Here is a 65,376-nt window from a genome sequence, read left to right as displayed (position 1 = left end):
CTGACTACATGGATTAAAAATAAAATAAAATAAAATTTTTCTTGCACTAAAAAAAAAAAAAAGAAAAAGAGAAAAAGGAAAAAAGAAAAAGAGGGCTTTGCTTGTACCTTTTTCTTTTACTTAGATTCGTGTCCCAAGCTAAGAAGCTGATACAACATCAACAGCATCCTAATGCCTGTAAGAAAAATCATACTCTTAGTAATAAAATTGCTTATCCTTTTCTAAGTTGGAAGACAGAGATCTTAGCTTTGAACCCCAGCCAGATGGCAAATAAGTCCTGCAGAATTTCAAGGCACAGGATTTTAGGATGGCCACCTATCTGCCTGTCAGCAGTTACCAGCTCACAGAAGAGTCATCAGGAGAAATGCCTGTTTGTGGAGCATCCACTGCAGTGTAGGCTGACACAGCTTCAGGACACCTTTGTCACCAGCCAAAGGACTCAAGGGAATGGCCTGGAGCTGTGACAGGGGAGGGTCAGAGTGGGTGTTAGGAAAAAGTTCTTCACCAAGAGGGTGGTCAGGCACTGGGACAGGCTCCCCAAGAAAGATGTATCAGTACCAAGCCTGCTGGAGTTCAAGAAGCATTTGGACAATGCCCTCAGACACGTGGTCTGATTTTTGGGTGGTCCTATGTAGAGTGGGGAGTTGGACTTAATGATTCTTGTGTGTCCCTTCCTACTTGGGATATTCTGTGATTCTGAAGCTGGATAGGAGATAGTGCATGGGGGTATTTGAGCATCAGGCATACCTTCCCTGCTGGCAATGCTTCTGCAGTAATAGCTGTTTCCTATAGAGGGTGAGAGGTTTGGAGTTATAGTGTCTCAGGACACTACAGCAAGATTTGTTACAACTTGCCTGCCAAAGTCCTTAGATTTCTCCTAGGTAAAAGATGTGCAAAGCTACTTGTATCTATTTCTGTGAAGAATTTTGAGATTTAAAGGTAGAAAACATCAGGCAAGTACTAAGTATGGCTGTCTTTTTGAAACAAAGCAGTTAAAAATATTGAAAAGTTATGCAAATAAGGCTACTTGACAGCAACCTTTGAATGTGCATTGATTTAAAAACCTTTGCAGGCACAAAACCAAGGATCTTGTATTTAACATTTTGACACGTTTCTTCAGTTCAGAGACATTGATTGGTCTGCATGATTCAGGAAAAAATCTGGATTGATCACTGCACCTGGCAGATAATCCTTGCCTTAAGGACTTGTCTATGTTAGACTCTTTTTCTCTTGAAATTCCCACTATTTATTTCTGTTGGTGAATCCAGATTTTGTGAGCATAAGAGTGGGGTAGAACCACTGGAAGCACATTGTTGGCATTAGCAGTGTTGGCCTGACTCTGCATGGCTTTGTGCCCTGTGCATTGTCAGAGTCTGTCATTTGTTCCAGTGGCTAAAAGAGGTCCAAGTAGTGTAGATCTTTTTCCTGGTCGCACTGATGTGGCATTTGGCTCCCGCTCTGCACACTAGATAGCTGTCATCCTGGCAGATTTTGAATGTTCTTATGAATTTTTTAGGGATGGACTAAGACCACATGGTTATTGCTCAGGTTTGTACTCCTCAGCATCAGTTCTTAATCATCTTTCTCAGATGACAGTATTGTTCCTTCCCTGGCCTCTCTGTTGAAGCAGCTAGTGCCTTCCCAGGTTCAATTGCTGATACTTGAGACTCTTCAGATGGGACTGCTAATTAGAGGATGAGACCACTGTTGACAAATGTGATCTGTAAAGCTCTGTGCTAACAGATACTTCCCATGTGCTGTGTAAGTGTGGACACTAGTCTGTATTAAAACTGGAAACTGGGCAGATTAACGCTGTTGTGAAGAAGCCTCTGCACATTAGTCATTCATCTAAGGTATTTTCTCCCCCCTGCTGCAATACAGTCCCTATTAAATTTGATAGACGGGTCCGTCTGTGTCAGTTCTTGAGATTATGAATCTGTTCAAACAGCAAAGTATCATAAGAACTAAAGGAAGCTGAACATTTTGCAGCAGAAAGCATTTGGCCAAGCGTAATACCAAGCCTTTACAACTTTCTTTATCCAAGATCTCATCCAGACTTAACGACTATGCATTAATGCTCACAGAACTACTGGGAGAAAATTTCATGCAACGTATCTTACAGCAGTGGAGCTTCATTTGCTTTTTTAAAGCTAATTAAAACATTCTTTGAAACATTTTCCCTGAGGTGTTCACAACCCCGACAGTGTAGCAGAGTCAGAACTGGCAAGACAGAAGGAGCAAACCACCAGGGACAAAAGTGAGACATTTAATCTCTCTTGTAAAAACAAAGAAGCAAACAAACCACAGAGCTGGCAAAGGATAAATACAAAGTTTAAAATTCATGGAAGGGGACATTTCTCTCCTTTTAAATGTATTAGCCTGTTGATGTCGCTCAGCATGACTTGGCCATGCTGAGGTTGGGTGGTGAAGCAAAGGCCAACACCAGTATGGGCTCCCAGCCTCCCCCTTTAATGTGGCCACTGCCTCACCCTGGCAGTCACAGTATGGAGAAGGCAGAAAGGGAAAGGCTCAAACCTGTCAAAGTTCATTGGTTAGCTGCAGCTGCCAGCAGCTGCCAGAAAGGGCTCCTTCAAGGCTGATATGTAAAACAGCAAAACTCAAGCATGCTTTTCAGTTGCATGGTTTCTTTCTTCCATCAGAGACACTTACCTTTAGCAGGCAAGTGGTTAGTAGGTCCTATCACTGGAAAACATTACTAGCAGGAGAGTAGTTTCTGTAGACAGTTCCAGCCACTCTGGGGACTTGTGGCCAGTTTAGGCTTCAAAACTGAGTGAAACATCAAGGACTGACTCTGAGAATGCAGTGATGCCAGTATCAACAAACAGACTGTAGAAATATTTCATCAGTTTAAAATTCTCTATTCATTACAAAGTCTTGCTACAGCACAGCCCTTTGGAGTCAGCTGCAGGCACGAACCAAGGTTATGGTAATACAACCTGTAATCTCTGCTTAACCATTTTTATTCTGCTCAAGTTTCTTGCTTTCCTTCCACTTTTCCAGCCTAAACCCCACTTGATCACTGTCTTCTGCATTGCCTGCCTTAACCACTGGGTGCGGGGGGGCCTCCCAGCAGGGAGCCTCTCATGCACGGACTCATCCTCCTGTGATGGGAATGCTGCCTGCCCGTAAGCAAAGGCTTGTGAGTACACCAGTGCAGTGTTCTTCAAAGCAAGATGCAGGGTGTAGAGAGCACAGAACTACTCATTTTTGTAATGTGAATCGCTTGTAAATTTGCAGGGCACTGTACAAAATGCTCCAAGGAAGAGGCCAGTGTTCAACCACTTCATCTAGATGTGGTTGTGCTCAGTTTGTTCTTGTGATAAACGCAGGCCGTTAGGTGCGCAGAGCACAGTGGCACAGGGAGCTGGCCTCACGCACTTACAGGCTTCAAGAAATCGGCTGGTCTTGTGGCTTAGACTGCCTGCAGAGCTCTGAGGTAATGACAGCTGTAAAGTTGTGATCTTGGCTGCAACAAGAACCCCATCAGCTCATTTTGTATCAGAACAGGTGACAGAAGAGTCACTTCTTTAAATTGCATCTTAAAAAGGAAAAGGATTAATATCCCATTATCAAGGAGTCAATCAGCCCCTTTGGTTGCAATTCCTGCCTGTTATTGATTTGAAATTGCAATTCCAAAGGGCTTATTTCTGCCTTATGAGTTGGAATTGTCTTTTTGTTCTGTGTTAATGTACCAACTAGTTCAAAGAAGACCAAGTTTAAGCAATAAATAATAATAATCAAGAAAATCACAAAACCTCAATTTATTTCTATAATACCTTCATCACACATATAATTGCAACAGAAAACAATCAAAAAGAAATTTCTTTCTCTAATTGTTTTGGGTGGCTTAAAACCCAGACAAGATGAGGTACACCCCAGACACTCAGAAAAGTCTCTGTAGAAATGCCTCAAAACAGAAAAGAAGTACTGGAAGTACTGAGAAACCAGAATATAAATGATATCCTTCTTTCCTCTGCTCTATCTCATCACAACCGCATTCTTAAATTGCCAAGGCATCATAAAGGTAAATGTCAACATAAATGCTGTAAAAATGTCCTTCCCTCTGTTATTAACATCACCATGGACTATTAAAATTAAACATAATTGATTTTTCATTATTTATCTGCTATTGCTTAGGTATGGGTAGTGAATCCCCAGAGGGGGTGTTTCATATATGCTGGATATATCAGATATTTCACCTCTGGCCTTTTATAAATAGCACAAATGTAGTTGTGTTTGCGCACCTACAATTTCAGGACATGAGCCAGCCTCTAGCAGACGAGACTACAAAAAGAAGCTTCCTGTAGGCAGTTTGTTACCGTCTTCTGCCAATTTGTATACACTTTTCTAAAATATCTATTAGTGACCATGGTGTCACTAATGCTGTCATGAATGCTGTGGATTACTGTCCACTCTGTCATGGAAACTCCTAGCTCAAGTTACCCTGGGGCAAGAGCTGACCTTGAGCTTCTTGAGCCTGCCATGACTGGCCAGTTCTGTCTACAGCCGGTGTGTGTTTATGCCTGTTTGTATGCTGGGAGTAAGGGCTGAATAAGGACTGTGGCAGTATGAAAAGAGATGGTTTTAGTGTAGTCAAAAGAAGAAATAATTCCATTTCCTTACATGGTACCTACCATAAATTAAGAGCACATTGTTTGCTGTGATAGCTCTATAGTTTTGTGCTTATATTTCTGTTCACCTCAGAACAGCAGAAATTATCTAATTACTTTAAGACTTCAGATTATGTTAATGTGAAACATTATGCCACAGACAAATTGAATTCACCTAGCTCTCTGCTGGCCTCTTACCAATAGGATAAGAAATATGAAATGGTGCAAAATAATTCTCTTTCTTTTAAGGAGATCTCTTCTAGTAGGTCTTGTGAGATACATGGAAAGAGTCTTCACCCCCAGCCCACAACATGTACTACACAGTGAATGAAGCATGTTTAACAGAAATTAGTGCCAACTTTCACCAGAAGAAATACCTGTTACCGTTGTGTATGCGTTTGTTGTACCTCGCAGTACTCATTGCCAAAAATGTGGTTTGGATGGAAACATAATGAGCTACATTTGAAAGCACGGGAGCCTTGAAACTTGCATTTCTTTTGCCAGCATTATGCCTGCATTGGGACTGTTTTAGTCAAAAACAGGCTGGGGTTTTTGGCAAACGTTCTGCAACAGGAAACACCAAGCAGAACAGCCAACAGACAGCTAACATACCAGCACAAGTGCCCCCAGGGCCAGCAGGGCGTGCACTCTGCCCTGGAGAGCACAGTGTGGTGGAGCAGAGCTTCTGTGTGTGAGCTGCCCTTGGCAATGCAACACAGGGCCGCTGTACCACACCTTGGGTAGCTGAGGCAGAAATAACACTGTTGACTTTTCCTGGGTCATGGAGAAAACTGGTAGCAGACAGAAAAATAATATTTGATATTTTTTTTCCTGACCCCATTGGGGCTGCACTTTTACTAAGCAAACACAAAGCTAGATTTACCCCAAATGTAAAGTATTTTATTTCACTTCAGTCTCTGACAGCTTTTGATGTCCATTTTGCTATTCCTTTGCAGGAACCAGTACAAGTTCTCTCCTGTTTAAGAAAAGGAGCAGACTGGGAACAACCAGGTACACTAAGATAAAAACCTAAGTGCATTTTCTGAACTGGGGGACCCTGGCTCCGCAATGGCTACAGGCACCGAGTAATGAGAATGATTAGTGCTGTTGGAGCTGAAAACAAATAAAACAGTTTCCGACAAATGGTTCTTTCATGATGCTTCAGTCAGCGCTGGCCTGGGCTGCAGAGCAGGGCCAGGGCCATGCCCAGCAGCTCTGCCTCTCTAAGGACGGAAGGATGCACCTGGTGGGTGCCAGCTCCCCACGGGGTTGCAGGATGGCAGCTGTGGCACTGCGAGGGTGTGAGTTGCAAACCAAGGCATGGGGTGGCAGGAGGGGGCCATCGGTGGTGTCACTTTCCCACTCTGTGTGATGTTGAGCAGGGCTGCTTCATTGGAGGGCAGGGCTGCAGCAAAGCAGGTGCTGGGCCGAGGGGCATGCCACCGTGCTGGCCAAGGGGGAGGGAGCAAGCTGGTGGAGATGGGAGCTATCATTGACTGATTATTTTTTGAAAGCATAAAATTCTTGCTTTGTTTACTAAGTCCCCATTGGTTCTCATTGATTTAATGTTATTTGTTTATTTATTTATTTATTTTTATTCAGAATGTGTTATGGATATGGCTATTTGTGGTGTTTTCCTCTCAGTAAAAGTACCACGCATAATGGAGCTTCCAAAAAAACCCATTCTGGTAGGGCATGCTATATGTAGTCCTGACACCTCAGCTAGGTAGTTTAATGTGGTAGCCTGGATCTTCTGCCATGCCAAGCAGAGCACCTAAGTCTTAGTGTGCTTGTTGTTTTGTTTCCTGCAAAATGGTACATCCGGCAAACAACCTGACTTCATTCCTTTTCCCCACAATGACAGCATTGTGCACTTGAATGAAGCCACAAATCAGCATCAACAATGGGATTCATGCCTCATGGTACTAGAGATTGCATCAAAGGGGTACTGATGAGTGTCACAGCCTTAAGAATGGTGCAGCTGAACCTAGAATTTTGTTGTTGCTGTTATTGTTTTATATTAATCCTTTTTTTTTTTTTTTTTTTTAATGCCTGTTGCTTAAACCAAACTCCCCAATATTTCTCTGTAAAAACCATCTGCTTCTTACAAGGTTATAAAACTACCTTAGTTGAAGGGTAAACCCAGTGCCTGTGAATCTAGCATCACCTCTAGGAAGTCATTCCCTGGCTTATAGCTACTGGTGTTGCCCTGTCACCAGGTACTTGGTTGTTTTTACCCAGGCCATGTATCCTCACTTTGAAAGATTGCACTGGGAGAGCATCCGCTACCTGGGAGCAAGAGTTCAGGGAAGACAGCTGCAGACATGGCTTCATTGGTAGAGTTTTTCTCTGGCAACTACATGTTTGGTGAGGATTTGTGTCAGCTCAGGAAGAGGATTTATTCATGCAACAGAAAGGCTGGACATTGGTAGCTGACATTTATAGTTTCAGCATGTCTGTGTAGAAACCTGTGATTACACCAGGCAATATAAATATAGTGGAGCAAACCAGGTCTTAACGGACTCTCCGGTTTTGCCTGTAACTCTTCATGCCAGTGCTACATGGGAGCACTATTGCCTGAATCTTCATGTTGTCACGATACTGTGCCAATATAGAGTGATGTAATGTTATGCAACTTCATTATGCAGTAGCACAAACACCGTGGAGCTGTAGCAATGCTTCCAAGAAAAATTCCTTCCACCAGGAAACATAATGCTTAAATCAACACAAGCCCAGATTTATGGTATTAAGTCAAATTAGTGACACCAGCTATTCTGAATCAGCGTGTCTGGAAGTGATGCAGAGTGAATTCTCATAGCCTCAGATACAAGCCATTACAGTTTAGACAAGTACAGTTAGTCCTTCAGGAGATGTGCCCAGAGGCAGGAACTTACAACCAATCTGAAAACAGCAGAACTAAGGATGTGTCAGTCATTTATGCCTTTTCTCTACGTTGTGGTTTTAATCTGTAGAGAATTAAGGTAAATGTGGGACAGAATATCAGAAACCCCATTGCAGCAGTCCTGCCAGAACTACTTATGATGTGTCCTCATTAGTGTGAGAGATCCCATGTCTCCTGGTCATCTCCATTTCCTGTTTTTTTGTTTTGCTTCTTGGGCTGATTTTGGAGTGCACGGAATAGATTATGTTGCAGTGAAACTAAACTGGAAAGTGTTCTCAAGAAGTGCACATAATGTGCTCCGACCTCATTAGGTACTCAGCCCAGCAGACCCAAATGAAGATGGTTTGAATTGAAAAAAACTTCAGTAAGTATAGTGTGGATGTCAGATCCTCAGCATCAACTCTAGCTCTGCATATTCCTGGTCTACTGAGCGTTACAGTGCAGATGTAACCTCGTGATTTTCAACAGGAGGTGTGAGAGCCTGCAGCTGGCCTCTGAAAATCAGGCTTCTAATTTTTTCATTCATCTTGCCCATGTATGAAATGGACTGAGTGAAATTTTTGTTCCTCCATTTAGTCATCAGTGAGGTAGTGTGTACGCTGCAAATGCCATGTCATTGCTGTAAATGTAGAGGACATCGATTCCGGTAACAGTGAGGAAAAGGTGTCATAATAACACTTCTAATGTTATAGCCCCAGAAATATTTTGCAACATACATAATTGGTAGACACTTGCAGTTGCTGCAGCCACTTCTGGAGTGGAACATGTCAGGTGATTTATAGCATACAAAATTATACTATACTTGTAGGAAGAGAGAGGAAAAAAGTGATTGTATAAGAAATCCTACCTCCTAGGTAAAATCAGCATATTGCAACCCAAATTAGATTTAGTCTAGCATTGGCCTCTGCTTTTATAGTAAGAATCAGTGTGAATTTTTGAGTACTCAGGATCCTCTCTGCTACATTTAATTGGGAAATATAGTGTGGAAATTATCTAACTCAGTAAACTGAAGCGGGGGGCAGAACTAGAAAAAAAATGTGCAGTAAGCAAAAATCCTTGATATTTTTCCTGTCTGCCTTTCTAAAAACAAAGAAATAATAATCATTTGAGATACTGGTTAATGTAAGGACTTATGTTAATAGGTAAATATTAAGCAGTATGTGAAGAAAGTGGGATATTAATTAGTTATTAAATATATAATTAAATATGCTGCATTTTCAGCTGTTCATTCTTTTTTTTTTATTTTCTTATTAAGCAGAAGGAAACAGGAAGCATAACTCTTTTGGTATCACCGCTGTTTTGAGTTTGATTCAACTAGGAAAGAAAAGTCTGGAGTAAAAAAAAAAAAAAAAAAAGAAAAGCCCTTTTTCCTTCCTGGAACAGGAAATATAAAAATAGAAATAGTCTACTTCCAAATCCTATGAAAAGAGGTGAAAATCTCTCTTTTTTTGCCAAAAGGATTCTACCTTAGTTCTGACAAAGCAAGTATAGTGACCTAATCAGTTTCAGCTATAAATATGCTTATTTGCCTTTTTTTTTTTTTAAAAAAAAAAAAAAGAAGTGACAGAGTAAACACTAAAGCACACAGAGATCCTAACTATCTTGATTTTCAAGATTGCTGTCACATGCTCTTAAACAGTGTCTATCAGTCTGTGAACCCTGGACCACCATCCCTCCGTAAGATATTTGAGTACAGTCAGTGGAATGCTTGCTGACTTCAAACTACTGAAAGACAGTTTGCATTATCAGTGCTCCAGTTAAAGCGTCTGTAACGACAGCGTGTAATTTTTTTTCCCTAAAATAAGAGCATTATATTAAATAGATATCAAACACATTATTTATTAATCTCCCAATTGCTAAACACCAGCAGCATAAAAAATGTTCCAGAGATTTCCTGTCCCCCCCTTGTTATTTTTTTTCCAGAACATTAGTTGGACTGTTAATTACAAAAGGTTGAGAACTGCTTTTCTTATGGTCCAGGTCTGGGCTCCAGTATTGATTTTGAGTTAGAAACTTCCTATCCCAACTCTCTCTGTTCTCTTGGCCAGCTTACGTAAAGCCATAGCTTGAAAAATGGATGCCTTAGATTTTCAGATGTCCAAGAGAAGCTTAATTTTCAGAACCAGATAGATTTCTAATCCAAATAGGTATGCCTCAAATACTGTGCAGTTCAAAACCCAAGCATCTTGAGCCTCAGATTCTAAAATTCTCCTTCCCTTGGAGTCATGAGATTCCCTGTGTTTGTAAAACCATTCATATTTCTTCAGATAAAAGAGCAGGAGAGGATTTTTGATTTTTTTAGGTCTGGTACATGATTTGACTAAAGAAACAGTCAGATTCATGGGGGCTTGAGGAAAAGATGAACCTCTCCCAAATGCTGAGGCCAACTCTCCTCTCATCTAGTGCAGGAACATTTCTTCCAGAATACTTTCTTGGTTGCATTCAGCAGCATGCATTCATCTCTTGCAAATACAATCTACATGATTAGCTGGAACTGAGTCACCCCCAGACTAGGGCACAGGATACAGGAGGATTTTATTACAAGTTAGGTTTCCTGGAGGGAAGTCCAGTTAAAGAGGAGGCTCACATTCTCCCCAGTCTATTGTTCAGTCAGACTCGGACCCTGGCCTTTTCTGTTTATTTATCCAAACAGCCCACCGCCTTGCATACCTTTCTGTATGTGTACAGTAAACACTGGAAGCTCACTGTAGTGGTAATAACATGTTGCAGCTATAAGCATCCATATCTTCCTAGGGTCAGCTGCTAATCTGGGTTCCTTCTGCCCTCTCTTCCCTGTTGCCAGGCTCACGCAAGAAGGTACGTGCATACAGCCTGTATCCTGTGCGCACAGCCTTTCTTTCCCCTGAGCACTGCTGCCTACTGGAACTTTCATTAGATGAAAAAAACACATTTCTGTCAGCAAAATATCTCTTACAGGGGTAAGGGAAGTGACAGAAAAATTCATTGCTCAAGCTTCCATATTTATTGCAGATTTTTGGGGGGTTAATTTTATGATTTGTATGTATAAAGAAGGGGACAATATGGAATTTGATTACGGTCAGCTGGAATCAACTTCACCGTCTTTGCAGTTTGGCGACAACATTGCTTATCTCATCTTAACCCAGTTATTTCCTTTTGCCTCCTCCCAGAATCAAGTGCCATCATTGTGCCATGGAATTTTCCTCAGCAAGACACCTGCCCTTCACAGACTGGGACAACACAGACGTGGAAATAAATTCAAATATGTCTGCAATTGTAGTGAATGAAGAGCAAAGAACATCCCGTGCTAGCTTTAATTTAGCTAACACAGGTAAAAATAGTGGTTGAGATCATTTCTGGCCATTAATATGCTACATTGCCTAGTAACTAAACACAAGGTACCTGGGGTCCTGGGTAGCCTGCCTGAGCTGAGACTTATGCAGTCAGACAGGTTGCCAATTTTCAGTTGCTTGTAATGACAGCAAAGTAAGACTAACCAAGAATCTCTGTCATTGGTAGAACTACTCATTTATAAACAGGTTGATCATTCATGGTGAAAGTCGATCTGTCTGATGACGTGTAACTGCATACCTTTCACTTTTGCCTTTCACTTCAAAAATCCTCTGTTTAGGCCTGAACATCACCTCTTTCTCACAGAGCAACCCCATGCATTAGGTAAAGCCTGACACAGTATCTCTTCACTAGGCACATTCCCAGGTGCTGGTGAACATCAGTCTGTTGCCCTTTGCATATGTGCCCTACTTGACAGACCTAGTGACCTGCGATGTAATGTAGCGCTAGCCCAGGCATTGCGTTACTGATGTCTCATTAAAGGTATTTTTTCCACAGTTCAGGACCATGCCTTTCCTTAGCTGTGACCACAGCAGATGCACTTTGTGTTGCAGAAAGAGGATGTGAGAGAGGACACGTGCTCAGGGCATAGTACACTTGGCGCTGGTGAGTGATAATCCAGAGTAAGTTACTGTCTAATTGAACTGTTTTTGCCATTTGGATTTCACACATTTCAGCAAGGTGTGCAAATGGTGGGGAAGGGAGGCTGTTTTATTTGTTGTATTTTTTTGGCTGCAAAGCCTGAGTGTTGGCCTTATGTCTGTTCTAGTGAATTGGCACTGCACACACACACAAACTTGGATTTCCTTTACGAATAGCTGAAATTCCAGTCTTGCCTGGCACAAGGGTAAGTTTCACATAAAGAACAGCCTCTGTGGAGAGTTTTTGAAAATAAATCAAAAACCTGAGAGACTGAGAAAAATTCTGAGAATTGGAGATGTGACAAACCGCATTGCCCAGCTTCTTATTGGCACAGTTAGGATACGACTCTCATCTACACAAATGTACAGTTCTAGACAAATTCCACAGCTGGCACTCAAACACCGAAGTAAGCTCTCTGCAGGAGAGCATGTTTGTACACACAGCCATTTGGCCACCGTACAGAACTGCTCATAAGCAGTATGAATACATTCATATGGGCTTCTCTAGTTCAATACATTCGTCCTTGCAATCACAAGCTGGGTTCACAAGCACACAGGCCCTGCTAGCTTACAGAGTTCTCATACGTGGAAGATTGATACATAGTCTGCACCTTCATTTAAGTGAAGTCACTCTTTTGTCATGTTATATTCTTTCTCCCCTACAAATACTACCCAGCTCAGCTACACTGGTATAGTTTATAGCTTTTTGCTACGAAAGAGCTATCTCATAACAATAGATAATTTGGGATCAGAGGTGTCTGATAACATGGAGGAATACTCCTTGGAGCTGTCCTTCACTTGACCATCCCTGTAGTTTTCACAAGCCATGTATATTCTGGGTATTTGCATCTTACTCCATGTATTCAAATGCGGTCCATCATTCAAATCCCTCCCTTTGTGCACCAAGCCTTCTCAGCCTCGCTGCTTTAAACTTACAATATGGCCTCACTCATCACTTCTATGCCACTCCAGAGTATCTGTATACATAGAGCTTAACTGGTCAAGAAAATGGGGTATAGTTGCAGAGTTACAACACCTAACCCTGATAGTCCCTTTCTCTTTGAGTCGCTAAGGGTTTTCTTCTTCCCTTTTGTGCCCCACCACAACATGCTCCCCCACAGCATGACCCCCTCCCTGGACAGACAAAGTAAGATCCTTTAGTTACTAAAGGCATCGTCCAGTTTAGCTCAAGTAGTACTGGAAGAAAGGATCTGGCATTTGCAGTGGAAGTCAAGAGTAGAAGAGTAAATAAGCACTGAACTGAAAACCAGTAAATTCAGACTGTGGCACCTGGCTGGGTTTTGTAGTTTCTCCCATTATCAAGCAAGTTCCAGTCATCCCTGGGAGGTGGGGATGATTTGTCAGTGACTGTGCTAATTCAGCAGCACATGCCACGTGACAACAGATGAGGAACCTGCTCAGAGTGGAAAAGGCATGTCTGCCCATCATCCCACCACTTGTGGGAAGGCTAAAATACAAACATCAGAGCCACTACGATCACTTCTGATGCAACACATGATTTCTTCTTGGCCTCTGACTAAACTCCTTGTGCCAGTCAGCTCAGGAGGTGAATGTGTCCTTCTGCTGTGTGCACACAGAATCATTGACTTAGCTGGCTCTCAGAGCTCCATAAAAGCACAGCAGTGGTGCTGAATGCATTTAGACATTTTAAGGAAGAAAATCTGTGTTTCTGACTGAGAGATCTACCCACAGTAAGTGGCTTTCACCACATCGGAATGCTTCTGTCTCAGCCATTTTATACCCACAGAGCGTAGCATGGTCAGCAAGCAAGATGTGGGAAGTAAAAAAAAAGACAAACCAAAAACCAACAGATGAATCACAGCAAGGCAGGGATGAATACAAGAAGGCGTCTTAGAAGCCTCTTGTTACTAGAACTGTGTGATTTGGCATTTGTTCACCAGTAAGAGTCATCTAACACGTAGTGATTCACTTGTTTTGCCATAAGAAAGATGCCTTATACCACATGCCTTATGCCACGTGCATACTCTTTTGGGTGTGCAGCTCTGAAAGAGAATATAACCTCAAGCTGCTGCCAGCAGACAGCTGATACATGACATATCAGAACTCTTCACAGCTGGTACCCGAGCCATTGGCTACCTTGCCAAAATTACTTGCTGCAGTGACCTCTACACTGTCACAACTGGCAGGTCCTGAGTGACCTGACAGTGGCCCCGTAAAGCAGGCTCACAAGAAGGCAGTGCTAGCAGCAGAGAAACTTGTGTTGCTGCTTTCTGGGGTCTTCCTTGCTCTAAGGGCACATGATGAAGATCTCAGCTCTCCTGGGCTCTTAGGCTGGTATCACTCAGCAGCTCTGACTAATTTTACAGGAAAATGGTTGATTTGGACTGGGTAAAAGTGAGGTATGAGACCTCCACAAAGAGTTCTGTGAGGCAGGCAGAGACACTGTTACAAGCTTGGTTCCTCCTTGCCGGCTTTGTCAGAAGGCAGAGGAAGGAGAGAGTGTGCAGAATAGCTGTGACTTTCTTTGTCAGGGGCTGAGAGCTGTGGTGATAAGTAGAGAACTATCCAAGAGAGGGATGGAAAGTAAAAGGTATCACACTCAAAGTGAGAGGCTAGGGCAATGATATTTGTAGCAGTACTCTGCGTGGGTATGAGTGAAGACCCATATCATTTTTGAAAGCTGAAGGAGGAGGTATCACAGTAATTTTGATACGCAGTGACAAATCAGGCTGAGGTGTATAATACCTCTGTGAATAAATAAGGACATTATTTGAAAGAAACCACACAAAGTATCTGGAAAATGTAGGCATTGCTCAAATATGAGAATCTAGAGAGGAAAGGTCTGAAATGAAGAGGCAGAAGGGTCATATCTTTTATATATACATATAATATTTTAAACTCGAAAAAGAAGAGCTAGGACTGGAGTAGAGAGTACAGCCATGAAGTGGTAATTAATTTTTTTTGGTGTGTGAAATTACCTGGGGACAAGGTGAAGGAAAAGTGACCAAAACAAAAGACCCGCGTTCAGGAAGATAAAATGATGAAGCAATTAAGGAGGTGGAGCACGCAGGACAAAAGGATTTTACAAGAGGCCAGCAGTGTGTTTCAAAAATGGCTGACACTTCAGAGGTGATGGGAGCTGAACTGAGGATTGACTGAAACATGGCATTTTGAAAATTTTACATATCACTCAGGTCTAGGGTATAGAAACTAGATTTCAGAGGATTTAGGATGGATGTGTAGGATTCTAAGTAATTAATTTAAACATCTAGTTAACTAATTTTGGGGATGAAAGCCAAGAGAGAGATGGAGATGCTAAAGGGACAAAGTCAGGAGTGGGATGGGAAAAATTAAAGCAAGAGGATGGAAAGAAGGGTTTGTTCTGCTTGCTCGTCCCCTTTGGAAACTTATATTATGATTTCTAACAGAGGTCAGTATAAAGAAGGCTTGTTGCCACTCTTTTTGCCTGACTGTGATTCGTGGTATGACTGTAAAGCATCACACACAGACATGCTTTAGTTCTTTTCTTCATTTATATCTTTTCTCCCCGAGGGCTGGTTTGTTTGTCTTCTCCGTCGGAGGTTTGCCACTGACGTGACAAACAGACAGCACTCTACGGAAGAGTAAGCTTTAGAAACACAGAAATTGGAGATGGAAAATTCCTCTGTAAAAGATCAACTAGCCCACTGTGCTTGGTAAGCCAAGGCATAAACACAAGCATTGTGCTTATTTAAAATACCACAAGAAGAAGTGTTCCTGAACAACTACTCCACCAGGTAGTGGATCTTATAGCCAAGCCATTGTAACAGTACTTATCCTAATCTTTGGTGTCTCATTTCATCCTGTTTTCTCCTTCTTCACAATAACAGTGTTCTTACTTCTGCAGACGCCCACAGTGCCTTATCCCATTTCTGATTTTTGTAGCATTGTGTCCTATACCTCGTGCACAGCACAACCAGATGTGTTTAGCTCTTTCAGCTCATATGACAATGTCTGTAAATCAGTCCTTATCACTTCTGCTTTCTAAAAATGTGTTCCTTTATATTTGTAAATGCCCTTCTGATGAGATGTTCAGAACTGAATGCAATATTCTGGGGGATTATAGTATAATACCACTAAAATAGGCCTTTGTTACAGTTTCTGTTTATGAAGCATACTGCCCATTGTGTTTTTTTGTTACTTCTGTTCACCCCCCAATCCACCCATCATCTCATATTACAGGCATGCCTAATTTACTGTCTGCTGTCCTGCTATTTTAGGTCACTTTCGGTGTTACAGCTTCTGAGAATCCTCCTTCCCAATGAATAGTTGTGATTTAACTATTTCTCTCCAGATGTAATAGAGATGCATGTTTTTTCTTCTGTGGAATTACATATTGTTTCCTGAATCTCATTTGTGCCAGAGCTTTGAATTGTAAAATTAGTAGAACAATGTACTCTCAACCCCATGCCTTGGAGATGTTTCCCTCCCTTTGCCTCTCCAAGTTCCATAAAAATTAAGAAAGAACTAAAGAAAAAAAATTGATCTTTTTGCATGAGTTCTTTGAGCTTCATAGCATCTCTGGTACTCGGAATTTCCTCTCTACTGCTCACAGAGAAAGGTGACATAAATTGTTAAACAGTTTCCACAATGTCACTCCAGCACTGCTAAACTCATTGTCCTCACAGTGACTGAGCTGGAATAGGAGGTTGTTGTTCCCAGCGTATTCCCAGCCATCTGCCCCACACTCCTTGCTAGAATCTACAAGTTAACCTCAAGTGTAGCTACTCCCTAACCCTCTTCTATCAAAACCATCTTCAGGGGAAGTCAATTTTTATTGCTTGCTTGCGTGCTCTCTGTCTCACTTGCTCATTTGACAGAACAAATGCGTGCTGTCCCAGCAGATGGAACGGGAAAGAGATCTCCGGTGGCTAGAATGAAAGCAAACTGAATGATGGCAACCACTTAACCTGGTTCAGCTGCAGCCCTCAGGCCCTTGAAAATTAGTGCCAGAATTAGGAATGTTCTTCAGATGTTGAGATATGTTGAGATATGACTCTCCTCATTGCCCTGCTAGACCACACTGTGTTTTTTTCCCCAGAACTCACTTCTGGGAAGCATATCACCTTGAAGACCTGTCAGATCACACACACAAAGCGATGGCTATATGCTGTGGATTCTTCCCATCATCAAGTGCATTATAAAGCAAGCCAATTAAAGGTCACATCTGTTAGTCACAGCTTTTGTGGTTTGGCTCTTATTGAACACCAAACTGTGTGAGAGCAGGACGTGTGTGTGCTCGAGGCTGTCTTGCTATCAAGTGTGCTGCAGAGAGGATGTGTGGTGTCAAGGCAGAGTGTCAAAAAACAAAATTAAGGCTGTAGCTATTTTTCACATATCCGTTCAATCTGAATGTTAGTAGCAACATCTTTGATGTTGTCAGTTTGCTTGCTTTTCAGTTCTTTAGGATGATGCTGTAGACTTGAGCAAGGCCAAAGAAGAGAAAATTCCTTGCACACAAAGCGAACAGCAGTTCATTCACACCACTTCTTGGCTCCAGTGCTAAGAACAGACATTTGTAAATTATCACTTATCTGTGGGGAGCAAGGACCTTTGTTTAGAAACCATATTATTTTCTTTTTGGTCTCACCAAAGCTAAAAGAGAAAATTGAGCTACTGAAGGTCATTTTCCTCACCTGTCAATCTAGCAGACAGCTCTTTTCTCATCGGATCCCTTCCACTGCAACTCTGTCCCACTCAGGTAAGCTTTAGGGCAGGAGTTACCTAACTTTAGAAGTTAGGTGTGTTGGTTTGGGCAGCACCTTTCAGAATCAGCTGAGGCAGAGAGACGTTTCCAGAGGGCAGTTCTTCCTAACCTAGCATAGCTGTCTGACCTACGTGAGGTGAATTACCTCTGGACATTCCTCTTTCCCCACTACAGGAGCCCAGACAAGTAGATTACAAGAGGTTTTGTATACTCTTAGGTAGATAAAGTTGGGTAAGATGAATCCCAGTGTAAGTCTTTTATCTTTCTCTTCTGTGCTAACGGTTCTAATTATCTTTCTTGTCTGTCCTTGCTGTTTATTAAAGTCTACCCAGTACATATGCTCCTGCATAAGTGACAATGGCTGTCTCCTTTACATAGAGGCCTCGTTGCTTCCTAAAGAGTAAACTAAAGTGGCTCCCACCTTCTTCCTGTTGTGGTGGCAGGGATCTTTTCAGCTCTTTTCTCAGTCTTCTCCCACAAGTGGAAGTCCAGCCATACAACAGGATGGTCACAGTAGGTCTGTGTTGTGGCAATGATGTCTCCTGGTGGTAGTTTTGAAGCTAGAGCCCCAGGGGTCTGGTGAACAGCTTTCCCCTCCTAAACTTGGGGTCTCAGACCTCTGCATGTTCAGGTGTTCGTCCCACACCTGAAATGTATTTTCAAGTATTGATTCATAGCCATGTGAGTTTAAACCTGGGGAAAGAAGCTGACTTGTATTTTTTTCCCCTAAAAAAAAAAAAAAAACAACCAACCAATCCACCACCAACAAACAAATAAACACAGAGATCTTACTATGCTCACGTAATGTCAGAATCTGAGATCTGTCCCAGGGTCTATACTGCTTTTACCTGAATGTTTATTTCTCACACAACCTGCCTGTTTTTTCTTGCAGTGTTTCTCTCAGATGGAGCACACCACTGGCCAGGTATGTGAGGTCATCTTTTGCTTCATGTGTAAATTCTTTAGGATCCTTGCTGGCCCATGGAGAACAGTTCAACTGTGATAAACCACACCCTTGCTTTTCCAGTCTCAGAGCAGCCGTCACTTCCCAGCCCTATCATGAGCCACAGATAGGAGACCACCACTCAAACTCTACTTCTGCAATGCTGACTCTGAAAAATTAGTGATTGTTGGCTTGAAAACCAGATGCAGAATGAACGACAATGTGTGCTCTTAATTGCTGGTAGATTACCAGATGCACTAAAACTTAAAATGCTGGATAGATACCAGCTGTCATCGTGTGCCTCATCACTCTGGGACTGGAAGCATGCTTTTATATGAGCTCGTATAGGCAAGTTCCATAAGGCAAGTTCCAAGTTTCCATGTTCATAAGAATACATCCTATTTGTGCAGCTCTGGCAGTACCAGTGGGCAGTACGCACTGTTCGCAGTGCCTTAGTGACTCTTTGTTTCACACATCTGGAGGTGGAAAAGGAGGAACAGCCTCATGAGAACGCCACTCCTACAAGGACGTGTGGCGAGTGGTGTCATCTGAGCTCCCTATGTCTGCTTCCAGAACGACTCAGAGCATCAGAGGCTCCCAGCATGGGCTGGTGGTTTAACCCAGTGCTTCCAGAGTAGCACCAGCTTTTCTGGTGTTCAGACCAGAACCACTGTTGTAAAATCATGATTTGAAGGCATAAAACTGACTTCAAAAACAGTGCTTCAGGTTGCCAGGCATCAGCAACACTGCGCACTAATTCACATAACCTTCTTAAGCACTTGGAGCAAATGACACTGTCTTACAGATTTGGTCAGCCTTCTTCAGGCACTTCAAATCTCAGCACCTTAACCTAAGGATTTCCTCCAAAAGCCTCCATGACTGCCCAAGTTATGCATTCGATGCAACTGCTTGCACCTACTTGTGTCTTTTCTTTAATCTCGTGAACTTTTCAGCAGCTTCCTGAGCGATACCTGCAGCAGACAGCGACGGCTGAGCGGCACGCACTGCACGGGGCTGCAGGAGGATCCCCAAAAGGTAAGGCGAACCCCCAGCAAGCTCCAGAGGGCTCAGCCACTTCGCCCTCGCTGCCAAAGTTTCAGCCCGCAGGGAGCAGATGCGGCTCGCTGCGGGGCCAAGCTCCCGGCCGGCGGCTGCAGCATCCCTCGGCCCCTCGGTGCGCCCCGCCGGGCCCGGCACGGGCCCCCAGCTCCCCCGGCCCTTTCCTCCCCGATTTTTTTCCCTCGAAGGCTGAGGAATCCAAACTCCGGGGTCGGAGCCCGGGAAGCGGGGGGGGGCGTGAGCCACTGCCGCAGCCCCCTGGGGGTGCTCGGCCCGGCCCGGCCGCCTTTTGTCTGGGCGGGGAGGAGCCAGCAGAAGGCAGATCGTAAAAAAAAAAAAAAAAAAAAAAAAAGGTCTGGCCGGGAGCCAGGAAGTGTAAAAATCCTGGCCGGTTGGTGGCAAATTTCGCCAGATCGCGGCGAAGATCGCAGTGCGTCCTTCAGCCCGCGGCGGGCGCGGAGAGGCGCGGAGCAGCAGCAGCGGGGAGCAGCGGGGAGCAGCGGGGAGCAGCACGGAGCAGCACGGAGCAGCACGGAGCAGCACGGAGCAGCGCCCTTCGCTGCCGCCCGCCCCGCAGAGCGGCGGGGTGAGTGCGGGGGACGCCCCCGGGGTCCCTGCGGAGCGGGGAGCGGGAACAGCGCGACCACAAGGGGGGTTCGTGCCGGGGGGACCCGCGGGAGGCGGCCGGGCCGAGCCCAGCCGTGCCGCCGGGGCAAGTTCTCCATTTAAAAATATTAAAAATAGCCCCTCCGGCTCCATGGTGCTGCCGAGTGAGTCATTTCCAAACCGAATGTCTCAGTCGCAGCCTTCCCCCCGGGAGACACAATAATTCTGAAACCGGGGGTGAAGGGAAAGAGATTTTTTCCCTCCCCTCTTTTTCTAAATAGATTGAATTAACACGTAGCCGCTGCAGGAGAAGACAAAAGCCGTGAGCAGCGGGCTGCCTGTTAAAAAACGTGAAGCATAGCTCCATCCTTTTCTCCCTTCCCTCGGGCCTCTCCCGGGTGGTGATGCCACCCGCATTTCCCTGAGAAGCACTGGGAGCTTCAGTGCCCAGGGCTGTCCATTTTCATGGATGAAATCTACTTTCCGTTCCTTCGGCTGTCAAACCCGTCCCCTGTCCCCTTTGCCACGGGATGTCAGCTGCAGCCAAGGGTCCTGCCAGCAGTGACCCCAGCCGACGCCGCTCCTGGCTGTCCGTGCTGAAAGAATAGTCCAAAGCAGAGCTATTTTTTTCTGCCTTTTCCAGTCATATGATGATTTGTTCATGTAAGCAGGCTGTCTCGAGCAGAGGGACTTTTTGTTTGTCAGCAACAAGTGCTGAACGTATTTATAGGCAATGCTGCAATTCTGTGGTATGAGAGGTTTCAGTTATGCAGAACTCGAAGGTACCTGGATCAGAGCGCAAGAGCTGTTTACATCTTTCATACAGCGCTGTGTGTGCATGCATATTTGAAGCATACACCCATAGCTCTTATTTTACGGTGAGGCAGCATGTCCTAGATACAGAAGCTGATGTGTAGGCTATGTAGTTTTGTTTTGTTTTGTTTTGTTTTTCTAAAACAGAAGCTACAGTCCGACTGTGCAGCAGTCCCTAATGGTGCGGACAGACCATGGGAGACAAGACGCTGTGCTGTCCTGATAAACCGGCTTTCCTTAAACTTGGAAGCCACCTAGCTAGGGGTAAAGTCCTGTCCTCTGACCCCTGTGAAGAACTTTGTTAGTGCTTTGGCAACAAAAAATGACCTAGAGCTGAAAATATGTACAGTAAGATACGCCAGCTATTTTGCAGCCATGTGAAAGATTTTAGGTTTGAGAATACGATCTGGGGCAGTAACCCAAATCTAATGCCATTGCTGTGTTGGTAAGTAGAGAAACGCGATGCAAAAGCACTTTGCTCTCATTTTTTGCTCTTTAGATTCAATTTCTTTTATTAATGCTATTTATACGTCTCACAGCCAGGAGAGACCACTGTGATTGATTGATTTGTCACATAGGGTGCAGAGCGCTCAGGGATTCCCGCAGCAGGTCTGCGACTCTTCGTTCAGCTGTAACATGTAGGAGATTCACCATTTTAAAAGTGCCACCAAAGTACTAAACTGAAGGATGTAAATACATTTATTTTGTGTTCCAAAACATGAGAAAAAGCAGACTTAACAGCCCACATAAGTGAAAGGTATGGTACATTGCACTGATGGGACTGCAGTGCCGAAGGTGGGCAGGGGAGTTCAAGCACACAAGCCCGTACTGAAATCTTTTTTTCTATGTCAGTTTAGTAGTGTTTCCTCCTGGTAGTTTTACAGCAGACTTAAGGTGACAGATTAGCTGTGTATCACATTTGTCTTCAGCCTTCAAGATAAAATTCTCTGTAATTATTTTCATGCAGTATGTTTATGGACTGTTTGATGTCAGCTTAGACTCTGATAAGACTTCCAAGGTTCACTTTTAAAGCTCAGCTGGAGCACAGGTAGCATCAACCGACTCCTCAGTTCCTTCTGGAAGAATTTGAACACCTTAAATTTCCAGCAATGATAGTCTCTGAATAGGTGAGCCAGATAGTTAACATTCTATTTGAGAAATAAATAGATGTAGTTTCCATTCTTCTGGAAAGAATGGAGGGATGGGACTTGAATAGATCATCAAAGGCTTAGATATAGCAGGCAAATATGCTCTAGAAGGGTATATTTTAAAACTCATTTTCTAGGCATCTGTAGTTTTTGTGTTCTTCTTTTCCCCCCATTTCTCTCTCTCTCTCTCTCTCTCTCTCTCTCTCTTTCTGTAATGTATGGCCTTTTGTATCCACTGTTTCTGCTGATGTGAATTCAAGCATAAATATACATTGACTAAGTATGTCCCGGGTTCCAGGGCTTATTCAGTAGGGCGTAACAACCCATTCTTACTCTGTGAGATAGGGCTAAGTGTAACTGAGAGGAAGGAAGATTGTGCTGAAGATTTTAGCAAAAGCCCTGTGATACAAGACCTGGCTGAGGGTGGGCTGTAATGTAAAATCAGGCTACTTAACTGCTGTGTTTTGTTGTCCTCAGGTTAAAAGTGTGAGGTGTACTTCTATTTCTAACAGCAGTAGAAACTCCGAAAACAAACAAATAAACAAAAAAGAAGAAAGTATGAAGTACAAGAAAGCACGGGGAAGATAGATTGTCATTCTACTTGCAGCATAGACAGTTCCTAAAGTATTTGCAGCTGCTGATGTTTTGTTTGGTCTTAAAGAGGTGTATCTTGCCAGCTTCCTGATTAACATTCCTAGAAAATTAAACATGCCATTACATTTAGACTGATATAACTGTTTGCTTCCCCTGAGAACCTGTGTTCTCCCCTCTGCCTCATCTTTTCAAAATGAGTGACCTTCTGCCTGGTGTCTTTAGGGAAGCATTGCTGTGGCTCTCCTTTGTCTGTTCCCCTCTAGTAACTTTATAAATCAGTGAAATTCGCTGCATTTGACCAAAGAAGGAAAAGTCTAAAAGGATAATGTTTCTCTGAGCTTTGTAAAAGCGTTTTTAGAGCCTATGCTGAAGGAAGGGCTCCAGGGAGGGTTATCCCTCCTGCACATGTGAAACCCAGGAGGGAGCGTGATGTGGGAGATCAGGCCTGTTTTAGTTCTGCTGCTCATGTAACTGGTGAATATGAACAGTTTATTTGTCGAACAGCTACATTTTTCATTCCCACAACAGCCCAAAGCTTCTCCATATGGTAAGCAAAACCGCTATGGTCTCTACAGACTGCCAATGTACTTTGTAGCTTGTTTGAAATAGTTAATACAAGTATTTCCTGATTTTTGCAGCAGATGCTACTGGGGAGTTATTGGAAACAGGTTGAAGCTGCTAAAAGTTAATTTCTAGGTTTGAAAACACATTTGTCAATTCAATCTTAAAGCCTTTTCTACAGCAAAAAGCCCGCTAGCTTGCTCATACTGTTGTCATTCAAGTGATACATTCCTGGCCTGCTGTGCTCCAGGAGGGATGCACTTACTAGTGCATCTACCAAATGCTATTCTCAACAGTGGAAGGAAATAACTATTTATGCATGTGTCATCCTTTTTTCCTGGTATAAATGTTTTCATGCTGTTGCTTGTTCCAGTGTAGCTGTGCTCATTAAAAGTCATTTTGGTAAGCAGCAGAGTTTAAGGCTTCTAGGCCTAGGAATAAAATAGGCCATTGAACTTGCAGGCAGCTTTGGGTCTGAGCAACTTGGAGTACTATTTTCCTATTAAATCAGTTTTGGTTTTATAGTGTAATAGCATGAGTAATATATATAGTATAGAATTGGAGGAAAAGCAATGGTGAATCTAACTCTTCTGTTGGAAGCTGGCTACATCGTTATGAGTGAAACTCTGCAGAGGGATTCAGATAAGCTTTCAGTCGATCAGGAAACAGTGATACATCTCCATTTGTTCCCTCTTATCCCTTCCTCCTCTCTTGTGGATGTGGTTCTTATTTAACCAAAGACGTGAGTGTATTTTTTCAGTCCCAATTCAGTCCATCAGTTTTATCATTCTGAAAGTGCTACGTTTCTGCTTCTTGCCTTCCTTAGCTGGGTCTTTGGCGTAGTTGTTACTTCCATGGGGAGTGCAATAGTTTTCAACCAGGTTAAGTCACTTGTTCATGCATCTAATTCATATTTGTATCTAACTTTGCACTGATCAGCTAAGTGATTCTTATGAGGTGTTCTTTTCTATTTTCCACCCAAGTATTTCAAAGCATTTTATGAATGCATGGAGCCGTTTAACAGCCTTAACAATTTTCTCCATTTCCGAGTGTGAGTTCAAATAATTAAGTACAGTTTCTAAGATAATGCAGAAAACCTGTGGTAGAGAACTAAGTAACTTTGTTGTCTTAGATGCTACTCTATGTTATAAAATGCTTCTTTTTCTGTATGTTCTTTCCTATAACTGGATCTCTTTAGTTCGTGTTATACTGGCTTGTTCTGTACCAGTCCTGTTTCCATGTATATTTTTATAAAAAACTGTACTATCATTTGTATAGATTTGAATTTGTCTTATTTCTAACAGGCCATCACTCCAAAGGGGCTGCAATGATCTCCAAATTACAGAGAAGCTTCTCAGACTGTGGTGGGCTCTATGCAAAGGTTTTTCCCCCTCCTCTTCTCATAGATTTCCTCTCACTCTAACCAGAGTTTCACTTTGAGTTTCAGGTTTGCTTTAACCTCAAGAACTCAAAGCACAACCAAGTGGAAACCACGGAGTTTCTTTTCAAATGCTACATGGCTCTGGTACCAAAGCCAAGTTAGAGAGGTCTTTCTGTTAGGGAATTGTTTGGGATGTATAATGAAAAACTGCATGATATGGCTCCAGTTGGAGGAAGGAAATACGCAGAAGGAGGCAGGGAACCTGGGCTCATTTGTGAGAGGTGGGTGTGTAACAGGAGGATAGGGAAATAGAGATCTTGTTTTGAGTGGTTAAAGAGTAGCAACAAAATTTTTGCTATATGGGTACATACCACAGGGTCAACAAACTCTTGGGAAGGGTGTGTTCCCATCTCCTGCAGTTGCCACTATTTTTTTTTTTTTTTTTTTAAAGCACTTTATTTCCATACTTAAAATCTATCAGGTTTAATTACAGATAGGTGAGCACAGCAGAACACCTCCGGACTCTTTACAGGGTACCAAGTTGCTGCCTTCATGGTGGGTGGCCCAGCAGGAAAAATAAATAAATTAAAAATTGACACCTTTTGGTATAGAGCCAGCTGCAGAAAGAAGAGGTAGATCAGGTGATTCCCTGTTCTTTACAACAGTGTGGAATCCTTTGAAAAGTTTCATTAAAGGAGCTTAGAGGTATATGTTTTTCTGGTGAATAGGATCCTGGCTTAGGAGGTGGAAGACCTGGGTGAGTCATTTCACTGGCTTTGCAGCTTCATTTCCTCAGCCAGAAAATGGAGATAATGATTTTTACTCTCCTTATTAATAATCCTCCTAGAGCTCTCGATGAAAGGAGCGTTTTGCAGGGCTGAGTGGCCCATCCACCCAGGGCTGAACCTGCCTGGGCCGCCTCGGGGCTTTCCCATGGCACGGCGTGGGGCGGGCAGGCATCCCCGCGGCACTTGGCACTGCACACACTGGGGGCAGCTGGGGCTGCGAGGCCGGGAGGCGTGCAGTGGGGCTGCAGGTCGTGAGCTTTGGCTGGCGGAGGTCCTGCCTTTGCCAGCTAGCGTGGAGCGTGCTCCGAGCGCTTGAGGAACCGACCGGTGCTCCCTGCGGGACAGCAGCTCGGCTGTGGGTTAATCACTAAAATTTTCATGAATCAGGTTTCCAAAGGCTTAAAGGCATGATGAGGATATAGGAAAGACCGTGCCTTGAGACTGGGACCCAGCCTGCCTTCAAACAATTTTGCAGACTCTCAGTAACCTCTGACATATATAAGACTCATCTTCTGATCAATGCTGTCCAGAAGGAAATTTATTAGTTATGGAGTAAATCTCGATTTGATCATCTTCTCTCTTTCTGAAAGCAAGACTTTTTTATTTTTATTTATTTTTTTAATTAAGATTCTGAGCAACTGGGGGCCATAAGAGGAACCAAATGTGTTGCAAATTTAACGGTAGCAAATGCTGTCTGTTTTCTTAGTTCTTAGTTTCTAAGTTGATGCATGTGTGTGTAGTTGGGATGAATTAAAAGCCTTGAAGTTACAGGTTGTGCCCTGTTTTTCCACTTCTCACTATGTCTGTCTAACAAATAAATGAGGGATTTTTTTTTCAGAAATAGTGTTGTCTTGAGAACTTGCCAGTTGAACTGAAAGAAGGATTTTGCCAATCACATAGTTTGTTAAAGATTTACCAGGCTGGAGGGAGAAGCAGCTAACAAGAATCTAGATGGTCTTCTGTGTATTTTTGTGTCTGAGGTGGGGTGAAACTGTTCATTATGGATCTGTAGGTCTAATATGGGCGGATTTTTCTTAAGATTATGCTTCTTCCATGCCCAAAGTCATTACGAAAAATTCTGGCACATGTTTCAGTATCCAGACTCATAGGCCATCAATGTCACAATTGCACAAAGCATATTAAGGAGAAGAAAATGGGCGAACCTCTATCTTTCTTCATGAAGGGGGCGAGTTTTCTACCATTAAAAAGGTTCAAATGGCACAACATCACTTATATCTGGATAACCCCTTATTCTTTGTTGCAGTATTTGAGGAGATCTGGGAAATGCTTATTTGGATGAATAGAGCCTCCTGTGATCTCCCCCCTCTCCCCTTCCCTCCTTTGCCATCTGGTTTAGACCTGTGGCTTTTTGGTGTGAATGTGAAGTAGCATTGGTGCAAGTTACCCTCTAAGAAGAAAAAGAGTTGTAGTTCTTGCTGCCCCATCACTTCCATTAGCGGCTGTTGCTCTAAGAACTGCCGAGAAGGCATCAAAGGAAATTTGAAATGGCCTGTTCCTTTAAGCCTTGGTTACCAGGGGCTTTTGCTTCTTTGGCCCAGGATTACCAAGAAGACTCATAATTTGGAGGAAGTGCTGCCAACCTGTTCTTTGGGTTATTCTTTTTTGGTTAGAGACAGAAATAGGTGTATTGCCTGATCTTGCTTTTCCTCCAGACAGACACTGGTGTTTTGGTCTGTTGGAAGGAAAAAAATCTTTTCATTAAATCTTTTTATAATGGTTTCTCTGTTTGCTTGCATGGCTAGCAGGAAACAAATTACAAAAGTTCCTAGTTTGATGACTAATGTTTTTATATACGTCTGTATCTATGTGTGTGTGTGTGTGTTGGAAAAAGATTTGTCTCCTTGTTTGATTCCTCTATTGAAAGATTCAAATTAATTCTCAAAGTGTTTACTCAGATGTGATGAATTTAAAGTGGATAAAATTACATTGTTGTCAGATTGCCTCATAGTCCTGCTCTCTCCCTCAGTTTTGAGCACTGACATCCAGCTCTGAATTACTTGCTCACTCCAAGACCTGGGTTTTACACAGTTGACATCTGCCTTGTTAGAGATCCAGCAGGTACTGATAGCTGAGTTTGGAGCTGACAATCACAGATAAGTGAAAAAGAGACCAGGGGTAGGACATCTGGAAGAGAAGGAAGAGCAGTACATCTTTCTCTGACTTACAACAAACTCCTTGCCAAAAAAGACATTCAGGATCATTAAGAGGGAGGAGGATAGCAGGGAATCCTTTATCAGCTGGCTAGCAGTTTGAAATGCCCCAATGCCACCTGAAGCAGCTGGGGCATGTGGCGGTGAGAGATTATCTTGGCACATATGTGCCTCTTACCCAGTGGCTGCACTTGTGTCTCCATGTTTTTGTGTCTTTTATAATCAGTGGTGAGAGGTAGTGCTGCTTGGTGCCTACACCAACTGGCATCCTGGTGTCTCCTTTCTCACTGTGGTGTCTCCCTTTTCTCTTTTTCTTCTTTAGTAATTGCATCTCTGAAGCTTTTTCTAGTTCTGTGGTAGATAAATAGTAGGACCGTGATTATTAGATGCAGGTTTTATTTTATAATCTTCTAAACCACTTTAATCTTGGGAAGAGGAGATGTGAGGGAGTTTGGACTGACGGCCTCTAGGAGAACAATAACTGTTTCTGAATATTTTTGCATAATTCTTTGAGAGTTTTCAGGGCAAACTGGAGAGGAAAATTTTTCCTTGATGTACTTAGCACTTTGCCTAATAGTGTTCATTCCCACTAGATGAAATAGCCCAAATACCACAAGAGCTTCTTACTAACCTGCATTAATGCTTCACTTGCCACAAGGCAAGTTTTCTCTCAGCAAAAAGGAAGAAAAAAAAAAAACAGCAAAGTATTGAATGCACAACATGGACGTTACCAACAAACTGCTAATGGAACTTCCCTGCAGAAATGGAGCAGCATTTACAAGGGTACCTTGTTCTTGGGAAAACTTTGAGTGGAAACTAGTTGCTGAGAAAGGAAGATCAGGTCTGATGGAAGTGTGGGCAATGGAGTACTTCTGCAGCGATTGCAGAGAAACTACATGAGGCTGGGGTCTGGTTCGGGGACTTTGTTGTATGTTCAGATGCCTGGGATCTGCAAAATGCAAACACGTTGTGCCAAAAGTTTGTTTTCTAGTAAACACTCTGGTACCTCTGGCTTTAGGAAGTTCTGAAAATTCTTCAAGCAGGCTATGGGCATGGGGAGAGGACAGTTCTTCTCACAGACCTTGGCATTTCAGTTCTGGTAACAGGACTGTCAGTTGTATGTGGATACCATTTGGCTAGCTGGCATCCAGAGGAACAGTTTACTGTGCCTGCTATCTAGCAGTTGCCATTTTAGGTAAGGTAGGAGAGATTTGTATCTTTGAATCCTGAAGAAATTAAATTCAGACTTTGGATCTGGCCTAATGCTGAAGGTTTTTTCTTAAATTCTTGATGAGAAACTGAAGTAAAGCTGACTTGACAGTAACACGGGATTGCAGACTGCAAGGCTGGGAGAAAAATGGGGAAGAGGGACGTCTTATCTGCTCCTCACAGACAAGAGCTTGTTATTATCTGTCCGGGTGACTTTAGCAGAGGTTAAGGAAAACAACGTGTATGTTTCCGTGAGCACAGGCAAGCATGTTCCCTTGGTAAGAAGTGTTCAGGAAATTTGTCGGGGGGCCCTGTGTTCTGCTCGTGTGGAATCAGTGTCGTAAATCCACAGACTGAGCTCAGGAGAGGCCTTCGTGATGGCATTGTTTCACCTCCGCACAGAATGCGCCAGAGAATTTCCTGCGCAGAATTTAAAGATCTGTATGTTAAGGCATGAGGTCTGCTCTCCTGATTTACACTTCTGAATTTAAACTTTCCCCTTGCAACTTAGTCTAAATGAAATGAATAGTAATGCAGCTTTATAAAATGCTTTCATTGCTGGGGATAAGGGTGCTTGTATGCAGTTACAGCCTCTGGAGTAGTGAGAGGAGGATTGAGGGCTAACACAGGCATCTTAACCACCTCTTTCTAGCCCTGTTAAATGTCTATGCCTGGTCTAAAGTAAGAAATATATATATATACATATATATATATAAAGTAACAAATAGCTCTGAAAATATAGACACTGCTTTCCCTGTATAAAAAATGATTGAGATAGAAATTTTAGTGCACTGCTGGGAGAAGTCAGCTGCCACTCTTTCAGCTCTTCACGTTGTCAGCTTTGGGACTTCAAGATGACAAATACTGACACAATTACTTGTTTTGCAACAGAAGCAACCATTACACTGACTCTTTGCCTCCCAGACACCTCGTGGTGTGTTATGAGAGAAGTCTGCCCTCGGCTCTCCAAGGTGCTGTAGCTTTTTTCCTCTGACAATTGCTGATGTGGTTAGAATCGCCAATAGAGACATTGCTGGCAGATTGAAAATGTGTGGGCAATGTGCAATGAACTGAATATTATTTCAAAATGCACGCAGAAGACAGTGCTGATTTGGTTGTGTTATTTTATATCTGTTCTTAGTTTGTAAGCGTTGTGGTGGGTTTGTTGTTGCTGTTGTTTGTTTTTCTAATTGGAAGAGAGCAGCCACCAAGTCTGCAGCTCGCTGCCCTTTCAAGCAACACCTGTCAGGGCTCCGTTTTCTTCATGAAAGTCTGTCTGGGCTTTGTCATCTCGTGAGACAGCAAAGAGATGTCTAAAGATCTACCCAAACCGTAGTCAGCTTGTGGGGGATAACAAGTGTATTTATTTCTTGAATAGCACCAAGAACAACAATACCTCACGTTCCAGTGCCTAACAAGTGAGGCGTTTGCTCTCTGTTCTCTCCTGTAACATCCTCGGCGGCAGGGCCTGTGGTGGCCGTGGCAGGGCTGAGGGCTTTGCTCGGGCTTCACAGCAGGTGATCGGAACCAACGTGGTGATGTGGAGGCAGGGGTGGTGAGGTGAGTTCAGCACAGCGTGGGGCTGGCCTGGCCACGTGGGAAGAAAGCTGCTCTTTTACATGTAAAATGGTTAATTACAGTTTGTGGAGTGAAAAAAAAATCCTGAAGCTGAGCATGAGTTAAATTAGAAGCACTATGCAGATACACATCATGCCTTTAGCTGATCGCATCTCTTTTCCCTCCTGTGCTGAAGATGTAGTGGAAAAGAGAAGGTTTTGCTTTACATCTTCCATGTGCAGTTCAGTTACACAACTTTTTTTCTTTTTCTGTCTCTCTCTTTTCTCCCACATCTTCACTCTTCAAACTGCCAGCTGCATCTACTGCTTGTATTCGTCTGAAGTGGGAAGATTTTGAAATGCAGAAGCTTTGCCAGAGTTTTTGTGTGGTTTTTATCCAAGTTCATTCTAACTTATTCTGTTTCTGTGGTTTACTTGGGGCTATGTATTCATCTATATGGAGATGATGATCAGAGGGGAAAGTACGGGTATTTCGTATTTGGCCAGCAACTACTTCTCGTTTTGTAGAGAACTAAACAAACAAAACAGTCTTGCTTACCCTCAAAATATCTGGTTGTCAGACCTCTTTCACAGAAGTTCCTTGCTGTATCTTTTGGTAAAGGACTGATAATGAGTGGGTTTTATTCGCTTGCACAACCCTTCTCAAAAACCATAGCGTTTGTCTTTTCATCTTTTCTTCTGTCGTTCATCCTTTGTCCCTTTCTTCTTTCTGATGACATAGATTTCTTTGTCTCCAGTTTCTCTAGTTTTATACTGGCTGAATAGCTGATTGTATTTAAAGGTATTTGTAAAGTGCCCCTGGCTGAAGAGTTTAGGCACCTCTGCTAATAGAAGTGGGAAGAGAGACCACACTTGTTTTTCTGGCTGGCTGTGTGGGGTTGTTCTTTAAGGGGCAAGAAGGGAAAGGAAGCTGCTGTTGAAGAGCTCCTGAAGATTTGCCCAAGTTTGCTGTTAGTGGGGTTAGGATATTTTCACTCCTCCCTTTTCTGTCTTGCTCTTTTCCTTTCTCTTCACTTTGCAGGACTGCTTCAATTCTTGCGGTGCAAGTCCATGTCACAACCTGATGTGATGGAGGACTGCTAGTCTGAGGCTGATTATTTGCTTTAGTTGCAGGCTGAGGCCTTGGATTTGACAACTTGTTGATGCCAGTGAGATTCACACTTGGACCTTCAAGAGGAGAGAATTTCTGACAGCCCTGCTCCACTCCACCTGACCCTATGACTGGGGGGTTCACCATAGCTCCATCCTTTGCTCTCCAGTTCCACAAGATGGGTTCGTTCAGAAGGCCACGACCTCGCTTCATGAGTTCCCCAGTCCTCAGTGACCTGCCACGTTTCCAGGCAGCGCGGCAGGCTCTGCAGCTCAGCTCCAACTCAGCATGGAACAGGTGAGCAGCACCCGCTCAGGACAAGCCCTTTCTGTGCAGCAGCCCCTCCGTAGTGACTGTGCCTGCCTGGTCTTTGTACTTCAGAACTTTTATGGCCAAGCTTATTTGTTTATAAGCATGCATGAGTTTTTGGCATGCCCAAGCTTTGACAGCATTTAAAACCTCTGTGGAGGTGACAAGTTAGACCTAGTAGTTTTTAGCCAGCCTTGGTTTTGGCCCGTGTTTTTTGGAGGTATTGTCTTGAAGTAAAACAGAATTGCCCTGTGTTAACAGTTCCTTTTTTTTTTTCTCATTAGCTTTTAGGTGAACACATTGTTATTATTGTAACAGAGGTCAGTTTCTTAATGCAAAGCAGGAATTTACTTGCATATTATGAAGCTTTTATTACAGTCCGGTTCTTCCGGGCAGGTACTAAGCTTGTGGCTTCTACTTCTATCAGCATTTCATACCGACAGTCCAGTCCTGTCTGCAGTGCATGCCACGCAGCAATGGCCACTGGAAAAATGATGTGTAGGGTGAAGCGTGAGATATCCTCAGCTGATCTGATGGCCTGCTGTTCCCAAAGTTGGATGTTCTTACCTTTCCCTCTGCTGCTTTGCAGCAGCTCTGTGCTCTGCAGAGCCCTTTCTCTTGCTGACCTAACTCAGCTTAATAATGTTGCACAGAAGAAGCCCAGCAAACGCACCACATAGTTTTGTGCCGGGATAGTGACCTGAGGTCCGTACAAGTGCCGTAACCTGCTCACAAAAGGGAATGCCTGTCAAGGGAATGACACCTCCTCTTGTTGGGTGTGGCAAGCTTTTAGACCTGGCAAACCGTCCTGTATACTGTCACTTCATCACTTCCTTTGCACCGATCAGAAAAGTATTAGTTAGAAGATCCTCCAACAGCTGTTGCCACACCTTACAAGCATTAGCAGGGCTTAAAGTTGGGTCTGACTGAAGTGATGCTTGCTGCAGAATGTGCTCCAGCACAGCCAGGATCCTGCCAAATGCTGCAGGCCGGGTGGCTCAGCTAGTCCTGCCAGCATTGCTGGATAATGCAATGTGATGTGTTTGGCAGATATTGCCAAAAATCTATGTCTTCTCATAGCCACCAGCCTGCAGCACCTAGCAGAGATCCACCGCATGGTCATTTTAAAGATATGTTTTGTGTGAACATGTTCTTTGTGAATGGTGTCCATATAACGACTTTCCCTTGCTTACTCTAGGCACAGTTTAAGGTTGGTTCTGCTCTGTCTCCTGTGAAAGATGTAGATAAATGAGAGTGATGATTTCCAGGGGAGAAGAAGTGGAAGTATTTAAGTGCAATTAACCTCTCCACCCCGTTATAACCACTCAGCTTTTGGCGGCTAGCTCATGTTGCTCTCTGTGTTAAATCATAGTGGCAGCTATTATTTATGGATGTGGTACTGTCTCATTTCTTTTTTGGCAGCGTTCAAACAGCAGTGATAAATGTGTTCAAAGGGGGAGGCTTACAGAACAATGAACTTTACACCCTCAATGAAAATATCAGGTAGGTTGCTGAAATGTATGGAAAATGGATTTTTGTTGCTGCTTGTTCAGTATTTGCTTGGTTTTGTTTTCTTACAGAACTGTAGTTAGAGGACATTGCTGGGAGGAACAGGGGTGGGAGCAAAGTTAGGCACAGCGTGAGAGTTTTGAGCTATCTTCCTTCTTTTTTGCCATTGGCTGGTGTGAACAGCATGGGGCTTTTGGGTATGTTTCTCTGGCTTATGTGGATGTGTAGCTTTGACAAGTAGAGGGTATGTATTGACTTGGATTGTAAGGGTCTTGTCGCTTCCTAGGGAGTTTTCCTGTTCCAGCTGTTTTTTTCCCCCACATTTTTATCAGGACATTCATAATGGTAGTAGCAAGCTTTTTTTCTTTTTTCTTTTTTTTTTTTTTCTCTAAAGCCAAATTTCTCAGAACCACGGAGCATTTAAAAAGAAAGAAAAACACAGCATTTCATATAAAAGCTTAATATGATGATTATAAAAGCTATATATGATTACATAAAAGCTTCATATGATGATTGCAGAGCAAGACCTGAAAATACGAACCCTAAAGATTAAAAAACTAGAATTCTAACAAACAGTTTCTAACACTGATGATAAAAGTATCATTTTTTTATTTTAGGCAGCTCTCGTGGTTATCTGTGGTTTCATTCTGATTATTTGGAAACTTTAGTTAGCAATAGACAGGATTATAGAGCAGATAAAGAGCAATCTATTCTTGTGCTGGTTCCAAGTGGTGCTCAGAGGAATATTGACAGAGGTCATGAGGTAGTCCGTCCTTCCTGTCTCTTTCCCACTACATCCATGTTCATCCATCATGAATGTTGTCAAATAGGTCTCAACTTCCACGTTTGTATGCTTGCCCTATCCCTATTGCATTTTAGCTGTGTGCCAAGTTGAAGTTTAAATGTCTATTAGGGCCAAGCACTTACTCAGCAGCAAACTACCCCTTTCCCTACTTTCAGCATAAATGCAGCTTGCAGGGCATGAGACTCTGTCCTACTTGACCTGGTCCCAAAGGTGAAAGCTTTATAAAATCCCTTTTGACGGCTGAGTAAGGGCAGTGTCTTGTGCCCTTACTTAGCAGTATTTAAGTGTGTTCAAAGCAAAAGTCCTCAAGTTAGATTTAAGTACTTGCAGCAGTCTTAATTCTCCATGAGATGAAGATTTCTGTATGTGAAAGGAAAAACAAATGTCATAAGGCTTTGGCAACACCCTAACCCACAGCCCACTGGCAGACATGGGGACTGGCTTTGGGTTTTGTGGCTTTCTCCCAGGCTGCTGTCCGCTGCGGTGGCTGCAGCCTGCTTTCCCACCCTGGTGCAAGCAGGTGCTCCTTCCCAGCCTCGTGGGGAGGAGGTATGCCCAAGAGAAATAGCTCGCTGGCTGGGCTTGGTCCCTGTGGTTGGACCTTGCTGTGTCTGTGTTGGTCACTGAAGTCAGCCTGCACTGTCAAGAGCTGGGTGAAGAGCAGGAAGTTCTTTGTGAAATGTGTGTGCTTTGCAAGCACTTCTGGTGGTGGGATGGGAAACTGGGTTTTCCACACACAGGCACTCACAGGCAGCACTTGGAAGCACTCACCTTGAAATACATGATTGATGTTCCTACAGGTGCTCTGAGCACTGCTTACATCTCAAAATGTCATTCCCTAAATAGGCTGCATAAACATGCAAGTAGCTTATTAGTCCCACACTAAGGAGCAAAGGACGTGCATCTGCATGTGTGTTTGTGCACACATCTGCAGCTTCGCACCTGCGGTTCTTGATACAGCTCCCAACTAAATGTCAGTGCCGGGCGTGCAAGGTGAGCTGCTAGCCTGACACTGGGCAAGGAGCCAAAGCTGTCAGCCTGCTCTTCTGTGCCATTAGATTGAGCTGCCGCTTTGTCCTCCTTTGTGTTCCTCTACTCAGATCATTAGTGGAAGTTAGCAAATGCAGTACTTAGTAGTCAAGGACTCTGCACAGTGCTTAATTGCTTGACAGTGGAACACAGGAGAGGTTTAAAGTCATAATGACAGGCCCAGAGATGAGCAGGTGGTAACATTTTGCTCTGGATCACTGCCACAAAGTTTTTATCTTGCTGTGATTTGATATCATCTCACTGGATACTTTTTTTTTTTTTTTTTTTTCTCCACTGCTCTGAAAGCTAGTTGTGACTGCAAGAGGAAATGTCAGAAATGCCATCAGGACATTTTCATTTCAGGAACGAAGGGGTGACCTTGCCATGGTTAGGGGGAGACTCCCCCAAGTTCTCTCTGGAGCACAAGCCTCTGGTTGCAGGTGCAGATGATCTACCTGAGGGAGCCAAAGTCCTGCCAGGGTCTGTGAATTAGCTGATCAAAAGCCCTCAGGAGTCTGCTGAAGCCAGTAGAAGAGAGTCTCACAAACAGGCCCTCAAAGATTTATCTGGTTTATCCATCTCATAGACATAGAAATGTGCTTTGAGATGGGTGGGGTGAATATAACTGGTCTGAGAGAGAAAGAGTAGAGGTACGCTTACATCTGAATGATAAAGAAGTTTTGCAAAATGTTTGAGGAGGAAGGTCAGTGTCAGGAGCTACTTTCACAAAAGGTTAGAAAAAAGAGCTGTAGTTTGTTAGTGAGATCCCAGCCTGAGGACTGGATGGTCTCTGACTCAAATACTATTTTTGAGCACTCTTGGTAATGCTTCACTTTGGTGAAAAGTGAAACTCCTGAAGCAGCAGAAAACACACTGTTTTGCAGAGGGAAGTGTTGAGCACCTTTTACATTTTAGGCAGAATTTACTGCTGCAGATTTTACCATCACAGTTGCTGAAAGCTGACGTGCTCTGAACTTTGTGAGTTTTTTTAAAATGCTTCTTCTGATTTAAAACAAACCTGTTATTCATAGCAGAATTTTAGCAGAACTAAAAATATATATAGCAGAACTATAAATATATATAGCAGTTAAAAACCATTATCCATAGCCTGACTAAAAATCCAACAGTTTTAAATTAGAAATATTTATTAGGAGTGCCTTCTGCTTGCATGCATGTAAAACATTTTTTATTACATTTCTAGAACTCTTTTCTTGAAAACTACATTTTTAAAAATATATTTTTAACACAGTAGTCATGGGGAAGCCGCAGCTTCTGCTTGCATTGTTTACGTTGTTGCTCCTCTCCTTATCTGCCCACCTTCCAAGAGAAAAGGAACTATTACCCTGGGGAGATGGGCTATTTTCAATGAAATGAAAGGTTGCTTTGTTTAAGGAAAAATCAGAAGAAATGCTGAATTTCAAACCAAATGAAAACTTGAAGTTATCGTCCCAACTTTTTGTGGATTTGGGGGTATCAGTGGTTTTTTTTGCTCGTTCTAAGTGCATGGCTTATAAATAGAAGACTTCAGGGACAATTTCATTCCTTCATAATTTTACAATAGCTTTTGTAAGCATTAGTAGAATATATTCTTAGATGTAAAAGAAATCTAAATGTGGCCAAAATGAAACAGTCATGTATATTCGTTTATCTTTGGCGTGACTGGTAGTAAAGTAGGGATAAACCTATTGGAAATGACCAGCAATGGCTGTTACTTCATGGATGTGTTCCTTCTGTCTACAGACGGCTGCTGAAGAGTGAACTGGGATCCTTCATCACTGATTACTTTCAGGTAGTGTTACGTGATTTACTTGCTTACTTTAAGATTTGGTCTCTTCAGCTTTTTAGCATTCAGAACTCCTTATTACAAGCATGTAGCCTACAAGTTTCATTTCTGCTTTTCCACAGAAGGTCCTGGAGTTCCTGATTTTTTTTAACATGGACCATATAGCCCTGAGGGTAACTGTATTTATGGGTGCCTATGCTAAATTAGGAATAATATTCCTTTGCACTAACGAAAGGCTGCTAACATACTGCCACGGTCAAGAAGGAATTCGCCCATTTTTTTTTTTTTTAAGATGGGATGCCTATTCCTAGTTTCTTTTGCTCTATTTCTGTAGTGTAGAGAATTCTGGAGTAAGTTTTCTGAAACAGGGGCCAGCAAAGGGGAAGAGAAAAGATAACGGCTTTCTGTTTTGGGGGGGCAGGGAAGGAAGTCCCTGTCAGCAGGAAATCAACCTGGTAACTGTTTGCCTTTTAGTCCTATAAATATAAATGCAATCTGTGAAGAAGCAAAAGATGAAGGATGAGGGAAGACCTAATTGATCACAAATCTGTTATTGCCTTTTCCTTATACTGTCCAGATAGACAGAAGTTCATGTGCAACCACATGAAAGCATGTGTAAGATGATTTTGAGAGGATGCTGATGGCTTTCAGTATTGCAAGTTGTTCAGTTGACTTAAAAAAAAGAAGAAGGAGGCTTCTGAAAACGAGAGGGATTTTTGTGTAGGTTTTATTCCCTTTGAGTAAGAGAGAGAGAATTTCAGTACTTTCTGAAGTGGCTGACACTGCTGTGTAGCGTGCCAATAGTTTAGAAAGGGGAAAAAAAAGACTGGTGTTGTTTCCTATCAGTATTAGATTACTTGATGTAAAAAAATCCCCCCACACTGTGCTGTCAAGTGAGAAGCAAACTCCTGCCCTGGGGGTAGTTACGTTTCACTTCTTTAGGCCCTATCTGCACAAGTCATTTACTGGAAAGAGGCAGCTTCTGGTGGGACATTTCCTAGAATGGGAGCACAGCAGAAAGGCGGTGAGCCCGTGGTACAAGCCTATAGTACAGCAGGCTGAAGAGGAAAGCTGCTGCTGCTCCAGCTAGCTTGAATACAGTTGAAATTTTGCAGCTAAATATACGTGGGAACTTGAAATCTGAAAATGCTTCATCAGGCACTGAGGTACTGTGGTGTCAGGCAAGGCGTGGAGGTCTGGAATCAGCAGAAAATTTCCAGAGACAGCTTTGTGCGTCTTTAAGACTGAGCAGAGCACAGGGCCCTGCATGTTCCTGAGGGATGCAAGGTGCTGACGCACGACTGTTATCTGCTTTTGAAGATTCAGTGCATACTGGAGAAGGACTGGGTGGCTTCCAGCACTGACCAGATGCAGCTGCGTTGTATTGCTGTGCGAGACGGGCCCAGGATGCCTGGGGACTGGACGGCTCTGAGTGCTGGGGTTTGGATGCGTTGTTCTCTTCCTTCAGCTTATAGATCTCCAGCCTGTTTTGATCATGCCAGAGCCGGTGCATTAGCTGATGCTCCTTAGATCTCTTAGTTGTAGAGCTAAGGACTGAAGAGACTGCTTGCTGCTGGACCTGCTTTGTGATACTGTTAGCAAGCAGAAGGCACCTGAGCTTGTCCTGGGGGAAGGAGCTTATCACCAGCACTGTTTCCTGCAAAAGCAGGAGTAAAAAAGTGCTCTTTCACCCCAATGGCAGGGCTGTATTACTTCATTGGAAGGCCACAACCATGATGTATGTACTCAGCACTACGCTGTTGCAGTGGCCTTTGCCTTAGAGAGCTTGCAGTGCAAGGGTTTGGCTGCAGTCTGTTCTGAATTTGTTTTCCTGTCAGTCTGTCTGCTCACACTTGTGCAAATACCTCAGCGTATTTGTAGTAGTTCAGCTGCAGCTGCTGTTCTCCCACTGAAGTCACTGGGACTAAAATTTATTTTGGGGGGGATTTTTTAAACTCAACTTTAAAAGAAGTAACTTGGCATCCGTCTGACTTAGCCTGAAGCAAAACGCTCAGTACTGGCAAGACATGAGACAAACAATGTAAGATAAAGGCTATTGTAGGAAATGAGCTTTTTTCCCTGTCCTGAGCTCAGATGCAGGCATATTTCTGATTCTACACTGACAGCGTGTGCCAGTGGTAGAAGTTACCATTCCCTCCTGAATGTCTTAACTCAAAAATCCTAGGGCTGCGGAATGGAGAAAGACTATTAATGTGCCAAAGAAGAGCTGACAAAAGTATTTCATTTGTCTGTGGATTCTGTTTCACTGTTGATGCCAGCTGATTTAAAGATATATTGCTCCACCAAATGAGCAGAGTTGAGTCAGCCTGTTTATTTGGCTGAAAACGAAGGAAAAGGGGGGAAAAAATAAATATATTTATTTTTTTTCTGGTGGGTCAGCTACCTCATTTTGGCTCTCTCTGACGTGAGGGAGGTGATGGGAGCAGGTGACCACAGTGGGAAGAGGAGTGGAAGTGCATCTTTGGCAGGAACTTCCTCCTACATCTCTTAAAGCCTGTCGAGAAACTGTCCTGAGATCCAGATTTACTCTTCTCTTAGGCTGAAATGAACCCTGAAGGATCTGCTCTCATGTGTAACCAGGCAGTTTTAAATATTCTAGCAGCAATTCAAATATCTAATTGGATCATGTAATATTTGGATACGACAAAACGACTTAAATATTTTCCATTTCTTATGCCACAGCACTTGTAATGGAAGCCACTAAGCTCATCTTTGTACAATGCATTTTCCATTGTTTTAGAGTCTTGGCTCTTATATAATGTATATTTTATACCCATACAAACACTTTTTTTTTTCCTAACCATTGATATCTAAGACTAAAATGGAGCAAAGGTTTTTTTTTTTTTTAGTGAGACAAAGCTGCTTTGGGGATCAATTTGAACTGATTGCTCACAAGCCATTTTCACCAGTGCTCGTGGAAATTGCCAATTTTTAGCTCCTGAAGTTGCTAAAAGAATGTTTAGGAATCTGATGGGGTTTAAGAAGCCGTTCTCTGTGACCAAACCTTCATCTTACCAGAGTCTGGTTTGTATTTGAAAGAGAAATGTAATTCCTACAAGGGTTCTGGTGGAAACTCAGATGTTTCATTCTCGAGGAGATTTGTGTTTATAAATCTGCTGCTTTAGCAACCCTGTTAGATATACAAGCCATATCCTTGGATCAGAGTCTGAGTGTAAATGCCAGATAGCTGGGGCTCAGCACACTCGGTATTTGTTGCAGATCTGCCTTAACGCAGTGCTCCCACGCTCCAGGCTTTCCAGTACTGCATTTGCCCGTGACCCGATGCAGTGGTTTCCTGCTGCTGCCAAGGAGCACTTTGCACCCTCTCCTCCCTGCCCTGCTCAGTAACCCAGCAGGGCACCATCTGCTCCCCGGCTGGGTTAGCTGGCTGGCGGGTCAGCACACCAAGCCACAGCAGAGAGGAGTCCTGTGGAAAGTGGCTGGGATTTGGAGGAACGTGGTGTACTGGGGACGGGGGCTTCTCCGGGGCAGCTGCAAGATTTTTCAGGTAGGCTCCCTTCGTTTTCCTCCTGTCTGACCCTCGTGGTTTTGAAGATTCCTGAAATATTAAATTAGCGAGCATTGGTAAATTAATGCATTATCTTCCTGATCATGTACACAGCCTGAACCAGCACCTTTGAAGAGGATCAACTGTTTCTCTTCACTCTCTGGGGCTTGTTAATCTTGAAACTCACAGAGGAAAATGGAAATGTTAGCCATTTCACAGCTAACTGCTTTAGCAGAACTGCCTGGTTTGTGCACATTAATTCCAAGCTGTCTCCTCCCAAAGCAGAGGGACCCTGTCCCTGCCAGGGGCTGCACATGTGGGCCAGGAGCCCGCCGATCCATTGCCTGAGTGGGCAGCCGAAGGAGGCGAGTTGGATGTCTTTGGTCATTTGCTTCAATGAGAGCTCTGGCATCTCAGAAACAGAAGTGAAGCTGTTACATAATTTCCAGCCTGTTGCAGTGGAGGGCCCCAGGAGGCAACAAGTCTTGACTCAGAGTTAGGCCTGGCTTTCTGTTTACATGCAAAACCATGTTAACCACAGTGTACAAGGCTCATGTCACTGGGGTGTGAAAGTCAGAATAACAAGATCGGAGTGGATAACTGCGAAAGCAAGCGGCAACAGCCACGGCACAAGCCCTGACCCGAGCCAAAATTGATTTTCTGTCCCCTGCCTTAGTGCCATTAGGCGCGTGGCTGGCAGGGCTTCCTGGGCAGTCAGCAAGGAGCTCCTCTGGCTCCTGTGCCAGGTGGCCCCTTCCTTAAATCCCTGCTTCATCCCTTCCCAGGACTCTAGCCCGGCCAGTGTCTCTTGATGTTTTGTCTTCCTTGAAAGCGTTTTTAAACTCATGCTAGCAGCAGCAAACATTGTGTGTCCCTCTGTCTCGCTCAGTCAAACAGAAAGCTGGTGTGTGACATTTTTCTTCCTGGCACCAGGCTCTTACTTCTGCCTGTTTCATGGCAAGGTGAGGAACGTTGTGCGGGTGTTGAAGTGACTGTGGCTGCTCGGTGCTTGTCTGGAGAGCGCTGGCAGCTGGATTCCCTGAATGAAGGAAGGAGGGACCTTCAGCCTGGCACAGTTTGCGAAGCTCAGCCATGCACCTGCAAGGGGCTGTTGGGTCAGGCTGCTCTTTGCTATTGTCTTTCTCTGCTCGCTGGCTGGGAACCCCTGTTCATGCAGGTCTGCTAATGGCTTCTGCTTCGCCTGGCGCTTTTCTAGGACGGAACTCGCGTGGAGCAGCTCCAGAGGCTCTGTAGCGACTGTCCAGCTTCGTTAGCAGCTCGCCCCCTTACCATGAGCCCAGCAGAGGACCCGATCCTGGGTGGCACTGGCAGGAGATGCACCTGCCTTGAGGCCTCGTGCACCTCTGCTCCATGGACGTGCACCATTCACTCACTGGGTGTTACCACACGAAACTTCCTGCGGGGCTGCACACAGGGCTGTCCTGCAGCGGGGCTCTGTGCGGAGCTGTGCTCGCGGCGCCCCAGCTGCGTGGGCACGGGCATGGGATTTTCCTGTAGCCACTGCCAGAGCGGAGACGTTGTGGTCTAGGTTGCAGTGGTGCTGCCCACTCGTCTGCCTGGTCTGCTCTCCTTCTTACTCCCTCTGCTTCACTTTCTCTTTTTAAGTGGGGTTTCTTTTTTAATCTGTATTTTGAGCACGTCTATCTCTAGGGTATCTTTTTTAGGTCATTATATCATTTTTCTCTTGCACTTTATTCTCTGTGTAGGATCAAAATGACCTCCCTATTTCTATCATCATTTTCTCCTCTTTCTAGAAAGAACAAAACGGGGACATGCTCCAGGCATGAAATTCTGCAGCTCACAGAGATTTGCTTTTCTTAAACACTAAAAAACTTGGTATGTGCTTGTGTGCTACTGGCAGTAACTGGTTAGAAAATACCAGGCAAATAAGTTTGGATGATGCTTTTTTCTCAAATTAATGCCAGAGCATCCAAGAAAGAGTGGCTGTGTGCCTGTAGAGCCTCCAGAAGTGTAGTTTAACACTAGATTACATAGCCCCGCTTAGTTCAAAGGGGGAGTTTGTGTTTCAGAAATGGTGAAATGTTTAGATGATCAATTTGTGTGTTTTTTTATTTTCATCCAGCAAGATCAGGTCAATTATATCAAGTTTGCTCTGGACCAGCGTACTTCTGTTCTAAGCTTTTATTTCTGATTAATGAATTAGTATTAATTTGTTAATATGAATGTGGCTTTTAAAAGTCATACTGGCCATCTTCAGCTTGGAGAGCTGAAAGGAATATAAAATTTGTCTGTAATTAAACGGGCATTCAAGTAAACCTTTCCCCCCCAAGTGTGGTGGCTTATTGGGAAATAGGAATATTTCGTTGATTTGGGAGAGTCCTGTTTTGCCTCGCTAAACTTCCTACCCATGGTGCTCAGACAAGATGTGCCATCTCCTGTGACAGGTTAAGCTTCTTGATGTTTTCTGTGGAGCTCTTGTCAAAACCTGATGCTGACCACCTTCTGCTCGAGTACACTGCCCACAGCACAGCAAGGCATGCTAGGGGCAGGACTGCTGCCCAGAACAGATCCTGCTGGCTCTGCATAAAGGCTTTGTTTTAGCCACATTTACGAGTGGTGGACTTGAAACAGCTATTGTGGTTATCTGCGCTTCGTGAAAACAGGCGGCTTTCAACCTGTAAGGTCTCAGCAGTTCACTTTTACTGGCTGCAGAGCACCTCTCTCCAAATGTACCATTTTGTACCAGCTCAGGGCTTTTCTTTGCAGGGCAGGCGCTGCAGCGGGAGCAACGGCAGGTCTGCGGCACCCAAAATGAGCACGCAGCAGGGCTGGGGCTTCGTGGTGGGGAGCCGGGGAAAGCTGGTTTGGGAAGGGAGGGAATAACTGCTTAGTTAGCCCGTAATTGCACAGAGACGGGAGGTTAGGTTGAACTTTTTCTGATAAATGCATCCTTCAAGCTTGCTTGGTGCAAGTCTTAACCTGGTCCTGCTTGTAAATGTAACATTTATTTTTCCTGTCAGCTCTGTGCCCCTATATTGCCTCTGGCAACCGGGGACAAAGCAGTAATGAGACACGGAACCTAGACAAAGGCTGGTGCAGGCCTCCACTGTGGCTGCGTTTATTGAATTGTATTGATTAGTCAGCAAGCCGTGTAGGATTGCTTCATGAAAAAACCTGTCTTGCTTGATCCGAGGGGGTAACGTTTGGACTGAATCTGTTATTAAGCCTGTGACTTCAGTGGAAAAGATAAAGAAATAACATTTCCAGAAAAAAATCAGATGGGGAGAAGGGAAATGATTTTTTTTTTTTTGGTCATTGATGTCATTAAAAAAAAAAAAAAAAGTTTCTCTGTTCCATAGGAAAAAGGAAAATTAGAGGGGGTGATTGAAACACGTGCGGTAACTGTATGCTGTGGAACTCAACTTTTTCTTAGAAGCCCTAAGAATGAGATTATGCAACCCATTTAGCACATGGAAAAAATGAGAGATATTTTATTAAAACCATTATAAATTATTTGTATCAGGATGATGATGAATATATCTATTTTTAATTGATAAAACCGTGCTGCCCCTGAAGATGTACAGATGTATCTGCTGGCAGAACTGTAAAACACAAAAATGACTCTGAAAGTAGAAAGCATCAGTAACACAAACTTATAACCAAAGTAGCTGGAAAATTGTGTCTACAGTGCTCAGAAAGACTAGGTAAATTGAAACCTAATGTTCTGGTGCAAATAGAGAAGGCATTCATATTTCTTGAGACGCACACAGGAAAATAAGCGTGACATCCTCGTATATATTTATATATACCTTTTTTATCATCTAATAGTTTAAAATGCCATGTTATTAAGGACTAACTATAAATTTTCCCTGCAGTATATAAGATCTGTAATTACCTAGAGCTATAGGTTGGAAAATAAAGGCTTGAAATATTTTATTAATAAACAGAAAGCATTTGGAAGAATTAAGATGCAATATCACTCCAAGCATTACCTTATTGTTTGGGCAAAAAAACATTTACAATGTAAGTGGCTCTCATTTTTTCTTTTTTCCCCATAATTTTTTACATTCCAGATTTCTTCCTCCCTCCTTTTTCACATTTTTTCTTTTTTTTTCCTGGAAAGTCTTCTAAGGCTTGTGTGTGTGGGTCCAGAGCCCAACACATGTAGCCAATTATTTCTGCCAAAGAAATCTAAAATTTGAATGGAGAGCCCAACAATTTTCGCCTCTCTCCCTAAAGCCCTTATTTCTGCTAGAGAAAATTTGCAAAATAGTTACCTTCCTTTAGCTGACGCAATGTTTGGAAGCGCTGCAATTGTTTTCACTGTGTCAACATCTTTATCCCCCTGCTGCTGGTGTCACCGCCCATGAGGCAAACTTCTCCCAGTCGCCTTCTCTCTGTAGCTTGCCCCATCCTTTGGCAGCCTCCTGCTCCCTGCTCTGGTGGGAACTTGGGCTTTCCCTTTCTCTCAACCCTGATGCTCACCCCAGCCCAAGAGTGAGCCTTAGTCAAGGCTCCCAGCCACTGCCCAGATGGGAGTTTCTCACCGACAAGTTCCTCTTGCTCCCCGCAGTTTCCTTTGGCAGCCCGTTGTCACCTCGGTGATGATGACTAAATCAGAAAACAGGCATCTGCAGGGAAAAAAAAAAAACAAACAGTTTCAATCTGCGGATATTGAAAGTCCAGAAAAGTAGGCTTTTATTTATTTATTTTCAGAAGTTTCTGCTGGGCAGGTGGGCACCTCTGCGGGGATGTGGCACCAGAGACCAGAGCCTGGCCCTCCTCAGCTGGAAACCATGCATGTTCTGAGACTTGGAAGCAGCTTCTTTGCTGTCTGTAGCATTACCAGAGTGCTCTGTTGGCAGCCACTGCGTTTTAACCACAGTTAATGAGAGTCATTTGTACACTATTCGTGAGCAGGTTCAGAAGGTCGCATGCAAAAGTCCTTTGGGCTCCTGTCTCCGTGTAGTCGCCTGGGCGCAGAATGGCAATTTCAGCGTGTTCCCGTGCCAGGCAGGACTGTTCAGGTCAGCTCTGATTCCTGTGCTGGAGTCACTGGTGGTGGTGGATAGGAGACTGTGGAAATTTTTAGTAGTTTGACTGTACTGCACGGATAGGATTGCTTTTGCACTTGTGCCAGCGCTAGGGAAGGTCAAATCTTGTTACTTGGATGGGCAATTCAAATACAGCTTCGTCCTGTGTGATGACCCTAAAGCGCTCTGGTTTTGTTGTGTAACTAATTTAAAAGGAACCTAAATTCTACGTTACTTTGGGAATAAGAATGTTCTAAATATTTTTGGTTTTGAATTCCAAAAAAAGAGGGCTCCTGCTAGCAGGACTGAATTAGCTTAAAACAAGCATGACCATTAACTGCTTCCCTCTTGGATGCACTGTACGATGTTTAACCAGCACTGCTACTAACAGAGTTTACCACCGGTAGAACGGGTGGTCATTCCTCCCTGTGTCATGACTGAGCTCTGGATTCACATAAGGGGATTCCCAACCAGTACAGTGCATCCGGAGATGTTTTCTTACTGGTAGGATGTATGGGGGTGTCTCTTTAGTCCCTTAGCCTCAATCTACTTGCAAAAGACTTTTGATTAGACGTATTACTTAAAGAAGAGCCCACACATTTCAGTGATACCTGATGCTAACAAGTAGGACTTGTAAGTGGAAAGGTTTTTTGCTTATTCTGGAAAGTGAAGTACAAGCAGAGAATATCATAGAGCAATGTTTTTTGTTTGTTTGTTTGTTTTTAAATATTTTTCCCCCTTCAGCAGTATCCCAGTTTAGTGTAGTTTCTGGTTGTAGGGAGGACACAGAGGTGTGCTGCTCGCTTTGCTTGGGCTGACTGGTGCTGTGACCCACTTGCGAATATCATGACCGACCCAGGCGGGTGCATGGTTACAATGGGAAGCAGTTCTAACGCCCAGAGCAGCTGCACAAGGGCAGGTCTGTGATATGGCAGCTGTCAGGAGGCCGCAGCACTGTGGCCGAATATTGTAAAGGCAGTGTCCATGGGGATTGAAACCAGATGTGCCTTGCTTCTAGACTGATAAGGGGGTTGAGAGGTGCAACTTTGACCAAGTTAGCCATTAAGAATAAAAGCCGGAGGATGAATATGAGAAAGCAAGAGACCTCTGAATATTGTGTGCTACCCTGATATTGAATCCTTTCAAAGGCTTTATTTTCTATCAGTATGATCTCTGTGGTGGGACTGAACCTTCTGGGATGCGGTAATAGGAGCTTCCGCAGCTCCTTTCTCTAGGATTCTCAAAGCATTTCAGAATAACTGTTTTTCCTAATGCTTTTGGGAGAACAAAAAGGTGGGTATCATTTTTTTTGCACCAATTTTCCATTTGGGGAAATGGGATCTGAATGCCTATCAGATATTTAGATATCCAGAATTACAGATATTAATTAGTTAATATCGTTCTGATCCATGGTAGTTAAGACTGTCTAGAAAGACCGTAGCTCCTGCCTCTTTCTTCTGCAGCTTGACACTGCACCCTGAGATGATTCAACTGCTCAGTGTAGGAAAAAAAAAAAAAAAGAAAAGGAAAGTAAAAAAAGCCTCATAGGAAGGGAATAGGTAGGGAAAGACAGAAAGATAGGGGAGCTGAATTGGCTTACTGTGTGGGCAAGCACTGAGCTAGTGGAAAGGAAGAAGAAAGTGGGACTTTATGGTAGCATTTGGCCTTTTGATCACCTCTGTCATATGGCTGAGATGTAGTTAACGGGGCTGCACTCTTAGGTTAAGAACCATTTTATCTTTTTGACTCCCTCCCCATGACCCAGGACAGGGTCTTCCTCCCTACTTTTGGCAAACAGTGTGCAAAACTCACAGTGAGACCAGGTCTGGTGGTGGTGCTGGGAGCAAGAACTGTGGCATGACTAATCATTGGATAACTGCATGTAAAGTGGGTAACATCTGAAAAAAACACATTCTTCCATGTTTATTTTAAATCTTGGAAAAGGCAAATGCGTGTCTCTCTCTTCTCTCTTGGCAGAACCAGCTCCTTGCGAAAGGCTTGCTGTTTATAGAGGAGAAGGTTAAGCTGTGTGAAGGCAAGTATAGAAAGAAACCTATTTTGGAGTGGGCTCATGGAGCACCCTTCTGAGTCGCGCTTTGGTGTTTGGCCAGAAGAGATGATATGCACGGCTGAAATGCCTGCAGCCCTTTCTGGTACTGCCTGAGAGGGTCACACAACCTCTTGGGGGCCAGGTTGCACTGCAGTCTGTGCTGCTTATGGATGGTGGGCTGTTTGAAAAACCATGTGGCTGAAGCCACATCAGCCATGGCTTCACCACAAGAGCAGGATTGTGGGTCCTGAGTGGCATTTGAACCTGAGCTCAAAGCAGTTCTAGGCTGGACATGTATCCTGTTGCAAAACTGTTCTGAGAGCCTTCTGCCTGTTATTTCTCAATGTGATTGGCAGCTCTGCAGTCTAGCTGTTTGCACTCTTGGAAGTATGATTTTGCTTATAGCAATACTGTGTCATTATGCTTTTGAGAGCTGAACCAACAGGCCTTATGTAAATGTAAAGAAAAAATGGCCACTAGGATGGGAACGAAATCCTCCAGTAAAGAAGCCAACCATAGGTGAAGTTCTGTTCAAACCACTGGGGCTCAGACACTTGCTACCACAGAGCCCATGGACCAAGGCCAGCTTGAAGCAGCGACTCTTGGGGGTGGCTGTGGGGGGAGTTAGTCATGTTATTAATGGCTTGCTCAAGCAGAGAGTGCTGCTCAGAGCATGGCTTTATTCAAAACCAGGCTGCCGTCTGATTTGACCCAGTTTTGTAGCCTGTAGGGAAGATCCCTTGCTGATCGTCAGCCTGCTGTATCTGGGTCATTAAATGCCAATAGATGCTTATAATCTTGTGTCATTATTGGTGCTGGATTCCTCCGCACTGTTCTTCATCGAGTGAGCTCTCCATTTGGCCAGCAGGCTGTGGGACTGGACCTTGATGGAGCTGTACAGTTGCCAGCCTTCTGCTTGGTGTATGCTTCTTGGCACAGACTCTGTAATGAAGGGAAGAAAAGCAGATTTGTACATTTTCATGAACATGGGTGCCCATCCTGCTGGTGCCAGCTCCTCAGAAAAGGCACCATCCAGCTTATCGTAGGTTTTGTTTTACGTGTATTCATATAAAATTATTCTAATTTCTGCTTTAGCATGAAGAAAATTGAGTTCCGGCCTGCAATAAGCTGAGAGCAGCCCAGAAGTAGTTTGCAGCAGCTCAGGTAGATTGGGTAGGATAAGATGTCCCAGGCAGACAGAAAAACCCCCTCCTATGCCTCCTTTTTGTCCCCAGTTTGAAGTGACACTGGAGCCACTTTACCTGTGCAAGCTGGCATCTCTGTAGATGACGACTCTTGTCACCTTTCTTTCACGACACGTAGGCTTGTTCTAGGTCTTGTGGTCTCAGCAACAAGAACTTGTACACACTTCTCAGCTTGTGCTGTCTTCCTGGAAAATTTCTCCTGTCCCAGTACTCAATGATGGAATCATGTTCCTGATCAGGGCATGGCAATGTTTCACTGTGTCTGTTTTTCAAATCTCATCCTCTTATTTTAATACAGTTTTTCTTGATACAGTCTGTCACAACCTCTTTCAATGCCTGTAGGATTATGATTTCTTGAAGAAATAAACCATTCTCTGTTCCCCTTCAGAAGGAAAAGGAGTCTATGCCATTTCATTGCCAGCTCCACATACCAAATCATTACAGTCGTGGGGAGGAGACAGAAGAGAGAGAAGTTTAAGAATTCAATTCATCTGTTTACTGTTGTCTTTTTCATTTATGGTTGGCAGTTTCTGGCAGTGGGTAGCTGTTACGGGGGTGTTGGGTAGGTGCTTGTGTGCCTGGAGCTCCAGTTATGAAGCTGGTGTCGTATCTGAGAGATGCTTCCCTCTCAGCCCTCCTGCAGTCAGTGAGGTCTCTGCTCGAAAGGAAACATCTGCAGAACCTGGTCCTGCTGTCTCTGCCCTCTGGCTGTGTTGTACACAACATGACCCATTGTCAAGCACACTGAAAGCCCCCATGGAAGTCTCCAGGTGGGGAAAACACTTCAGCACGTAGTGATAAGGCTCCATTGTGTTGCAGTTTTATGTGGGTTCCAGTTCCTCATGTAAGCTTGAGGCTGAGACTCCAAAGCTGCCTTGAGCATCTGCTTCCCTTGCTGCTCCTTGAGTCTTGACTATTTGTGAGATCCATCTAAGGCTCTGTGAAGGGTGTCCTGGAAAATGATTTTGTCTGAAAACTTATGTTATTAAATGTGGGTCTGTATTTGCACCTGGAATTTCTGGGGATTTTATCTAAAACTTGAAAAAATACTGCAAAACTTTGTCCTGTGGGGTTGGAAAAATCCCCTAAAAAGCTCAGAGTTTTTTTGGGCCTAAATGCTGAGAAACATACAGCTCTGTAAGTCAAGCCTACGAGAATATTTTAAAACATCTCTTCAAACTATTATATTCAGTAAAGCATTTTTTGTTAATAATAGGCTTTTGACCACAGTTGTATTCTTGTTATGGGAGTCATGAGTTGCATAACTTAGTCTGCCTTCATTTTAAATATCCACTTATGTTTGGGGATGTTTGTTGGAGCCAGATTCACGTGAGGGGTAACCACAAATGGATTTCACTTGGGAGCCTTCCAAATTGCCACGTTTGAGAGGAGAAGCCCTGAGAGGAGCACGGTGGCTTTGTGGCTTGTCAGAGCTGTGGGTGAACAGCCTGCAGGAGTTCATGACTTCTGTGTCTGTGCTTGAGGCTGCTGAGATGGTGGAGAGGGGTTGGCTCTTATAAATGGTCTGACTTGGTTGCTGCAGGACAGCTAATGCTGGCTTTCATACGCAGCTGTTAGCATGCAGCCATGCTCCTGTGCTAGTTTAGTAATTAGCTAATTTAGAACAGCGAGTCTACCCAGTCCTTTGCTGAGGAGGTAAAGCCTCCTCTCGTAGTCATTCTTCACGCTGCTGTTGGAACTGGTCTCACGTTTTGCTCAGAGCTGTCCTCTTTGCAGTAAGTGACAGAGCAATCCATGGTCGCAGCCTGGTGTCTCTGTCAGTGAAGGCAGAGTTTAGCTGGGTTATGTCGGCTTTCTGGGAGGAAACTGGGAACATGAAGGGTGGGTTTGTATCTCTTACCTGGGGACACACAGAGTAGTGGGAAAATTCAAATTGTTTTTAGTGACCCTATTGCTAAGACTCTTTCTTGCTCCCAATCTCTGTTTGTGTAGGTGAGGATCGCATTGATATCCTGTCTGAAATTTGGGATCACTACTTTACAGAGACTCTTCCAACGCTCCAGGCAATATTCTACCCTGTCCAGGTAACCTCAATTAAAATTCAGTCTTCAGGTGAAGCAATGTAACAACAGTGTCTCCTAACAGTGCATCAAAACTTCTCTTCTGTTTCAGCAGTACTGTTTGTCTGGTGGCTATACAGGTCTCAAAATCTTTAAACTACATACCTGTGCAGAGTTTGCACAAGTCAACATTAGTTATCTGAGAAAGACTGCTAAAATCAACCAAGCAAACCCAGCCTTTTGAGCTGAGTTTATTCCCATTTGTCTATCCACTCTCTGTTCTTAGCTAAGCTTGTACACCGAAATTATCAGACTGTTCTTTGTCTAGATTTTCGCTCTGGACCATTTACAATTGTAAGTTCTTCCATTTTTAAATCTCTGGAGCTCTGTTGGTGCGCATGACAACACTGAAAACTTGTCTTCAGAGAAAGAAATCTGAATACTAGAACAGAAACCAATGTGTCTGCCTTGTCCAAACTACTTTTGGAGGGCTTATATCCAAGCTGTACCTTTGGAAAATCCTTTTTTTTTTTTTTTTTTTTTTTTTTTTTTTTTTTTTTTTAATACAGGGGCAAGTAAACTTCTGGGTAGAGGGCAAGTGAACAACTTTATGTAAGACCCATTTACGCTGGATATTTTACAGCTGATTATTCCATTGGAATTGTTGAGCTCTGTCACTTTTTCCTGTAGTTTTGGTCAGGGTTTCCACACAAGCAGTCTGAATACCTCCCCAGTCTATTTTGATCTTCTGTCCCATCAGAGGAGAAGCAAAAATGTATTTCATGAGTAGACTGACATTCTGAGAAATGCTAGCTGCCTGCTCCTGACTTTTTGCCTGTTCCATGAGATGTGCTTTCTGAAGCCTTTTTAAAAATGTATTTATAATATTATTTTTCCCTTGTATTGTTTGAAAGGCAGCAGGTAAAGCTCAAAGGTTGCCCTTTTTCTCTAATCCTATTAAAGCTGGCATTTCCTAAAAGAGCAAAGGACTTCTGTAAAGACAGACACTAACCTTTTTACTGTGTTTATTTTTATTCTTTCCTTGCTGCAGATGCTTAAAGGTAGGTGTTTGGCAGCTCAGACTGCACAATTATAATATCCTCCATTTTTTTTTTTCTCCTTTTGCAACTAACTCCCAGTCATAGAGTGACCTGATCTATTTATGTAGGGGTTTGTCTGCACTGCAGCTCTCTGTGCACTGTAGAAACAGCTGAGCTAACTGTGTGCGATGTCTGCAGATGCTAATAATTCTTCCACTTATCAGAAAAATCTTCTCCAGTGCTATTAAATGTCTCTAATGAGAATCTGAACAAAAACTACTGCACAGTTGGTGCAGCTTTTGGAAGTAGCTTGGTGGTGGTGGTGATGAAACCGTGACAATGGGATGCTGAGATTCTTTGAAATCTTAACTTTCTTACTGCATCTGCATTGTCACAAAATCTGTGTCCAAACTATTTTATAGAAGCTCTGTAGGTAAGGACGTATTGTTATTTTCTAATTGAGGAACTGAAAGGTTACAGACCATATATTTAAAGCTTTGCAAGCATTTAAGTCCTACACAGATGTATGGATTTCAACACCCTAAATAAATACATCTAAGAATCTGACTCGAAGTAAGGTGCCTTAGGCTACAACAAAGGGAATTGCTGGTGTCATGAGAAACCAAATCATGATTGCTCTTAGTCCAGAGCAGTGCCCTGATAACAAGGTTGGCCTTTTCCTACAAATAAGATGAGTCTATTTATCTGGTGCATCACCAAATGTAAAAAGAGGACATCTAGCAAATCCCTTTCACCAAGCTGCAGTTCTCCATGAGCTACTCTGGTAGCTGAGGAAGCCTTTGCGTTGTTGGTTCCCCATCACCTGTGACTCCTTTGCTGTAAATGCCAACACCAATGTAAGCATTTTGGTGTGTCTTCTGTGATCCCAGCACTCTCCATTCAGAATGAAAGTAAGTCAGCCAAACTTGTGAGTCTGTTACCAATGGTAGTACCTAGAAGTAACTTCCTAACTCAGCTAAGTTTAAACCTGAGGCTCAGAGCTGTTGCAGAAATATGACCTTTAAGCAGCCAAGTTGGTTAAATTGCAGTACAGAGGGAAACTATGTAAACAGGTCACTGACTTTTATATAGTTTCAGCTGTTGATGTAACTACCTGGTGTGGAAAAAGAATAGCAAGTCTTGTTTTGCTTGGCACAGGGAGATGTTTGCATTCTGAAATGGGATATGAACTTAATGGGACTAAACTGCATGATATAAATAAAGTGTGCAGCTGCTGAAATACAGTTCAGAGATATGAACCGGTCTTTTCTACACCTTGATGATTCCAAACATGCAGCGATGGTTTAAACAGCAAAGTGCTTTTACTGTGGCCAAGCTGCCTGCCAGACCACTTGCTCTAGGTCATATTTACATATTGATGATGCTGTTAATTATGACATTAAACCCATTATAAATTAATGATTAACTGGTGTTAATTCCTTCCAGCTAAATATTTGCCTCGATGGTTGTGTTATGGAGACTATAAAATGGCTCCAAAAAGGAGCGCAGGGCAGAGATTAACAGGCTGGAGAGAACTAGGAAAACTCTTCAGGCTGGAAAGTACTGGGCAGGGCTGGGAGGAAAATTTCTGTGTTAAGTGGGGCAAGAGGAAGTCATATGTACGTTAAGTCTTACAGAAGGAAAGACAAACACCAGAATGACCAGTGGAGTCCAACAACGTCTCAGTGTGCTAAGAAAAACTGCAACATCTTCATCTGTTAACCCTGCTCACTTGTGTTGTTGATGCTAAAGACCACAGAACATCTTGTGGTGGAAATTAAATCTATTGCTTTCATTATCTGTCCATTTTCTTATTTTATTTTTTAAATTTTGTTGGTACAAGCAGTCCAATTAGCTTCGTTCTAGCCTAAATCCTAACATCTGCAGTGGACTGCATTCTGGGTTTTTGTCTTATCAGCAAGGTCTAAAGTGCAGGTGTTGAACAGAAAGAGGATCCAACACAGACCAGAGGTAGGCTTGGTTAAGGAATATTCTGTACCAACCTCTTTCTATACCAAATCTTTTGCAGTTTCTCAGCTCCAAGTGTCAAATGCACCAGCTGCATTTGTCTTCAGATGTTTGTGGCCAGATTTGCTGTCAGTTGGGTTTCATGAATATGCGGTCTTTCAGTGAAATACAGGTCCCTTTTTGGCTTCACTCCAAACCTAGTGGCACCTCAGATGAGGTGTTACTCCTTTCAGAATTTATGTGGGACAGAGACTGAGTGGGAAGCTACCAAAGAGTACCAAAAGTCCTCACACCGAACTGGGGGGCTTCACCACAGCAGCAATGGGCAGGATAGGCCCTTTCTGTCTGTGTGCATGCATGCATTGGTGTGGTGCTCCCATGGCCCTTTACTAACTCTTGGGTTTTTGCCTCCTGTGTTTTTCAGGGTCAGGAGTTGACTATCCGTCAGATTGCTCTTCTTGGCTTCAGAGACTTGGTGTTGCTAAAAGTGAAGTTGGAAGAAATTCTTCCTCTGGTCCAGACAAAGCTCCCAGCTTCCATTGTCCAGATGCTGTTAATTCTGCAGGTGGGGAGCCTCTCATTTTCTTCATCTGACTCCAGTAGCGATTCTTGTTCTCATCTAGCCGAAACAAATCTTGGGAGGGAGAATGGAGAAAGCAGAGAGTGTAATGAATGGGAAACTGTGCTTGTTTGGGAAAGGTAAACATAGAAATGAGAGCTGAATTTGAATAGTTAATGCCCTGAACTTTCCTGGAAATGGGTAAGGATATTTCTGTGAGAGGGACAGGCTCTGCTCTTTTGTGTTTGCATTTTCCTTGTACCTTGTCTCCCTGGCCAGGAACAGTCCCACAGATTTCCACATCATCATCTACCAGCTTCTCTGAATGCCTCTTTGTGCCCTAGTTCTCTTGGTTTGTCAGCTTTGTAATGACCCAGTGAGTCTTACTCCAAGTCACGTAAGGGTAACATTGGCTTTTCATGTTTGAATTTCAGAGTGTCCACGAGCCCACTGGCCCTAGTGAGGGCTACCTACAGCTGGAAGAACTGGTCAAGCAGGTGGTGTCACCGTACTTGGGTTTATGCGAGGATCACAGCTTCTCTGGTGGCACTTGCTTGCTTGGTAAGATGTGTGTACCATACACAAGCTCTTTCAAACACTCTTATTGGGGTACATATGTCAGCTAATGTGAGGCAGTGCACATCTGTGCTAGAAAAGGAGGCAGTGCAAGACTACAGGAGAGAGAAAGCAAAGGTTAAAGCACTCCCAAGAAGGTCCTGATTAATATGTTTCTGAGGCCCCACCACTGCCCACACATGCAAAATCTCCCCTCTTTCTGAAGGCAGTTGGGATTTTAAAGCTGCTCTCTCTGGTCCATGCCTGATGTGCTGCCCTCACCCTCTCTTGCTGGTGAGAGATTGCACCCATTCCTTGTCTGCCGGCTCTCTGTTCCTGCATGCTAACCTGCATTGACTGCCTCAACTCCCGCATTCACTGCTGCACCCACCACCCTTCACAGCCAGCTGAATTCTTGTTTACTCATCCTGAGAGATTACTTTTGTGTCTCTTTTTTTTTTTTTTTTTCCTGGAGTCTTTCTTCAATCTGAGGACACTTTAAAAATAAAATCTGTATTTAAATTGTGGATAGATGGGGCTAGGAGAGAGAACTGGCACTGCACTTCAGAAAGGGGGGTGCTTACTGTGGAAAACTTTAGACATAATCCAGGAGCTCTGCTCACAATTATGGTGAGCAAGAAAGATCAAGCAGCTAAGAAATAGTTATGGCAATGCTGTTTTGGTAACCATGAATATTTAAATGGAGCAAATGTAGAAAGGTCCAGTCCCCCTACTATTTTGCGGCACTTTATAAGCTTGGATATACTCATGACAGCCCTAAGTTAGCTGAAGACATGCACCCTGTCTTGTACTATGCCTCACTAGCACAGGGTAAAGGATGGTCATATGGTAGAAGGACTTGTCAGGACCCAGATGATCTGTGTCAGCTCTTGTAGTTGTTGGGCAAATAAATAAGATATCTTTTATGCAAAGATATCTTTTATCTTTTTAACATGGTTAGACTCTTCAGCATTGAGTTGCAGACCTGATCTGAGGCTAGATCTAGACCACAAACCTCCATAAATGTTGAGCAAATTTGTTTGGCTGCTTATGGATGCCTGCATGCTGCTGGGAGAGTGTGAAGTGTAGCTGCCTGATTTGTGCTGAAGTTCCTAGCCATCCTGGATTTCTGCCAGCTGAACAAAGCACTAGTGTCATGAAACAAAAATTCACATGAACTGGCCTTGTAAAGTTTATGTGCCTCAAAATCATTATGCTTGCTTTGATTTTAGCTCTGATGTATTTGTGTATATTTCCAGGGTGGCCTTTTGCCCCTGCTCCACCCTGTGCTGAGCAGAAGGAAAGAAAAAACTTGTGTTTGCGTTACACAGCATTGACAGAAGAGCAGCACCTTCTGCAGATAATCTTGTTGTTTTCAAAGTGCTCCTGTGGTGGTCGTTTCTTTTAATAACTGCCATTTCTCCTCAAATTTCTTTCTCTTCCTCTTTCTATCTTTCTGTCACCTTTGTGCTTTCTCAGAACAAGTTTATTTTCCCACTGGGCAGTCAGTAATGATGAGAATCCCAGTAGGTTCCTTGCCATACAGTGGCTCTGTAGCATCTCATTGGATGCTGTGAGTCCAAACTGCTGTCTGGACCGCAGCCTTCAAGATGCACGGGTGTTGGGAAATGTGAATGAAGAAGGTATCATGTCATGGCTGCAACTAGACACAAAGCTTCGGCCTTCAAGGCTGCTGTATGTTAAACTTGATTTAAACTGAGAGAGGAGCGCAGCAGGAACAGGTGTGAAAGGGAACAGAGCAGCTCGCAGAAGGCATTTGAAGAAAGCAGCCTCCCCAGTTAAAGTAACAAATTACAAAGTCAAGATGGAGCGTGGGGAAGAGAGCTGTATCCCCAAACCCAGCCCAGGTACCAAAGGCATGTTGAACTGTGCCCTGTTTTACCTCTGAGTTCTGTTGCTACCACTGCATTGGCAGAAGCATTGGGATGTAGTTGTTTCAGTTGGTTTATGTTCCTTTTGCTGTACTGTGGTACTCTCCTCTTATCTACCTTCTTGTTTCTTCCATGTAAATAAGCCACAACCTGCATTGTAAGGGTGGAGTATGCTGGATGGATCCAGTTGTCTAAGAAAGAATGTTTAAAGTACAAATGGGGAAGAAGATAAAACATTCACCCTATTTCCCCTATGTATTAAACCTAACATTATTGCTGATTTGAGTTTGCCTGCAAAAAATCCCTGAAAAACTGCATGACAGTTCCCTTAGGAGAACATCTTTTGTGGCCATTGGCAAGGGGCACAACAGTCCCTGAGAGGTGAGATGACTTCCTTTCCTCTAGAAGCCCATGGGAACCCAATAATTAATGTTTGAGGCTGCCAGTCTGTCTGCCAGCTCCTTTGCCTTCTACACCACAATGTGGTTGTGGTTGAACTTCAGTCACGGAGCACGCTGGAGCATAGCTCTGGGCAGTGGGGTTTGGGAGCAATAACCTGAGATGCTTTTCTCTCCAGAGAACTACTCTGAGGAAGATTTCAAATGAGAAAGCTCCTAGGACAAGACCAATGTGCTTTGTCAGCACTCAGCTGCTTTGTGCTTCTTTTCCTTTTAGACCTTGTCTACCTGGATGGAGTTCTGTGCATTACAGCTCTTATGGTGACTTGGTACGATGCATACGTAGCATTACAGAGGTGAGGCAGTGCCCTGCTGCATAATGAGATAAGAGAGAGATAAAGGACAGGTGGCTTGCAGAAAACAAAGCTGGAAGGTATCACATAGTCTGATGCTTCTTGGCCATCAGTTCATAGCTGGAGGTTGTGCAAGAGCTGCAGGCTGTTTTAAATTTTACAGGGAACTGTGATTGCTCTATCAAACAATTAAAGGGGGGAAAGTAAAACAATAAATGTATATTCAGAGGTTAGCTTAATTTTTAGCTGACTCTCATCATAAAGGATTTTACCTTTGTTGCACAAAAATCATCTGTGGATATTTTTTCCTCAAGAGTCTGTTGACTGCAGGCCTTATATTTGGCACTGGAAGGCATTGCTTAATGTCTTAAAAATATCTTTGCTGTTGTGGGGAGAAAATACCACATGTGGATGCACGTTCATCCTGATTCATGGGTGGTTTTGCAAGCTCAGCTGCCGTGTGCCTTCTCTGCCCTTGCGGTGTATCTGGGTCATGGTGGTTCCTTCAGTGTCATGGAGCTTGGGACCTTTGCTTTATTTCTGCAGGCAGCACAGTACACCTGTTCCCATGCTGGTACAGGTCTGGAGGGAAGAGTGGCATCTTCTGCTCTACTGTCCGTGTTCCCTTCAATACCGGCAGGTTTTTGCAATCTGCTCATCCAGATGCTGGTTAGATTTCAAGCGCTGAATGATGTCAGCTTTTGAGGCACTGACTCAGGCATCAGCTCTGTACAGTCTGCTCCGCAGCGAGTGCGTGTGTGCACAGATGCTCACATGTGCACGAGTACACATGTGGTGTACAGGCCTTTGAACTGACGAATACAGAGCAGCTGGCTGGAGTGCAAACTGCTGCAGTAGGTGATGTAACAAGGGACACTTGTTGACCATTTTGCCACAGAAGCCAGGGATGTACCAGAAAAGGATGTCAGGACCAATTTTCCAGCTCACGTGCAGGCAGGGTAGTCAGGCTGGGCAGGAGTAATTAAACGTTATTGCTTCCTTCTCTATGCTTTCTCTCAGTGGACTTTAATCTCTGAGGTCATCGGGCTTGGCTGTTTCAGCAGCACTAAAAGTTTACACACAAGCTGACATTTTTTTCTCACAGGAATATTTTTATTTATTAGGTGAACATCAGGCCATGGCCATGATTTTTCTTTTCCCTGTGTATCACAGCATTCTGGGAAGTGCTGCAAGCTGCCTCTGTTTAAATGAAGCATGTTTTCATTTTTAAATGTGTGGTGTAGGAACAGAGAAGAGCAAAGATCTTGCCTTTGCCTGCAAAACCTTCACTGATGGAGTCTGGAGAATTGGCAGCTTTGTCCACTGCTCAGTTCAGCTTCATCTCCTCAGACCTCTCTCACTAGCCAAGAAAACCTCTGCGTAGCTGAAGCCAAGGCAGGACAGACATAATGTAAATGTTAATTTGTGGAATGGGGCATTGTGATGGACACAACTTCAGGAAGCTTCTGGCCTTCCTTTATCCTCTCAGCCCCAGAGCTGAGCAGATCTTAAAGGTGGCTGAGCTCCTAACTAAGACATGAGGTGGGCACCTAAGTGCATTTAAGGGTCTCAGCCTGGATCAGTGATGTTACAAGTAAATAACTGCCCCCACCGCTGCCTGCTCTCTCCTGGCATCAGTACCTGATTTAATTCACAGCAGTTAGAAATGAAACAGCCCTAAAAAGTACTGAGGAAGCTGGAGAACCAGCCAATGACTCCTGAGTTACCTGAGTCTCGTCTATGTCAGAGCAACTTTTTGTGACCTGGGTGCAGGCAGCAGCAGAACACGCGTGCTGTGCACGGGGTTTGGCAATGCCAGTGCTAAAAACCTTGTCTGTGCATACTCCTACGTGCAGAATGAACCATCTTAATGAACGCAGTACTGAGAGCAGCGGGGTGAAGTGTTGTCATTGCCTGGCTGCTGTCAGTGGTGGGGTTTTGGCTGCTCATCCATTCTTCCCTGTAACAATATCAAGTTTGTTTTCTGCCTTTCATACTGATGCAAGCTTCCAAAACTGTTTCATAACCTTCAGCGGTGAGCGCTTTGCTTTGAATTTTGTTACTGTCTCTTATGCTTTGCAGTCTTGGGGGAAGTATTGTACATAGTCTGAAAGGCTTCTGACTTGAGGAAATGAGACCCTGTGCTTCAAGGAAGTTGGTGAGATACACACACAGGCTGGGAATGGCTTTGTCAGCCGCCCTGGGGACAAATCACAAGGAGTTTAACACCACACAGCGATGCTGCGTGGCGATGGAAGACAGGAGGTGAGAAGTGATGCTGTCTGATTAAACCTGCCAGGGGACCCAAGGCAAAAACCCAGGTGCCAGCTTTTCTTAAAATTTTCAGTGTCAGAACTAAAATGGTGCTCATGAAGCGGGGCTGGGGACCATGCCTGGGGCTCAAGTTTTAAACCAAGAGACTCGCTTGTCCCACTGAATGGTCTCTTCCCACAGACTGTTGTCCTGTGCACTGTGTTAGGTGTTTGCAGTGTCTAGCCCCAAATGCAGGCGTGTTTCAGAAGTGGATGAAATGTTCTTTTCCTTGCATGATCGTTAAAAAAAATACCGTGGGATGGTGCTACCAGCACAGCCTTTACAAACAGCCAGAGAGGCAGTGCAACGTAGGCATCGGGAACGTCATGTTGACACCAGCTGATGGCAACTCCTGAGAGAAGTTTTCCAGATAAAAGGATGGTGAGTCAGGTCTTCACCAAGTGTTTCTCTGGGAACCTGTGGCACGTAAATGCCACTGATCTTAAAGAACTTGCACGGGAGAGCTTCTGCTCTGTCCTCACCCGCTCTGTACGTAAGAGGAAAATCAGGAAGCTGAAGAAGGCCTCTTTGCTGCACCCGTTGCTTTTTGTCTTGCTTCTCTTGCAGGCAGCAGCTCTGCTGCCTGGCAGTGGAGTGGGAGGTGTTTCCTTACTGCAGGAGAGGCAGATCTCCTTTCCAAACCCCTGGCAGGATGAACTGCGGAGCATCTGAACTAGGCACTAGGACGGGAAACTCAGCGTGGCTGCAAGCTGAGTCCTCTCTGTTCCCTGTGGCCAGCCTCACAGTTCAAAGGCTTTGCCTGTGCCCTACTGATTGTTCCTGCTTCCTTCTCTTCCAGAGAGGCGGTACTCCAGATCCCGTCCTAAGGCTGGTGCACTGAATTATTCGTCTCACCTGGTGACGAGTCGGCAGCCCAGTGAGATGGCCCTGACGCCGTTGACAGAGCAGGAGGGGGAGGCTTATCTGGAGAAATGTGGTAGCATCCGGCGCCACACCGTTGCCAATGCTCACTCGGATATTCAGCTCCTGGCGATGGCCTCCATGATGCACACAGGAATGGTGATCGAGGAGTCAGACAGTAATGACAAATGCCTCCTCCTGCAGCCCAGCTTCAGCCACAGGCAGTGCTCCAGCGAGCCCAGTATTGCTGACGGGCCAGAGGGAGTCATGGCTGCAGGTAGGCAGGACTCCGCAGAGCTGAACTGCACGTCGGTCAGCTAGAAGAAGTCTCGCTGAGGAGAGGAGAACTGTATGCATGAAGCTGGACTTGTCGTCCCCGCTGGGAAAAGGGGAAAACTCACGTTTTGCTCCAGCCGTTGAAATGGCCTTGTGGACCTAATGTCTCTTTGGGAATGCTAGATCTGTTTTTCGTTCCTGTTTGTGATCGTTGTTGATAGAGGTACCAGCCTGCTCCCGAACGAGCACTGAGGGCTGCAAAGTTGAACATTGCAGTCTACTTTATATAAGGTTTCCTTCTGTTCTAGCCCAAACCTTCTGGCCTCAGGTTCCCTTCTGTTTTCTTGGTATGATATAAATTAGTCTCTTTCTGCTTTTCTCTGTCTTTCCTGGTTTCATGCTACTTGTTTGCTCTTTGCTCCAGCAGTAGAAAGCCCTGTGCTGAATGTTCTGGCTGCTTCTGGCACTGGAGTGGGAATGGCTGAGGACTGCATTTTTTTCTTTTTAAGTTGAACTCAGGGGTGAAACCACTTGTGTCTTGCAGAAAGGTCTGCTCAGATGGCTTGTGAGAGAAGGAGATCCCCTTTGCTTGCCTCCCATGGGCGTGGGTTTCAAGTCCAAATCTGAAGAAACCGGATTTCCCCCGCCCCGTTCCTGAACAGAAGTGAATATACATGGCATCTCAGACGAGCACTTCAAATGTACTTTATTTAGTTCCAGTAGTGTCTCTGGGGGGTGGTGGTGTAAATTGGGTGCAAAGGAGGGAGGTGTAAATTAGGGACAAAATACAGTCCTGAGCATCCTGGCACTAATTTTCTCTCCAAATGTTGGCAGTGTGTGGTTGGGCTGCAATAAAAGGAGAAACCTAAATGGATCCCTTCAGAAAGGCAATGCTCAGCAGTGTCTGCGCTTCTGTTGTGAGAGAGCATTGAACATTCTCCAGGCTGGGCCATCCCGATTCCAGACCAGGAGGTGACATACAGCATTTCATCCCTGGGCTGCGCTGCTGCTCCCTGCACGTGCAGATTTTGTGAGACCAAAGACAACCAGCTGGGTGCAGAAAGGAGCCTGTCTCTATAGTACATTCGTGAAGTGCTTCTGACCTCCAGTGGTATCTGGTTCAGTGCAGCGTTTCTCTTAAGGTAAAGCGAGGGCTGTTTGCAGTCTCTGTTTCTGTTTTTATTCTGAAGATCAGGAGTGGGTCCAGCTTGCCAGTGTCCGTGTGTGCCAGGCGCTGCAGCCCGCAGTGCCTGCTGTATAGCACCACTCGGCACTCAAATGCTGCTTCTATGGGAACAGAACCGATCTGTTCGAGCAGTCCCCTGGGATGTTCTGCTGATGTCTTGCTAAGCAGATTTGCAAGTGTAATTGCAGGCTTAGAGGTGAACTGAAATGCTGCCCTAAATGTCAAATCCCATTAAAAAATATGGGTATAACACCACTGCCACCAGAATCCAGTCCCTGTGATACTGACACAAATAAATCTATCCCGACAAGGAAGCAGAAGGTTAGGATGAGAGCCTTCAGGACGTTTCTTTTTCGCATGCTATGACATCAGTTACAGAGTTTGCCCTGCTGCTGTTGGGCATTAAGCACCCTTTGCTGCACTGAGAGCACAGCTCAGACCTGTCAAGAACTGGCCTTAGGAGCATGTGCAGCAAAACAGAAGCAGATGATTATTTTGTAACAAAGCATCTGGAATAGCAAATCATCGCTGAGCTGGTGCTGATAAACAAGGGTGTTGCTTTGTTTCCTGTGGTTTGCAAGCCTTGAGATACTTGGAAGGGCCTGCGTTTTCTTGTGGTCACCCACAGCACCCTTGCTACTGGCCCTTGTGGAAATGCAGCGTTCTGGTTGCTGGCTGTGCCTACGTGCTGAAGGACAGAGATATAGCCGAGCTGCCTGCCCCCTAGGAGGAGCACACACATTTTGGGGAAGCAGAAGACATGGCTGTAAGCAGTCTTTCTTTTAGGGGGATTCAAGATGAAATTGACTTTGTATTCCTAAATTGGACTGATAAGGCCAACTTACTTGATGTTGTCTGCCCCAGGATAGCTCTGAGTTGTGGTGGAACTGCAGAATATCCGTGGTGTCAGCCAAGCCCCGCAGAACATGCTGGTCTCACCTTGCATGGTCCTTCCAGCACAGGGCAGGTGGTGGCATCCTGCTCAAGAGGAATTTATTTGGCTACTTGGAGCCTTCTCTTAGCTGTGGTGGGACATGTGGGGAAGTGGTATCCTCGCAGCATTTCAGTTCATTCTTACAAATGCTTGTCTTCTCTATTTCTCCTCTCATTCCCCTTCTGTAAATACCCAAACCATTTGGATAAGTGAAGAGCGCCCTCTTTTATGATGAAAATAAGAATGATTTATTTATTTCCTGACCTACTCTTGGATCATCTCTAGGGCTAATAGGAATCCAGTCCTGGTTTTAACTTGAATTTCTTTTATTTTACGTGTATGTATAATTTGAGTTATATTGATTTTGTACCTGTTATTTTGCAAAAATTTGCACCGAGCCACTCTGAATCGTGCACTTCCCCAGTTGTTTTAATTTTTAGGTAAAATTAAAGTTAGTGGCTTTCCTTTGTAAATTGAAGTAAACAAAACTTGTTCTGTAAACAACACTGAGGGTCTGGTCCTGAGCGCTGCTTCTACAGGCACGTGGGAGGCACAAGCCTCTGCTGGCACCTACCAGCAGATTGGGTGCACCTGGAAGCCTTTGCAAAGGCTGCTGTGATGGTCACAGGAGGCTGGCACCAAAGGACCACTGGGGAAGACTGAGGGGCAGTTGGTCATCCTGCGCTCCGCTGAGGATGCTCGCAGCCTGCTGAGGCCAAGCCCCTGGAAGCAAAGAGCAGAGACTGCCCCTGGGTGAGTGCAGCACGAGAAAAACTTTCATTTTGCATATGGGTATCTGATCTGGCGTTGCACCTCCTCTCAGCTCACCGTGTTGCACAGTCACGGCAAGGGTGCATGGCAGATCTTTGCTATCCTGTGTTTGTCCACTTTAGAAAACCTCCTGAATAAGCTGTCAGGATGGGAAGAAGGCATTTCTCTCACCACTTACAAAAGCCTGTGTGTTACTTTCTAATTAGATATGCATCTAGATTAAGTTACTTCCCACCTCACTGAATCTTCCTTTTGTCAGTGTTAGGCCCTGCTGCCTTCTCTTTCTAAGGTAAGTGATTAATTCTCTATGTCCACGCAACTCTGTCATATGCTTAGTGAGAGGACCTCAGCAGAAGGCTGATCCCAGTAGAACCAGCCTCTCCCCCTACATGCCTGACATGCAGACAGCGTGGTTTGTTGCCATCAAGCAGAGCTTCTTCAGCTCCCAGCTGTTTGGGCAGCAATGTCTGAGCCACAGGCTGCCATTTCCTTTACAAACAAGCCCCAGTGCCCACCTAGGGCTGGGAACAGCAGAGCAGGTGAGCCACGAGCCAGCCCCTTCCCCACAGACTCATGAATCCCCTTATGTGTTTTGGTGAGCAGCTTGTCTTCAACATGGTGTGGGGGAAGATGGGAACGTACACGTTCCCATGAGCCTGCCCTTTGTGGCAAACCACCCTGTTTTGAGAGAGATGTGTGCCTTGTACCAAGGCTGGGGGCTCAGCCCACAGCCAGCTGCCTTCTCTCTCACAAACACCAACCTCCATAGGAATGTCGTTGTGAACTGTGCTCTTTATTTAAAGTGCCCACCGGTCCTTCCTTGCCTATAGAATATACCCAAAGATACCATGAGCACCTGTGTGAGCTGCATCCAGTCGCTGTTCCCAGCTAAGGAAGTGTGCTGTATAATTGTTGTGTCAGGTTACTTCTCGCTGCTATGTAAGTTAAACCCCTCCAGGGGATGCAGCCTGCCCCAAGCACTTCTCCGGGTCTGGCAAGAGCTGTGCCAAGCACAGAAGTGGTATCTCAGGATGTATGACTAATTTGGGCTGTGTTTTTCAAGTCCAAATGATAAAAAGAAATAGCAATTACAGTGAAGAAATAAGTGAATTGAAAATTGTTGTCAGTTTCTAGATGCATATAGCCAACACCCTCTCTGGGCCACGAATATGGGTGTGTGTGTGCAGGAGTTACCTCCACGTACGGGAGGATGTACTGGGACAGGGCAAGGAAGAAGAAACGCATTCAGGCAAAGGAAATAGAGGGCTAGATTAATTTTTTTCCCAGAGAACTGACATAGCACAAGGTGACGTAGAAGCCTAATTACTGGTTGGTCATCAGACTTTTTAATCAGCAAAAGGAAAGCAAACCTCTTAAAAAGACCAAAACAAAACAATGCCTTAAGGGTCTCATCTACCCTGAACTCATACCACAGTACAGAGCAGCTTTGCAGTAGCTGTAAATTGTAGCAATATTCAGGGAGCTGCTCTTTCAAGTCTCTGTCATTAGGCTTCAGAGCTGACTCCCACATATGCCAAGAGCCAGTTCATAATTCTTGTGGAATAATTATGTACAGCAACAACCCCTGTTACATTGGAAAATTGATTGGAGTCACAGAATCATTCTTTCTGAGCTAAATATTTATGAAGACAGCTGCATTGGCTCACACCCAGAAGTTTGCTGCAGTTGCTATTATCATTGAAAAAAAATCTTTTTTTTTTTTTTTTTTGTTTTGTTTTGTTTCTTTAAAGCTGAGAACATGAGTTCTGTGAGGATTGCTTGGGCTCCTCAAAGAGTAGACAGGCTGATTATGAGATGCTCAGGGTTAAAGTCAGTGATGCAG

General features: G+C 44.0%; 1 protein-coding gene across 3 annotated transcripts; it reads left to right on the top strand.

Annotated features, from left to right (window-relative positions):
* The first annotated feature begins 19,574 nt into the window (after nt 1-19,574).
* On the top strand, nt 19,575-62,391 carry PRR5L (proline rich 5 like). Of its 3 annotated transcripts, none has more exons than XM_035326944.1 (9): nt 19,575-19,820; nt 31,190-31,469; nt 32,904-32,984; nt 36,565-36,613; nt 50,360-50,451; nt 51,479-51,488; nt 53,860-54,000; nt 54,429-54,555; nt 60,305-62,391. In XM_035326944.1, the coding sequence occupies exons 2-9, from the start codon at nt 31,300-31,302 to the stop codon at nt 60,685-60,687; spliced, it is 1,053 nt and encodes a 350-aa protein (XP_035182835.1). In that variant the 5' UTR covers nt 19,575-19,820; nt 31,190-31,299; the 3' UTR covers nt 60,688-62,391. The 3 variants fall into 3 exon arrangements, with proteins under 3 accessions (XP_035182835.1, XP_035182833.1, XP_035182834.1); XM_035326942.1 differs by lacking the exon at nt 51,479-51,488 and adding an exon at nt 47,129-47,186 and having other exon boundaries at nt 19,579-19,820; XM_035326943.1 differs by lacking the exons at nt 19,575-19,820; nt 51,479-51,488 and adding exons at nt 19,892-21,098; nt 47,129-47,186.
* The last annotated feature ends 2,985 nt before the right edge of the window (nt 62,392-65,376 follow it).

The sequence above is a fragment of the Oxyura jamaicensis genome, chromosome 5 (assembly GCF_011077185.1).
Source record: "Oxyura jamaicensis isolate SHBP4307 breed ruddy duck chromosome 5, BPBGC_Ojam_1.0, whole genome shotgun sequence".
NCBI classification, from domain to species: domain Eukaryota; kingdom Metazoa; phylum Chordata; class Aves; order Anseriformes; family Anatidae; genus Oxyura; species Oxyura jamaicensis.
Note: the sequence above shows the minus strand (reverse complement) of the source record. Positions and strands in the feature narration are given on the sequence as shown.

What these genes read in the sequence shown, in the direction of transcription:
- PRR5L (XM_035326942.1), top strand. Translation starts at nt 31,300, where the DNA reads ATGACTGGGGGGTTCACCATAGCTCCATCCTTTGCTCTCCAGTTCCAC. An exon ending in TCATCACTGATTACTTTCAG is followed by an intron (nt 36,614 to 47,128) that starts GTAGTGTTACGT and finishes CTCTCTTGGCAG; the next exon opens with AACCAGCTCCTTGCGAAAGG. An exon ending in AGATGCTGTTAATTCTGCAG is followed by an intron (nt 54,001 to 54,428) that starts GTGGGGAGCCTC and finishes TTTGAATTTCAG; the next exon opens with AGTGTCCACGAGCCCACTGG.